The following is a 54,933-nucleotide window of genomic DNA, read 5'->3' as shown; positions in this document are numbered from 1 at the left end:
ATGTGTCAATGGAAAGTAAGGAGAAAGGGGAACTATTGCCTTTAATTTCGTAACTTGGTTGTGCACAGAGATTGTGAATCTATTTTAAAAGTAAAAGAAAGTGGTCATTCATGCCTGTAACCCCAGCACTTTGGGAGACCAAGGCAGGCAGATTGCCTGAGCCCAGGAGTTCAAGACGAGCCTGGGTAATATGGCAAAAACCCCCTCTACTAAAAATACAAAAATCAGCTGGGCATGGTGGTGCACACCTGTACTCCCAGCTACTTGGGAGGCTGAGGCAGGAGGATGGCTTGAGCCTGGGAGGTTGAGGCTGCAGGGAGCTACAATAGTGCCACTGCACTCCAACTCAGGCAACAGAGAACCTGTCTCAAAAACCAAATAAAAATAAAAATAAATACACAAGTAAAAGAACAAACACTATAAAATAGAATAAACATTAAAATTGTTAAAACAAAAGCAATGTGGGAGAAAGGGATATCATTTAGCACCTGATTTCTGCAATGGAGGAGGCAGGTGTGGCAGCAGTGGCTTCTGGCAACTGGAGACTCCAGCAGGATTACTGGTTCTAGCAGCAGCAGCCCTGTGAGTTTAGATTCTTGTTCAGTGGCAGCAAGAACTCCCATCCTTAAAAGCAAGTGCATACTTGCCTATTCTAGGTAACATCCTTTTCCATTTTTTCTCTTCCAAATGTAGGAAAGCATCCTTCTGCAGTAATTGATACACAGCTAATATCTTCTCACTTTTTATTCCTCTATTTCTTTTGACACTTCTGTAGCCAAGTCTTCTTTTTCTTTCTTTCTTTCTTTCTTTTTTTTTTTTTGAGAGAGGGTCTTGCTCTGTTGCCCAGGCTGGAGTGCAGTGGCTTGATTGTAGTTCACTGCAGCCTTGAACTCCTGAGTTCAAGCAATCCTCCTGCCTCAGCCCCCTGAGTGACTGGGACTACAGGCATGCACCACCACATCCAGCTATTTTTAAAAGTTGTTTTGCAGAGATGGGGTCTTACTATGTTGCCCAGACTGGTCTTGAACTCCTGGCCTCAACTCCCAAAATGCTATGATTACAGGCATGAACCACCATGCCTAGCCCAAGTCCTTGTCTCATATATCCCTTTTGAAGTACCTACAATGGTTTTAGATTTCCTGGTGGAAAATGACTAATTCAGGCAATATTCTCTACCTACTCTATAGGATTGTCAGGAGTATATTAATAGACACGCAAAGCTCTTAAAACAGTGCCAGCTTATAAGGAGCTTAACAAATATTAGCCATTATTATGCCAAAAAACTAATGTGAATTCCAGTTGCCTATTAGATCAAAATTATTTTCCATCTTAGACAAGTGGCAAATAATTTACAAAATGTTCCCTTCCCAGTGTGAAATCATACCCTTTTTGCCAAGTCAAATTCTAACCTATGGCCTTCAAAGATGTAGATTAGATGTACTCTTTTCCCCCTAGAGTATAACTGCCTAATTATCCACAAAGTTATGGTAAAGCCAAGTAGGAACACAAATTGAAGAACAAAGTTGCCCAGAAATTAAAATAATTCAGTTAAAAAGTAAATAAAACAAAATAAAAAACTGTTAACTCTACCATAATAACAAACACCTATGTCTGGATTTTGAAAGAAATCAGCCAAATTTGGCATGATAAGTCAGACAAATCTGAGTAATTTAAAGAAAATCTAATAAACTTTGCTTATTCTATGGATTTATTGGTTTTTGACTTTATATTATAGAGTGTATCTAGAATAGCCAGGTAGGAGAGGCTGAAGGGGAAGCAAACTGAATGTAGGTACATGTTTCATTAACACCCTTTGTGACTTTATTTCCATAAAGCCAAAAGTAAACAAGGAGATAAGGGAGGAGACCACCCTTCATATTGTCTTATGCCCAATTTCTGCCTCCAAAGAAAGAAGAAGTAAAAACTAAAAGGCAGAAATGAAATTCACAAGCAGACAGCCCAGCACCACACACTGGACCTGGTAGATAAAGACTGACCCCTGACTAATTAGTTATGTTATCTATAGATTACAGACATTGCATAGAAAAGCACTGTGAAAATCCCTGTCCTGTTCTGTTCCATTCTAATTACTGGTGCATGCAGCCCCCAGTCACGTACCTCTTGCTTGCTCAATCGATCACGACCCTCTCGCACAGACCCCCTTAGAGTTGTGAGCCCTTAAAAAGGACAGGAATTGCTCACTCGGGTAGCTTGGTTGTTGGAGACATGAGTCTTGCCGAAGCTCCTGGCTGAATAAAGCCCTTCCTTCTTTAACTTGGTGTCTGAGGGGTCTTGTCTGCAGCTTGTCCTGCTACATTTCTTGGTTCCCTGACCAAGAAGTGAGGTGATTAATGGACAGTTAAGGCAGCCCCTTAGGCAGCTTAGGCCTGCCCTGTGGAGCATCCCTGCGGGGGACTCCCGCCAGCTTGAGTGATGCGGATCCTGAGAGTGAGCCCAGGTAGGCAATTGCCCCACCCCAGTGGAACGCCACGCCAGAGCAGCACGTGGCAGGCCCCCATGGAGGATCAACATAGTGGCTGAACACCTGGAAGGAACTGGCACTTGGAGTCTGGACATCTGAAACTTGGTAAGACTAGTCTTTGGAACTTGCCCACTCCATTTGGGTGGAAATGTGGCCTGATCACCCATGGCGTGCCTTTATGGGCACTTTGGTGGACTGGTCTTGGGAACTTGCCTACTCCATTTGAGTAGAAGCATGGCCTGATCACCCACGGCATGCCTGTACTGGCACTTTGGTTTTTGTTTTTGACTTGACTTGGATTATTTGATACTTTGGTTTTGGTTTTGACCTGGCTTGGATTTCTTGATACTCTGATTTTGGTTTTGATTCTCGTTTGGTGTAAACTGTAAAAGTGTGTGTGTGCCCTTTTCACCTGTTCTTTGTTTTGTGGTGTGCATGTGGTGTGAGCGTTGTGTTTCGTCTCGAAGAAGCATGGGTCAGGCACAAAGTAAGCCCACCCCACTAGGAACTATGTTGAAAAATTTCAAGAAAGGATTTAAGGGAGATTATGGAGTACTATGACACCAGGAAAACTTAAAACTGTGTAAGATAGACTGGTCAGCATTAGAGGTGGGTTGGCCATCAGAAGGAAGGGTGGATGGGTCCCTTGTTTCAAAGGTATGGCACAAGGTAACCTGTAAGCCAGGGCACCCAGACCAGTTCCCATACATAGACACTTGTTTACAGCAGGTTTTAGATGCCCCCCCCGGCCCCCCACAGTTGTTGAGAGAACAGCAGCAAAAGCAGCTGGTAGAGGCAAGGAAAGACCAGCAGAGAGAGAAAGAGGAAGAGACAGAGAGACAAAGAGGGAGTTAAGGAAAGAGAGACAGAGAGAAAGAGAGAAAGAGACAGAGAGAGAAAAAGAGACGAGGCAAAAGGAAAGTCAAAGAGAAAAAGAGACAGAAAATAAAAGAGGAAAAGAAAGAAAAAAAGAAAGAGATATACAAGTAGTTAAGAAAAAAAAAAGTGTAGTCTATTCCTTTAAAAGCCAAGGTAAATTTAAAACATATAATTGATAATTGAAGGTATTCTCCGTAACCCTATAACACTCCAATACCACTTTGTTGTCAGCGTAAACAAGCATGTCCCAAAAGCACTGAGGCCTTCCTATCAAAAATTCTTAACCCAGTAACCTGTAGATGGCCCAAATGCATTCAATCTGTAGTGACAACCGTTTTGCTAACAGAAAAAAGTAAAAAAAAAAACCTTTTAGAGGAAACCTCATTGTGAGCACACCTCACCAGTTCAGAAGTATCCTAAGGAAAAAAAAAAAAGGATGATTTAACACTAACCACTGAAAATTCCCTTAACCCAGCAGGTTTCCTAACAGGGGATCTAAATCTTAATTACCATACAAAGGTCTGACCAGACCTAGGAGGAACTCCCTTCAAGATGGTTCCTTCCAGGTAACTGAAGTAAGAAAAAAAAATAAAAGCCATCTATAACAATTCTAAGTTAATTTGGACAAAACAGGGTCTTATTAATAGCAAAGGATAATTAAAATCCCAAACTTACAAGGTTTTCTTTTTTTTTTTTTTTTTTTTTTTTTTTTTTGAGACGGAGTCTCGCTCTGTCGCCCAGGCTGGAGTGCAGTGGCCGGATCTCAGCTCACTGCAAGCTCCGCCTCTGGGGTTCCCGCCATTCTCCTGCCTCAGCCTCCCGAGTAGCTGGGGCTACAGGCGCCCACCACCGCGCCCGGCTAGTTTTTTGTATTTTTTAGTAGAGACGGGGTTTCACCGTATTAGCCAGGATGGTCTTGATCTCCTGACCTCGTGATCCACCCGTCTCGGCCTCCCAAAGTGCTGGGATTACAGGCTTGAGCCACCGCGCCCGGCCGTACAAGGTTTTCAACAAAAGTAAAGTTTACTAAAAGTTAACAGTGTAACATGTATTACAGTAACATTTAATCTTGTGGCCGTAGACAGTCTAGTCCACAGACATAAAATAAGTTTGCTTTGGAAAAGAATAGTTTTCATCTTCGGAAAAAAAAAAGGGGGAAAAAAAGGGAGGCAGAATTTATGTAAAAAGGTTCTTATATGGTAAATTCTTATATGGTAAACAGGTTGTTTAAAGAAAGAAATGTTCGTAATAAGTCAAAGAGTTGAGGCAAGTCGAAGAATTGTCTGCGAAAGTCATGAAAGAGAAAAATGTTATGAAAAAAGAATTTATACAAAAAATATTGTATAATTTAAAAGTAACTGGGCCCCTGAATGTAAAACTTTTGGGAAAAAAAAAAGTTTATGTGCAAGGTATATAAGAAAAGTAAAATATACCTTTGGTAAAAGGATTCTAAGGAGGCATAAGAATGTAAATTTTAACCTACGTTAAAAGGTTAAAAAAAAAGTTTGTTTTGAAGGTTTAAGCAAGTTTTAGAATGTTAATTATATATATATATAAAAACTTCTGTGTGTAAACATATTAGCTAAAGTTAAAGGGGTATCATCAATTTAAAGCTTGAAATCAAATAGCTGCAGGATTTGAGTCAATATTTTGGTGGGTGACAGTTAATAAAAATGTAAATTGGATAAACTACATCTATTACAACCAACAGCAACGAGCTTTTCATGAGTTAAAAGAAAAAGTCACGTTGGCCCCAGCCCTGGGGCTACCTGACCTGAAAAAAACCCTTTAACACTGTGTGTCAGAAAGAGAAAAAATAGCAGTTGGAGTTTTAATCCAGACTGTGGGGCCCTGGCCGAAGCCGGTGGCCTATCTCTCAAAACAACTAGACGGGGTTTCCAAAGGCTGGCCCCCGTGTCCAAGGGCCCTGGCAGCAATGGCCCTGTTAGAGCAAGAAGCAGATAAACTAACCCTTGGGCAAAACCTGAATATAAAGGCCCCCCCCATGCTGTGGTAACTTTAATGACTACCAAAGGACATCATTGGTTAACAAATGCTAGATTAACCAAGTACCAAAGCTTGCTATATGAAAATCCCTGCATAACCACTGAAGTTTGCAACATCCTAAACCCCGCCACCTTACTCCTGGGATCAGAGAGCCCAGTTGAACATAACCATGTAGAGGTGTTGGACTCAGTTTATTCTAGCAGGCCCAACCTCCGAGACCATCCTTGAACATCGGTAGACTGTGAGCGGTACGTGGACGGGATCAGCTTCGCCAACCCCTGCAAAGTGACCCTGAAGAAGACGACAAACCCTGCTCCAGTCACCCCGGAAGCTGACTGGTCCACGCATGGCCAAAGCATGAGAAAAGTCATTGCAGGATTCATTTTCCTTAAAATTTGGACTTGTACAGTAAGGGCTTTAACTGACCTTCCTCAGACTGAGGACTGTTCCCAGTGTATACATCAAGTCACTGAGGTAGGACAAAAAGTTGCTACGGTCTTATTATTTTATGATTATAAGTGTACGAAGACTCTAAAAAAAACCTGTTTGTATAATGCTATTCTATGCAAGGTACGTAGCCCAGGAAATGACCAACCTGATGTGTGTTATGACCCATCTGAGCCTCCCATGACCACAGTTTTCTAAATAAGATTAAGGACTGAGGACTGGTGGGGGCTCATAAATGATACCAGTAAAGTGTTAGCCAAAACAAAAGAAAAAGGGGTGCCCAAACAAGTCACCTTGAAGTTTGATGCCTGTACTGTCATTAGTAGTAATAAGTTAGGAATAGGATGTGGTTCTATTAATTAGAAAAGAGGCTGTATGTCAGAAAATAAGTACATTTGTCATGAATTAGGACTGTGTGGAAATGAATGTGGATACTGCTCTTGTGTCATTTAGGCTACTTGGATAAAAAAACAAAAAAGATCCTGTCCACCTTCAGAAAGGGAGAAGTGGCCCTTCCTGGACCAGTGGTCAGTGTAACCCCTTAGAACTAGTAATAACCAACCCCCTTGGTCCTCGCTGGAAAAAAAGGGGAGCATGTAACCCTAGGAATCGACGGGGCTGGACTGGATCCTTGAGTAAATATGATGGTTTGAGGAGTTTATAAACACTCTCCTGAACCAGTATTTCAAACCTTCTATGATACACTGAATGTGCCAGTACCAGAAATTCCAGGAAAAACAAGAAATTTGTTTTTGCAAATAGCTGAGCATGTAGCCCAGTCTCTCAATGTCACTTCATGTTATGTATGTAGAGGAACTGTAATGGGAGATCAATGGCCATGGGAAGCCTGAGAATTAGTACCTACAGACCCAGTTCCTGATAAATTCCCAGCTCGAAAGAATCACCCTGATAACTTCTGGGTCCTAAAAGCCTCAATCATTAGACAATACTGTATAGCAAGAGGGAGAAAGGACTTCATCCTTCCTGTGGGAAGACTCAGCTGACTTGGGCAAAACTATATTTTGTAGTATAAGAATACTACAAAAACAGCCACCTAGTGGAGTTCAAACCACACTAAGAAAAATCCATTTAGTAAATTTCCAAAGTTGCAAACCGTGTGGACCCACCCGGAGTCCCACAGGGACTGGACGGCCCCCACTGGATTATACTGGATATATGGGCATAGAGCTTACACCAAATTACCTGACCAGTGGGCAGGTAGTTGAGTTATTGGCACTATTAAACCATCTTTCTTCCTACTGTCCATAAAGACAGGCAAACTCCTGGGCTTCCCTGTCTGTGCTTCCCGCAAAAAGAGAAGCATAGCTATAGAAAATTAAAAAGATGATGAATGGTCCCCTGAGAGAATCATACAATATTATAGGCCTGGTACTTAGGCACAAGATGGCTTGTGAGGATACCTGACCCAAATTTACATGCTCAACCGAATCATACGGTTACAAGCTGTCTTAGAAATAATCACTAATAAGACCAGCAGAGCCTTGACTATTCTGGCCTAGCAAGAAAGTCAGATGAGAAATGCTGTCTATCAAAATAGATTGACTCTCAACTACTTGCTAGCCGCTGAAGGAGGGGTCTGCAGGAAATTTAACCTTACTAATCGCTGTCTACACATAGATGATCAAGGGCAAGTAGTTGAAGACATAGTTAAAAATATGGCAAAACTGGCACATGTGCCCGGGCAAGTGTGGCATGGATTTGATCCTGGGGCCATGTTTGGAAAATGGTTCCTAGCACTAAAAAGATTTAAAACTCTTATAATGGGAGTTATAACAGTAAGAGAAACCTGCTTACTGCTCCCTTGTTTGCTACCTGTACTTCTTCAAATGATAAAAAGCTTCATTGCTACCTTAGTTCACCAAAATGCTTCAGCACAAGTGTACTATATGAATCACTATCGATCTGTCTTGCAAGAAGACATGGGTAGTGAGAATAAAAGTGAGAACTCTCACTATTGAGTGAGATTCTGAAAGGGGGGGAATAAGGGAGGAGACCATCCCTCATATTGTCTTATGCCCAATTTCTGCCTCCAAAGGAAAAAGAAGTAAAAACTAAAAGGCAGAAATGAAATCCACAAGCAGACAGCCCGGTGCCACACCCTGGGCCTGGTAGTTAAAGATCGACCCCTGACCTAATCGGTTATGTTATCTATAGATTACAGACATTGCATAGAAAAGCACTGTGAAAATCCCTGTCCCGTTCTGTTCCGTTCTAATTACTGGTGTGTGCAGCCCCCAGTCACATACCCCCTGCTTGCTCAATTGATCACGACCCTCTCATGCGGACCCCTTTAGAGTTGTGAGCCCTTAAAAAGGACAGGAATTGCTCACTTGGATAGCTCGGCTGTTGGAGACATGAGTCTTGCCAAAGCTCCTGGCCGAATAAAGCCCTTCCTTCTTTAACTCAGCGTATGAAGGATTTTGTCTGTGGCTTGTCCTGCTACAGAGACAAGTCTTCTGTGTGTGTCCAACTGATCTCATGAGAAGTCATACAAACTTTTTTTTTTTTTTGGAGGGGAGACAGAATAGAGGACTACTTAGGGGTAGATGGCTCTCGTAAATGTAGGTCAAAATATATTTTTGATACAAAAGTTAGCCGGGCATGGCGGTGCAAGCCTGTAGTTCCAGCTACTAGGGAGGCTGAGGCAGGAGGATTGTTTGAACTTGGGAGGCAGAGGTTGCACTAAGCTGAGATCAGGCCACTGCACACCAGCCTGGATGACAGAGGAGACTCCATCTCAAAAAAAAAAAAAAAAAAGAAAGAAAATGTGTTCTCCATTTCTTTTCTCCTTTGCTCTTTCTTCTCCATTTCATTCCCACTAAAATACAGGCAAAAGAAGGTGATGATACATAAACATTTCAGATAAAATGCTCCTTCTAAATCTCTTCAAATCATACTACACTGAGCAGATTTGTTAGCCATTAGGAGAAAAGGTGTTTCTTCTTTTTTTTTTTTTTTAGACGGAATCTCACTCTGTCCCCAGACTGGAGTGCAGTGGTGCGATCTCCACTCACTGCAGTCTCTGCCTCCAGGGTTCAAGCTATTCCCTTGCCTCAGCCTCCCGAATAGCTGGGACTACAGGCCCCCGCCACCACGCCTGGCTAATTTTTAGTATTTTAGTAGAGACGGGGTTTCTCTGTGTTGGCCAGGATGGTGTCAATTTCCTGACCCTGTGATCTGCCCACCTCAGCCTCCCAAAGTGCCAGGATTACAGGCGTAAGCCACCGCGCCCAGCGAGAAAAGGTTTTAAAATGGCAATTATATTTTAGTTGTTATGTTCTGTTGTATATCTTCTGAAGTACCAAAATATCAATTGTATCATTGTTTATATTTCCCTAAACAAGCATGATAACACTTATTTCAAATGCTAGTTAGTATTAATAATAGTAATAATGTACACAGGATGGTTTATTAACTAGGCTCTGTGCTAAGCACTTCATTGATTGTATGCTATTTAACTCACACAACAACCCAGTGATGAGATAGGTAACTCAGTGTCAAACAGGACACTGACCACTGACTTGCAAAGTGGCTATTTACCCAAGTTCACACCACTATGTAAATGGCAGAGCTAGAACCAAAGAGTTGGCCTCCAGAGCTTCTGCTGTTGGCTGGAATGTTCCCCTAAATGTGAATATTCTCATTATTCTAGGCAGTCATGTTTTATAAAGTCATGGGGAACACATCAAACAATCAATACTTTTTTTTTTTTTTTTTTTTGAGACTGAGTCTTGCTCTGTCTGCCAGGCTGGAGTGCAGTGGCGCAATCTTGGCTCACTGCAATCTCCACCTCCCCGGTTCAAGCGATTCTGCTGCCTCAGCCTCCTGCGTAGCTGAGATTACAGGCGTCTGCCACCATGTCTGACCAATCAATCCATAATCCTGTTTTATGTGTGTTTCTGTTTAAAGATGGCTTATTTATTTATTAATTATTTTTGAGACGGAGACTCCTTCTTGTCGCCCAGACTGGAGTGCAATGGCACGATCTCGGCTTATTGGAAACTCCGCCTCCCGGGTTCAAGCGATTCTCCAGCCTCGGCCTCCCAAGTAGCTGGGATTACAGGCGCCCGCCACGACTCCCAGCTAATTTTTGTATTTTTAGTAGAGACTGGGCTTCACTCTGTTGGCCAGGCTGGTCTCAAACTCCTGATCTCAGGTAATCCACCCGCCTCGGCCTCTCAAAGTGCTGGGATTACAGGCATGAGCCACTACCCTCGGCCAATGGCTTATTTACTATACCTTGCTGATTTATTAGCATTGATCTTTATAATAATAGATCTATAACTCATCCCCAAACGAAGTGTATCTAACACGCATGTTTCCTCTGTAAGGTATATCAAAGCCTTCTTATGTTTAGGAATACTAGATGGTATTTCAGCACTATGCTCAGTGGCCATTTTAAATGGTAAAATCATTTAAAAACAACAAAAAAACAAAAATTCAAAAAACATGGCACTACATAGACTGCGAAAAGGATAATTGTTTATAGTATGAAAGCTAAAACAAGAAGGCAGTGTCACCTTGTTTGACAGCTGGATAAATTCTAATAAGTACCTGATTTGCAAATATGTGATCCATAAATAACAAGTATCTACTGTAATCGCTGTAACTATTGTATATTCTGTCCATTTTATAGATGAAGAGGTTGAAGAGAGAAGTAACACATTATTGACACAGACTGGCATATTGGTTAACGACTTGGGCTTGGAGATAATTAGATGTATGTCTGCCACTTATGACTGTGGACAAATTATTTAATGACAATGCATCCGTTTCTTCATCTGTAGAGTGGGCATGATCATAATAGTACCTATGTCATGTGATTAGTGATAAAATGCATATAAGCATGTAGAACAGTACTCAGTAATTGATAAATTTTAGTTATTATTATAATTCAACCATAGGCATAGCAGTGCTGGTAATACATACAAACATTTAAGTATAAGTTATAGTTAGCTGTTGCTTTGATACCAGTAATTTAGAGTTCTGTTCCTGACACTTAAATATTACATGAGCAAGTCACTGACCTTTCTGTAACTCAGCATACTTTGTATGAAAGTGGGAATAACATTACCTACTATGTGAGATTGTTGTGAGAAATAAATGAGATAGTATGCATGAAAGCATTTTGTAATCTTAAAGATCTTATATAAATATTAGGTAATATGATCGTCATTATTATTATATAGAATGTTTATTGTTAAAATCGGTATCTGAGAACTTAGGTGTTCACCATAATTTATTGTGTGTTATATATTTGGAAGAGTGCATATAATTAATAGATACATTCTGAATAATAAAAGTACCATCCATGAGCTTACCATTCAGCATTAGAAATAGATTGCTACCATTTTCTCTCAAGCACCCTCTGCAAACTACCCTGACCTACCTCCTGCACCTCCTTGCCAAGTAATCACAACTGGAAATTTTGTATTTATCATTTTCTTTTTTTTTTGAGACGGAGTTTCACTCTTGTTGTGCAGGCCGGTGTGCAACAGCATGATCTTGGCTTACGGCAACCACTGCCTCCTGAGTTTAAGTGATTCTCCTGCCTCAGCCTCTGCAGTAGCTGGGATTACAGGCGCTTGCCACCATGCCTGGCCTGTATTTATCATTTCCTCACATTTCAAAAAATGTTAACATCATCTTAGATTTGCCTTTTTTTGAAGATTGTATAAATAGGACAGTTTTATTTTTAAATTTGTTTTCCCTTGCTTAATATTGTATTTTTGTCATCTATCTATGTTGAAGCACACAGCAAGTAGTTCATGTATATTCACTATTTATACTATCCCAATGTTTGCTTTAATGATGGACATTTGAGTTATTTCCAATGTCTTGGTATTATAAATAGTAAACAGCACTGCAGTGAAATTCTTGCACATTTTTCCTACTGTATATTTGCAGGAGTTGCTCTACCTAAGTAGGGAATTCAGGTGTAATGCGGTATAAGCATATTCCATTTTACCAGATACTGCCAAAGTTCCCATTGCCCCACATCCTTACCGGCACTGGGTATTGACAGATATTTAAATTTTTGACAATCTGGGGTCTGAGAAATGTCCTCTAAGACTTTTCAATGCATAAGCTCATCACTCTGGAAATCAACTATTTCCTTAGTAAGTCATCTGCACTCTGGTAACTATAGCAGGTAGTATAAATACTTTCTGTTGGATTTCCATTTGATGGTGTAGTAGGGGATGATGGAGTTGGGGGAAAAAGCAGATATCTTTAGATTTAGGGCCTGGTCCTTCTCCTAATTACACCCAGCACCTGCCAGATGCCTCACATCCTCATTAAGGAGCAGAGATTCACAAAGCGTGAGTCATTGCTGTAAATCTCCCTGGGGCCAAGTTTTATTCATGTTCTGAAGCTATTATATAGCTTGGACGTGTAGGAGGAAAGGCTATTTCCCTTAAATCATCAGGAAACAGAATTCTAACTTAAAGTGTCCCGAGTGAGACATATCCTTTGCTGTTCAGGCTGTAGAACCTGATGTGTTTTCTTCATGAATAGTATTAATACTGAAGTGGCTTTGATCCTAAGTTCTGTAGTTATAGGACTCTCAATCATTTTTATTTTTTTTTCTCTTTAGGTTTCTAGATTATTGTCATTTAAACCACAAATATTGATTGAACACCTACCATGTGCCAGGCACTCTTCTAGGTGTTGGCGATACAGCAGTAAATAAATCGAAGTTAGAATTCATTACCCCTCAGATTTGAAGATTGTCAAATTTACAAGCAAAGCCAGTTTAACCTGACACAGCAGCTGCAGCACACCACGACAGAGCAAGGAGTAGGTATGGCTAGATTTAGGTCAACGGCTGACTTTAATTGCTACTTGATTAAAATATGAAATCATGGTAAGACCAATACAGTGTTTTCAACTTCGAAAAATGTTCGTTTTTTGAATTGTTGAAATTGATGGAGGCCTTACCCATCTCACGGTGGAAAGAGTGTTAGTTTGTAAATCACAAGATATGAAGTTCTAATCCTGACTGCATCACCAACTACGTCTTTAGATGAGATCTGAACTAAAAGGTTATTAAGGTCTACTCTAGCTAAAAAATTCCTGTAAACTATGATTCGAATCTCATTACAATTTTTATTACCGCTGCATGTGTAGCAACTTCAGGATTTAGGAAAATTATACTTTAACAAATACCATTGATAGCAGTACTCTGAGCAAAGATAAGTCAGAATTTAATCTGTGACAAATACCTTTTGTGTGTGTGTATAAAGAAGAGCTGGGAAATATGTTACTGGTGGGGATAAGTTAAGAAAACCATAAGTTATTTTCATGTTTAAATTACATCTAAAAGTGATCAAGATTTGAGATGGGTAAGGCCTCCATGAATTTCAACAAAAGTGCTTTTGTTAAACTTGGTTAAATCACATATACTTACAAAGTCACATACAAGAACACTAGCTTGACTTTCAGCACAGTCTGCTCTCAGCCCAGAACCTGTGAGCTGTGTAGGTACTACTCCCCAGTGGTGGGTAAAGATAAGTTCAAGACAAGACATTTTTAATTTTTTTTTTTTTTAATAGGGAGTCTCATTCAGTATCCCAGGCTGGAGTGCAGAGGCGCTTTCTTGGCTCACTGCAACCTCCGTCTGCTGGGTTCAAGCGATTCTCCTGCCTCAGCCTCCCGAGTAACTGGGATTACAGGCACGCACCACTATGGCCAGCTAGTTTTTGTATTTTTAGTAGAGACAGGGTTTCAACATGTTAGCCAGGCTGGTCTTAAACTCCTGACCTCAAGTGATCTGCCTGCCTCGGCCTCCCAAGGTGCTGAGGTTACAGGCATGAGCTACTGTGCAGGCCCAAGACATTTTTTTTTTTTTGAGACGGAGTCTCGCTCTGTCCCAGGTTGGAGTGCAGTGGCGTGATCTCAGCTCACTGCAAGCTCCGCCTCCCAGGTTTACGCCATTCTCCTGCCTCAGCCTCCCAAGTAGCTGGGATTACAGGCGCCCACCACCTCGCCCGGCTAGTTTTTTGTATTTTTTTTTTTTTAGTAGAGACAGGGTTTCACCGTGTTAGCCAGGATGGTCTCGATCTCCTGACCTCGTGATCCGCCCGTCTGGGCCTCCCAAAGTGCTGGGATTACAGGCTTGAGCCACCGCGCCCGGCTGTAGGCCCCAAGACATTTTTAATTATTTTGATTGGGAAAGAACAAATCATCCCTGTGAAGGCTGGCTGAAATGATCACTCATTTAGCAAATAAACATACAGAGTTCTTACTATAGTCTGAAAACTGTGCTAGATACTGGGAAAACACAAACCTGTTTCTTTCCCTTGGAAAACAGATATGCCAACCAGCAGTTGAATGCAATGTGATAAGAACTAAAACAGGTATAAAAATGTGGGAGCATAGAGGAGGCAGTTACCAGTTCTATTTAGAGAAGTTGAGGAAAACTTCTCAGATAAATTGATATTTGGATTAGATCTAAAGGCATCTTCCCAAGGAATGAATGGGAAGGGCATTTCCGTCTGTGCAAATATGTTCAGCATGAATAAAAATGGCATGTATGGAAAATTATGGCAATGTGATCAGTTAAGCTAGAGAGGACATTGTGAGTGAGAGTGAGGAAGACTATTTTTTTCAGTTTTTGTTGAGATGAAGCAAGAGAAGGGAAATTTAAATTTATATAAAGAAAAAACATGGTTAAGTTTTTTTTGTGTGTGTGTGAAAGGACTTGAATATACTTATATGCTGAGGGAAAGGGGTGAATGGAAAATGAGTTTTAAGATACAGGAAAGAAAGGAGGTAACTGATTAAGCCAGGTCCCTGAGGAGATTGGGGAGTAGAGAATCCAGGGCACACACAAGTGGACAGGAAAAAGAATAGGTGAAGATGCAGATAGGACTATGAATAGGGTGTCATTAAGTTGAGAGAGTTTGCATAAACTTTATTTTCTTAGGGAAGTAGTAAGATGTTTCACCTGTCAAGAAAGAAAAGGAGAAGACTTAGAGTTGAAGGCCTGAAAGGGCAGCAAAATTTGGAACAACCATTAAAGGGAATGAAAATAAAAACTAGCAATGGCAAATCTGGGTGTTAAAGGCAAAGCTGAGACTCAAACCCATAAACTTTTAGGGACACCAATCTTTATACTTGCGTGATTTGCTTTTGGAGAATGATGGCGGGAGATGGTTGGAATACATATGACTGGAGTCTTTCGGGTTGGCTGTGATGGAAACACAAAGAGGAAAGGAAGCTTAAGGATGCTGGCAAGAGAACTGTTGAAACAAGGAGGAGGAGGAATAAAGAGGAGAAGGCTAACAATGTGCAGAACATGAAGAATAACAGGTGAGGTAGAAAAGAGAGGTAAAGATGGTTAGATTTATGTCAGGAGATTGCATAGCTAGGAAGAGTTAACTATATGGACTTCGAAATCTCTAAAAGATTTGGGAGAAGAGGAAGAGTGTAAACCAGTAAGAAGGTGAACCAGAAGCCAGAATCCTCCAAAAATGATTGCCAGTGATAACACAGAAGAGAGAAAAAAAAAGAGGTACAATGTGGTGTAGTCATATGACCTAGGCTTCAGATGAGATCATAGGGTCAGAAATATGGAACAAGTAATAAACCACTTTTTTGTCTTTATTTTTCTTTTAACATGTATTCAGTGGAGATAATAGCTATATAAATCTTAACAGAGAAATATATGGAGGAGAAAATGTTTCTTTCCCCCACTTAGCCCCATATCCTTTGAAAGCCTTTTCAATGCATTTACATGCATACATATATAATTTTGGGGTGTTTCGACAAAAGTTGATAATGCTGTATGTTTTTTGCAGTTGGGTTTAAAAAATCTTGATCTCTTTCAATGGGTAACCCTTTAGTTCAAAACATCTCATAGTAATAGATGTGCCATTAACCATTTTTCATTGATAGATGGTCATGTTGTTTGCATTTTTTTCACTACTACAAACAATGCTGTAGTATTGTTGTACATACATTTTGTGCATATAAGGATTTCTTTACAATACTTATTAGTGAAACTGCTAAATTGAAGATTACGTCCAATTAATATTTTGATAAATTCTGTTAATTTCCCTTTTAAAAATGCTGTGCCAATTTACAATCCTGCCAACAGTATATGAGATTAGACCATTCCTCACGTCCTCGCCAGGGATAAATATTGTAATTCTTTTTGAAATTTAAGATATCACTTTCCAAGGTGGAGTAGACAAATTAGAGGCAGGTTTTCAACCAGTCAACAAAGTGATGAAGACTGCTGCTGTTGTAATGAGGAAGGCTTGAGTTCCTATGTCAGTTTTGCCACTTGCTATCTGTACTAAGTTACGGTGTTGTTAAGTTTACTTTTGGGGCGCAGAAAGATCATATTTATGGTGAGAGTTCGGTAGCATTTATCATCATAATAGAACTGGGAGCTAATAGCGGCCATTAGATAGTTCATTATGCTTCCAATTTTATCAGGAATTGGGTTGATCGCATTTAGAGTGTATTTAACAGGATCAAATTTTCCAAAAAGATAATCGAAGTACACGCTGAAAGTGTGGCAAAACATTTTAACAGGTGTCGTCCTGACAAATTGGAGATGAAGAGTGTAAGGCACTAAATCAAGTTGGGTGTTTTCAGCGTTTAGACTCTGGAGAGTTGAAATTCACCGTGTCTATGACCAGCTTATACATCATTCTCTGTAGGTATCTCGTCTGGCATTTCCGGCTGGCGGATGCCTCTTTTCTGCCAGGAGACTACAGTTGGCAAGTGACTCCTGGAAGAAAATCCGTCAGGATTCAATACGGTCCTCGTCCTCGTAGGGCACTCCAGGAACCTGCCTAGAGCAAGATGGCGCTTTTCCTAAGCACCTCTCCGGGAGAGAGATTTCCATAACGAGAGTCACGCACTTGAAGGCATCTTTGCCATTACCCAAGATGGTGAGCCGTCCAGCCTCATCGTTTCCAGGTTTCAATATGGCTCCCCGCGTCACCGAAGAGGTTAATATCAGAAACGAACTTGAACTCGCGCGGAAGTGACGCAAGCAGAAGTTGTCGCGCTTTGCATCTCCACCTCCCGTGCTCCGCCCCCGGTCTTACGTTTCGCCCCCGGTCTTACGTTTCGCCCCCGGCAGCGCGGACAGCGGAGCCAAGATGGCGGCCGAGTTGGAGTACGAGTCTGTGCTGTGTGTGAAGCCGGACGTCAGCGTCTACCGGATTCCGCCCCGGGCCTCCAACCGCGGTTACAGGTACTAACCCCGAGGCGCTGCCGCACACGCGTACTCTGTCGCAGGTGACAGCTTCCTCCTCAGCTAGCACGCTGCTCGTCCCTGCCACTACTACCTCTGTATTGTCACCTTGCTAGCCTCCCTACCTGGGTTGTCATCTCCCTGACCTCCTGCTCCATCTCCACTCTGGACTGTCATCGCCATATTTCTGCCGTGTTTTTTTTTTTGTTTTTTTTTTTTTTTTTTTTTAAATGACCACTCTGCATTATTCCACTCCGCCTCCCCCGTAACCCGCTGGGACACCCATCTGCTCCCCATCATCCACTTTCAGTCGTGCCTGCTCCATCGCCAGTCCCCTTTCATTCGCTCTTCTCTGCGTCCTTCAGCTTATCATCCTCATCCTCTCTCCAGTTCCCCTTTCCAGTTCCCCCATGCACATTTCCAGGTCACACACCTTTCCAGTTCCCCATGCACATTTATGGGTAATCGTGTTGCTTGCCACTCTCTGGATGATCTGATTTATTTTTTGTACTGTTGTCAATTTCGTCACCAACTGTCATCATCCACCATTCGGTTTTTCCTTCAGCTGTTTTACCAGTGAGCAAAGGTTATGATCATAAGCTTTACAATGGTTGTTCATTCTGTTTCTTCTCATTGTATTTTCTTGATGATTAGATAGTATTTTCTGTCTTCCTTCTCTACCTCCCTTCTTAACCTCTCCCACACCTTTTCCCTCCAAAGTTGAGGCAGCATTTTTCTCTGTAGGGCCTAACTAACCACCTTGTAATCCAATGACTGTGAGGTTCTGAGGATGCTGTAGGACATTATGTAGTTGAAAGACAGTTCACTGGGCTTCATGTTAAACAATATGAGTGTGAGCCCTTTCCAAGCTCAGTTTTCTCATCTGTAAAATAGAAAAAAAAAAAAAAAACCTGTTAGTGATGATACCTGTGCTCTCCTGATAATGTACTTAACAAGGGTTTTTGGGAGAGTAAAATTAAGTCATATAATGGATGTGAAAGAATGTAGGAAATGCAGTAAAGCAGTTATAAATACTATTTGTTCGTTTTTGTTTTTTTTTGTTTTTTTTGAGACAGAGTCTCGCTCTGTCGCCCAGGCTGGAGTGCAGTGGCCGGATCTCAGCTCACCGCAAGCTCCGCCTCCTGGGTTTACGCCATTCTCCTGCCTCAGCCTCCAGAGCAGCTGGGACTACAGGCGCCCGCCACGTCGCCCGGCTAGTTTTTTGTATTTTTTAGTAGAGACGGGGTTTCACTGGGTTAGCCAGGATGGTCTCGATCTCCTGACCTCGTGATCCGCCCGTCTCGGCCTCCCAGAGTGCTGGGATTACAGGCTTGAGCCACCGCGCCCGGCCCTTGTTCGTTTTTTTTGTTTGTTTTTTTGTTTGTTTTTTTGTTTGTTTTTGAGATGGAGTCTCGCTTTGTTGCCCAGGCTGGAGTGCAATGGCTCAGTCTCAGCTCACTACAACCTCTGCCTCCCAGGTTCGAGCGATTCTCCTGCTTCAGCTTCCTGAATAGCTGGGATTACAGGCACGCACCACCACGCTGGGCTAATTTTTGTATTTTGAGTAGAGATGGGGTTTCACCAAGTTGGCCAGGCTGGTCTTGAACTCCTGACCTTGTGATCAGCCCACCTTGGCATCCCAAAGTGCTCGGATTACAGGTGTGATACCGCACGCAGGCGTCGGGTTTTTTTTTTTTTTTTTTTTAGAGAGGTAGGGTCTCATTCTATCATCTAGGCTGGAGTGCAGTGGTGCGATCATAGCTCACTGCAGCTGCGTACTCCTGGGCACAGGGGATCCTCCTACTTCAGCCTCCCAAGTTGCTAGGGCTATAGGCATTGCCTCACCATGCCTGGCTAATTTTTAAATTTTTTTTGTGTAGACAGGATCTTGATATATTGCGCAGGCTGGTCTCGAATTCCTGGCCTCAAGTGATTCTCCTGCCACAGCCTCCCAAAATGTTGAAATTACAGGTGTGGGCCACTGCACCTGGCCAAGATACTGTTCTTATTCTTCTCTCTGACCCACATCATCATTGTGATTTTTCCTCCTGGCATTTATCATTACCTTGGCTGAAAAATTACCCTCTCCTTATGTCTATTATTTTGCTCCTTACTGGAGTTTTATTCATCATGAATTGATATTTTTATGCTTGCTGACCTGTGCACTGGGCCCTGTGGGTTGCACCTTTGGCAAAGAGGTAGCAGTTCTGTTTTTAATAAGTTTTTAGTTGGACCCCAAACTGACCCTGAGTAGAAATCAACATGCTTTTAGATGGTAGTTACAGGTACTATATGAGTCACTTAAACATCACCTTCTTTGGGAAGCCCTATGTGACCCTTCCATTCTGGTTTAGATATGCACCCTGTGTGCTTCCATAGCACCTTATTCTTTTTTGTTTTTTTTTAACTTTAAGTTCTGGGATACATGTGCAGAATGTGCAGTTTTGTTACATAGGTATGCATGTGCCATGGTGGTTTGCTGCACTTGTCAACCTGTCACCCTCGCCCCTACCCTGAGAGGCCCCAGTGCGTGTTGTTCCCCTCCCTGTGTCCATGCATTCTCATTGTTCAACTCTCACTTGTGAATGAGAACGTGTGGTGTTTGGTTTTCTGTTCCTGCATAGCACTTTGTTCTTGTCTCTATTCCAGGGCTCTTCATTTTGTATTGTAATGGATTGTTTAGTCTCCTTTTTTCTCCAGACTGGACTGTGAACAACTTGAGATCTTTTTAACTTTATATTCCCAGGGTCTAGTACCGTATCTGGTACACTTTGGGCACTCTGTAAATGTTGACTGAAAGAAGAAATCAGTAGATTACACAGAGAAACCTAATCACATAAATTGGCATTAATTGAACTGTTAAATAAGGTCAAGCTCACTACTTCCAACTTTAGGAGTTAAGGGTATGATACACATTGAAGTGGGATTATATTCTTTTTCTTCAAGTTTTTTTTTTTTTGAGATGGAGTCTCACTCTGTTGCCCAGGCTGGAGTGCAGTGGCACAATCTCAGCTCGCCACAACCTCCACCTCCCCAGTTCAAGTGATTTTCCTGCCTCAGCTTCCCAAGTAGCTGGGACTACAGGTGCACACCACCATGCCTGGCTAATTTTTGTATTTTTGGTAGAGACGGGGTTTCACTATGTTGGCCAGGCTGGTCTCAAACTCTTGACCTTGTGATCCGCCCGCTGTGGCCTCCCAAAGTGCTGGGATTACAGGCATGAGCCACTGCGCCTGGCCCACTTCAAGCTTTTTAAAACACCTTGCCTCTCTCACCCATATGCATTCTCTATCTTCACTTCCTAGTTTTCCACAACCTTTATACTTACATCAGTTAACTGCACTGAGCCATTAAAGCAGTTTCTTAATTTTCCTCTTTTTCCTGTTATACTTCTGTGTTTTTCATGCCTATTGGCTTTTTTTTTATCCTCCAAGAGACATGTTATCATCAGTCACTTTTTTAGTATAGTACATGAAGAGAGCAGAATTAAGTTTGAATAACAATATTTATTTGCTGGGTTACTTTTGGCAAATCACTTACCACTTTTGAATGTTAGTTTCTTCTTTTGTAAAAATGACTGTAACAATACTTACCTTGTAGGATCCTCTCACTTAATTTTTCTTTCTTTCTTTCTTTTTTTTTGTTGAGACAGAGTCTTGCTCTGTCACCCAGGCTGGAGTGCAGTGGTGCGATCACGGCTCACTACCATCTCTGCCTCCCAGATTCAGGCGATTCTTGTGCCTCAGCCTCCTGAATAGCTGAGATTACAGATGTGCGCCGCCATGCTCGGCTAATTTTTTGTATTTTTAGTAGAGATGGGTTTTCACCATGTTGGCCAGGCTAGTCTTGAACTCCTGGTCCTCAGGCAATGCACCTACCTCAACCTCCCGAAGTGCTGGGATTACAAGCATAAGCCACTGTGCCGGGCCCTCTAACTTAATTTTCACAAGAATGGACATGATGCCTGGCACATAATAAATGCTTGATTAATGGTAGTTTTCTTGTTGTCTGCATAATCTTTCTTGTTTACCAGAACCCACTTTATATATAAGCAGGATTTATTCTCTAGGCTGACATTAAAGGACAAACTGGCCTTTTCAAAAAGCAGGAGGAATTTTTCCTTTGAGTGACTGATAAGATTAAAGAGAATAATTGACTTTAATTCACCTAGTGTAAGCTCTTCGTTCCCGGACTTTCACTGACCAGACTTCTAGACTATGAGAAGGAAAATTGGGGTTGAGAAGAAACTTATTAGGCAGAGTGTGGTGGCTCACGCTTGTAATCCCAGGACTTTGGGAGGCCGAGGCGCACGGATCACTTGAGGTCAGTAGTTCCAGACCAGCCTGGCCAAGATGGCGAAACACCGTCTCTACAAAAATACAAAAAAATTAGCCAGGCGTGGTGGCGCCCGCCCGTAGTCCCAGCTGCTTGGGAAGCTGAGGCAGGAGAATCGCCGGAACCCGGGAGGCGGAGGTTGTAGTGAGCTGAGATCATGCCACTGCTCTCCAGCCTGGGCGACAGAGCACGACTCCGTCTCAAAACAAACAAAAAAACTTACAAATGCTTAGAAAACAGTCTGGACGCGGTGGCTCACTCCTATAATTCCAGCACTTTGGGAGGCCAAGGCGGGCAGATTACCTGAAGTCAGGAATTTGAGACCAGCCTGGCCCACATGGTGGAACCCCATCTTTGCTAAAAATACAAAAGAAATTAGCTGGGCATGGTGGCCCGGGCCTGTAATCTCAGCTACTTGGGAGGCTGAGGTAACATAATCGCTTGAACCCAGGAGGTGGAGGTTGCAGTGAGCCGAGATCGCGCCAGTGCACTCCAGCCTGGGTGGAAGAGTGAGACTCTATTACACACACACACACACACAAATAAGTAAATGGTTAGAAAACACTTCCAACCTGTAAAACTTTTTAAAAAATATTCGTCACTACCCTCTTTCCTTAGCTAAATCAGTATTAACCTCTATAATGTGTTTCAGTGTAATGAAAGAATAATGGACTTTGAAGTTAGGCATTATTACTGTGTTTTCCTTTCCATCATTTAGAGAGAGAGAGGTATGATAGGCTTTTCATGCCTACTTCACATAGCTACTATAAGGACATAATAAAATGTACATGTGGAATCTTACTGTGAATCATCATAATGATTTTTTATTAATATATATGAAGTTTTATTACTAAGGTAAATGAAAATTTGTGAGGTGAGTTTAAAGTATTGTCAGAGGACCAGCAAAATCAAGAGTTCTTTAGATTAGGTCTTGGAGTAGGAAAGGAATTAAGTCTCAAGGCTGAGGGAATCTGTTGCCACGAATAGCCATTTACTTACAGAATTTATTAAATATTGGGCACTAGATACACAAGATAAATAAGGAACTCATCCATGAAAAACACATTTAATAGGCTTGTTCCTAATTCTTTTTTTTTAGAGACAGGGTCTCACCCTGTCGCTCAGACTGGAGTGCAGTGGGGCGATCATGGCTCACTGCAACCTCAAATTCTTGGGCTCAAGCAGTCCTCCTGCCTTGGCCTCCCAAAGTGCTGGTGTTATAGGTGTGAGCCACCGTGCCTGGCTGTTCCTAATATCTTTAATAGCCCATTTACATTAGCTTTTGGTGGCATGATTATAATAAGTAATGACTCATTAAAAAAGTATAATAGATGAGGAACTTTAGAGCTCTGTAATCTGGATCAGATTTAGGTACTTGAGAGTCTTTGAGGGCAGGGAATCAAGAGCGAAGAGAATGGGAAGGATTTATTTTACAGATCCTGTTCAAAACCTGTGCTAATTTTCACTTTCATTTTCTTCCTTTCAGCTTTTTACCTCTCATCTTGTTAAACTCATTCTTGTTCATATATACCTTATTGTTGCTTTTCTTGCCTTTAAGTATTAGTCATTGGTTTCCTAAAAGAGGAATTATTAATAACTTTTACTTTGCTAATCTCTTTTCCATACTCCTGGCAAAACAAATCACAAATACAATGTTTTGTAAAATTCATCATAAATAATCTTAGTTGTTGTTCAAGTTGATGATAACACATTTTATAAATTTCTAATGTTTTCATGGATGTTTGTATCTCCAGCCCAGATGTCTTTCTTGAACTCATCTCATATATTTTACTGCCTACTCTACATCTCTTGAAAATCTACGAGACATCTCAAACTCAGCATATTTAAAACTGAATCCCTGATCCTTCTTCTTAGACGTGTTCCACCTCATCTCAATAACTGGAAACTCCTTTGCTCAGGCTAAACACCTTGGAGTTGTCCTTGACTTCTCTTTGTGTCCTCTATCCCATATCTAATCCATGAGAAAATGCTACTGCTTGTACCCTAAATATATCCAGAATCTAGCCACTTCTGCTACCATTGTGACTTTTCTAGATTACTGCAGTAGTCTCTTAGCTAATCCCACTGCTTCAGTCCTCTTATCCCTACAGCTTTTCTCCAGACAGCAGATGTAGTAATCTTTTTAGAATATAAGGGAGATCATGTCACACCTCTGCTTAAAATTTGTAGTAGCTCTTTTTTCACTCAGAGTGAAAGCTAAAGTTGTTCCTATGGCCCACAAGGCCCTGCGTGATCTGGCCCTCTGTTACCTCTCCTACCTTGTCTCTTACTCTGTTCTAACCGCAATGGCTTCCTTGCTGTCTCTCAAACATGCCAGGCATGCCCTACCTTAGCACAGTTGGGCTAGCTGTTCCCTATGTCTAGAATGCTTTTCCCCCTAGATATCTGTATGGGTAACTCACTTGCTTCACATTTTAGTTCACATTTCACCTTAATGAGACCTACCCCAACCACCCTCTTGAATGCTACAACCTGTTCATTCTCCCACTGTCTTCTCAATCTTCCTAATTTGCCTCTACATTTTCTTTTTACCTTAGAACTTACCACTTTCTAAGATACTAATTATGCTGTTTATTTTGTTTCTTTTTTATATTCTATCTTCTATTAAAATGTAAGCCTCATGAGGGTAGGAATCTTTGTTTTGGTTGCTGTTGTATCCCAAGCATCTAGAACAGTGGTGCCTCTGTCTTAATAAGTATTGTATAAATATTGATTGAATTCAGTGAAAGATAGTATATTTAGTGATTTGGGAGGGCTCCCATTATCTAGGATATTTAATTTAGTAGACTTTGTTGTTATCTGATTAGTAAAGCATTGTTATCTAGTATAGCATCTGTAGTTTGAAAATAGCATTGTTATGAGAAATTTTATTTATTTATTTATATGAGACCAAGTCTTGTTGTGTCACCCAGGCTGGAGTGCAGCGGCATAATCTCGGCTCACCGCAACTTCCACCTCCCAGGTTCAGTTGGTTCTGCCTCAGCCTCCCGAGGGATTACAGGTGCACACCACCATACCCAGCTAATTTTTGTATTTTTAGAAGATGGGGTTTCACCATGTTGGCCAGGCTGGTCTCAAACTCCTGACTTAAGTGATCCATCCACCTTGGCCTCCCAAAGTGCTGGGATTACAAACTTGAGCCACCACGCTCAGCCAGAATTTTATTTTTTATTGCTTTTATTCGTGCTTTTACATCTTTTTAATGATGCTTATTGGACTCCAAAGTCCTCAAGTAGTAGCATTGTCTTTTACTTGCTTTGGACTATATGTAACATGAGGCATCTAAATATATCATGAATTATTCTTGTTGATTAATAGGTAGAAAGAATAGGTAATCCAGGACAGGGAAATAGAAATACAGTAAAAGATTCTGGGTAGGCTTTAGTAAATTAAGGACATGTGCCTGAGCCTTCCTCTTTTCCTCTCCTAGGGCATCTGACTGGAAATTAGACCAGCCGGATTGGACTGGTCGCCTCCGAATCACTTCAAAAGGGAAGATTGCCTATATCAAACTCGAGGATAAAGTTTCAGGTAATCTTCACTGGTGACCCTCTAATATTAAGGATATTAATTTGGTGTGCTTTTATAAGTACCTTCAATTTGGGGACTGGAATGGAAATACTTGTTAATTGGAGTTCTGGATTTTGGCTTCCTTTGCTCAAAAAAGTCTTTCTCTTATCTGTCAGGGGAGCTTTTTGCTCAGGCTCCAGTAGAACAATATCCTGGTATTGCTGTGGAGACAGTGACAGATTCCAGCCGCTACTTTGTAATCCGGATCCAGGATGGTACTGGTAAGAGAACTGGGATTGTGAATGGAATGAAGTCAGGAAAACAGGTGAATGCATGGCCATGAAAAGTGTGTCCAATTGCATTTATCTTTCTTTGGTTTACTTCATTTTTTCCTTCCCTTTCTCTAAAGTTACTATAGTTGCTAAAGGAAAAGTATTAACGTGTTATTTGTAATAGATATGAGCACAAGTTCAAGATGTGGTAATTCATATGTAGACTTAAATAAATCAAAACGCCACATCTAACAAAAGAATTAACACATTTTGCACTTTGGGAGGCCAAGGCGGGTGGATCACTTGAGGTCAGGAGTTGGAGGCCAGCCTGACCAATATGATGAAACCCCGCCTCTACTAAAAATACAGAAATGGCCGGGCGCGGTGGCTCAAGCCTGTAATCCCAGCACTTTGGGAGGCCGAGACGGGCGGATCACAAGGTCAGGAGATCGAGACCATCCTGGCTAACCCGGTGAAACCCCGTCTCTACTAAAAAATACAAAAACCTAGCTGGGCGAGGTGGCGGGCGTCTGTAGTCCCAGCTACTCGGGAGGCTGAGGCAAGAGAATGGCGTGAACCCGGGAGGCGGAGCTTGCAGTGAGCTGAGATCCGGCCACTGCACTCCAGCCTGGGCGACAAAGCGAGACTCTGTCTCAACAAAAAAAAAAAAAAAAACAAAAAAATACAGAAATTAGCTGGGCGTGGTGGTGCGTGCCTGTAATCCTAGCTACTCGGGAGGCTGAGACAGGAGAATTGCTTGAATCCGGGAAGCAGAGGTTTCAGTGAGCTGAGATCATGCCATTGCACTCCAGCCTGGGCGACAAGAGCAAAATTCCATCTCAAAAAAAAAGAAGAATGAACACTTTTTGACCGTTTATTGTTTGTGGTAGTTTTTGGTGGGGCAAAACTTGAATCATATTATGTGTGGGGCAGTTATTCTCACTGTTTTCTCCATGGTCTATAACAAAGATTGGCAAACAGACAAATAATAAATATTTTAGGTTTTGCAGGTCAAGTGGCCTCTGTTGCAACTACTCAGTTTTGCTGTTGCAGTGTGAAAGCACTGTAAAAATAAATAAACACGTTGATATTGACTATGTTCCAATGAAACTTTTTCTAGAAAACCAAGCTATGGCAGGATAAAGCATGTGGACTCTATGTAGTTTATCAACTCTTGGTCTGTGAGAAGATGTTTCACAGTCAGACTTTGTCTAGTTAGGGTGACTGTTATATTTTCATTGGGCAGAATTTGCCATAGAGCAGCAGTCCTCAACCTTTTTGGCACCAGGGACCCATTTTGTGGAAGACAGTTTTCCACAGACCGGCATTAGGGGATGGTTTCAGGATGATTCAAGTACATCATGTTTATTGTACACTTTATTTCTATTATTACATTGTAATGTATAATGAAATAAGTATACAACTCACTATAATGTAGAATCAGTGGGAGCCTTGAGCTTGTTTTCCTGCCACTAGACGGGGGAGATGGGAGACCCCCATCTAGGGGTGATGGGAGATAGTGACAGATCATCAGGCAGCAGATTCTCATAGGGAGCACATAACCTAGATCCCTCACATGTGCAGTTCACAGTAGGGTTCACACCCCTCTGAGAATCTGATGCTGCCACTGATCTGACAGGAGGCAGAGCTCAGGTGGTAATGCAAGCAACGGGGAGTGGCTGTAAATACAATGGAGCTTTGCTCTCTTGTGTGCAACTCACCTCCTGCTGTATGGCCTGGTTTCTAACAGGCCACGGACTGGTCCCAGGGGCTGGGGACTCTTGCCATAGAAGATACTTCCTATTCGAGTCTTCCTACCTTTTCACAGGGCGCAGTGCTTTCATTGGCATTGGCTTCACAGATCGGGGAGATGCCTTCGACTTTAACGTCTCCTTGCAGGATCACTTCAAGTGAGTGAAGCTTGTCCTTAGTTCCCCGGTTGAATGCTTATAGGCATGCTGCTTCTCACATGAATGGGCAGTGGCTCTTTTCCTCCTGGTTTCTTTATTTCTTAAACTGTTTCATCATGATTATAAATCTCCCCATTCGCTTTTGTTTCCTTCGGTCATCTTTGCATCTATTCTATGTTTCCTTTCCTTATAGCCTGCAGTATGTTTTAGATCCCTTGTGCAGTAGTCTGAAATGATGCTCTGTCGAATTTGCCCCGTCTTTTTTCTTTTTTTTTTTTAAACTTTTAATTAAAAAGTAAACTTTAATGTCGAAAATGCAAACTTGGGGAAGGCAGAAAGGTGACACACAAGGCTGTCACTTCACACTTGGAAGGTTGCACAGCAGCTGGGCAGAGGTGCTCCTCACTTCCCAGATGGGGCGGCGGTCGGGCAGAGGCGCTCCTCACTTCCCAGATGGGGCGGCGGTCGGGCAGAGGCGCTCCTCACTTCCCAGACAGTGGGCAGCTGGACAGAGGCACTCCTCACATCCCAGACGGGGCGGTGGCTGGGCAGAGGTGCTCCTCACTTTCCAGACAGGAATTTGCCCCGTCTTTTAGGTGGTAGAGGGAGGTCTACAGTAACAACAGGGCTTTATGTGGGGAGTTGTGTGCCACTCTTGTTACCTTATGTAGCTGACGTGTTTTTGACTTTTGCAGTATTTCTTTAGCCTGCTTGATTTTGTTGCCGCTGTGGTTGACAGCACTATGCACAGTCAGCTTCCTACCTCAAGAGCAAGCATATCCTTTTCTGCCTCAGGACTCTTTGAAGTTGTAGAAGGCTAAGAGCAAGGTTTAACTTGGAAAGATTAAGAAACTAACGCCCCCTCAGGAGCAGCCCGCAACTGTGGGGAATGGGAATTGGTGGCTAAATGCCATTCTTTTGGAAGGGGCAAGTCTGATATGTATTCTGTGAGATTTCTCAGAGGGCCCCCAGTGGGATTGAACTCCAGTTGTTTTCTTTCTTGGCTTTTTTCCTTTCTTTTCTCACTCTTTTTTATCTCTCACTGTGCTTTCTGGAATCCCATTTCATAAAAGTAAATACACCCAAATTTGTATGTCAGACTCTGCTTTCAGGAAATCTCAAACTAAGATAACTTGCTCTGTTCCCAAAGGTGGGTAAAGCAGGAATCTGAGATTTCCAAGGAATCTCAAGAAATGGATGCTCGACCTAAGTTGGATCTGGGCTTCAAGGAAGGACAAACCATCAAGTTGAGTATCGGGGTGAGTATGGTTTTGAAAAATTTTGTTTTCCTGTGCTTCCATAAGCCTATCACATCTTTCTCTTGCTCTCCTTTTTTTCTTTTGTAGAACATTACAACCAAGAAAGGAGGTGCTTCTAAGCCCAGGACTGCAAGGGGTGGGGGCCTGAGCTTACTCCCACCCCCGCCAGGAGGCAAAGTCACTATTCCCCCACCGTCCTCCTCAGTTGCCATCAGCAATCATGTCACCCCACCACCCATTCCGAAATCTAACCATGGAGGCAGTGATGCAGGTAAATCTGATACTTCTAATTTTGAGAAATCCAATCTTATATTTTAATTAAGTAACACCTGTTTGTCAAGGAGAGTTAATGTTTTTGCTATGAAATAGCTCATGGTACTGACAAGGTGATTCTGGCAGCTTCTAGCAAGGAATCAAAGCTTTTCTGTAAACTAAGAGTCGTAGTATCTCGTCGGTTCTTTGGCAGAAAATATATGCTTATTAAAAAGACAATTTCCTTCACTTTTTTCTTGGTTAGATGTTTATAAGCTTTTGAGTCAGATGGACCAAGATTTTGGTCATGGCTCTGCTACTTTATATTTGAATGTGCTTGGTAAACATTACTTCAGTTTTTTGAGTCTCAATTTCCTTATCTACAAACTGGAGATGTAAAACCATCCCTGTGGGGACCTTGGCTCACGCCTGTAATCCCAGCACTTTGGGAGGCTGAGATGGGTGGATTGCTTGAGCTTAGGAGTTTGAGATCAGCCTGGGCAACATGACGAAACCCCATCTCTGCAAAAAAATACAAACATTAGTTGGATGTGGTGGTGCACGCCTGTAGAACCAGCTATTTGGGAGGCTGAGGTGGGAGGATGGCTTGAGCCTGGGAGGTTGCAGTGAACCATTATTGCGCCACTGTATTCCAGCCTGGGTGACAGAGTGAGACTTTGTCTCATAAAAAACAAACAAACAAACAAACATAAATAAATAAATAAATAGATAGATAGATAAAATAAAAAAATTACCATCCCAATGTCGTGAGGGGCTAAATGATTTGACAGCACCTAGCATAGCACTTGGAACATGGTAGCCATTTAGTAAATGTTATTTCTTAAACCTTCCCATTTCTTCACAAGAGCAATTGGGAGAAAAGGAGATTTGTCCATACATTTTCATTCTTTTTTTCTGTCTGGTGGGAGAAAGAATAAATATAGTTACATCTTCTCATTTGAAATGTGAGAGCGTTGGAACTGAGAAAAGAAATTTTCTAAGATTAGGGAACTATGTCTTAGAATCTGAGAATTTTAACTTAATGTATTGGACAATGCAGATAATTGGTTGAATTGATTACTAAGGCTAAGCTTTCTCTTCCTGGAATTTTTGAGGTGAAAATGTTACAGCCTGCTTCTTTTGGTAAGTGTTGCCAGAAGGCACTGGGGATAGTATCTAAGATTTTTTTTAATTAAATTATTATTTTGAGATAATTGTAGATTAACATGCAGTTGTAAGAAATAATATGAAGAGATCCTGTTTACCCTTTTCCCAGTTTCGCTCAATTGGTAATATTTTGTGAAACTATTGTCAATTATCACAAATCAAAAATTGACATTATACCACTTTCTCATCTTACTCAGCTTAAACCATTTTACATGTTCTTATCTGTGTATATTTGTGTGGATCTGTATATTTAGTTCTATGCAGGTTTTTTTGTTTGTTTTTTTATTTTTTGAGACAGGGTCTTGCACTGTTGCTCAGGCTAGTGGTGCAGTCATAGCTCACTGCAGCCTCAAACTCTTGAGCTCAAGAGATCCTTCTGCGTCAGCCTCCCAAACATCTGGGACTACAGGTGCACACTGCCACACCAAGCTAATTTTTAAATTTTTTGTAACAACAGAGTCTCACTATGTTGCCCAGGCTGGCCTCAAACTTCTGGGCTTCAGTGATCCTGCCTTGGCCCCCCAAAATGCTGGGATTACAGGTGTGAGCCAGTGCATCTGGCTAGTTCTTTGCAGTTTTGTCGTGTGTAGGTTCATGGATCCACCATCATTTCAGGCTATAGAACAGTTTAATCACTACAAAGATCCCCTGTGTCAACCTTACACAACCACACCCATCTCCCTCTCATCCTTTCTTCCCCCATTCCTAACGCTTGACAATCACCAGTCTATTCTCCATCTTTATAATTTTGTCACTTCAGGAATGTTCTGTGAAAGGAATCATACAGCATGTAACCTTTGGGACGGGCTTTTCCCACTCAGCATAATTCCCTTGAGATTCATTCAAGTTGTGTATATCAATAGTCTGTTCCTTTTTATTGCTGAGTAGTATTCCATGGTATGGATATACCAGTGTGAGTAACTATTGCCCAAGGAATGACATCTAGGTTGTTTACAGTTTTTGACCATTATGAGTAAAGCCGCCGTGGCATTTGTGTACAGATTTTTTGTGTGAACATAAATTCTCATTTCCTAGATTTTGATGATGTTTTTCTTTTTTCTTTTCTTACCTTGTGTTTAGATATCCTTTTAGATTTGGATTCTCCTGCTCCCGTCACGACACCAGCACCAACTCCAGTTTCTGCAAGCAATGACTTGTGGGGGGACTTCAGCACTGCATCCAGGTGATGGACGCAGGGAAACTAGCGCACTCTCAATCAGGGTGTAGAAGATAGGTGCAGTCAATTGAAATTTTTGATCTGGAGAAGCAATGGATATGCAGGTCACATAGAGTCTTTTGGAGGAGTTATAGTGAAGGAAATATAGTAGTGCTGGGAATGGTGGGACAAGAAAACTGTAGGATGAGGTTTGAATGGGATCTTTCAGGCCTTGGTAAGTAGAATTGCCATGAAGTGTAGTTTTGGAAATTCTAGGCAGTGATTTCTTAGAAACTATTAAGTAAAGAATGGAGTTGTTATCCTAATATGATGTCTTTGACTTTCTCTATTCTCCTGTCTTGCAGCTCTGTTCCAAACCAGGCACCACAGCCATCCAACTGGGTCCAGTTCTGAATGGCATTGGCAGGACATTAAGGACAGACTTGAGGAATAAAAAAGACCTTGAGGGCACCAATCTGTGAGGGAAGTTAGGAACCCATTTCCTCCCCAGAACCAAAATGACTGGACAATCTTTTTCATAGCTTCTCCATTACATTCAAGCTGGTTTATGTCACTCCCCTGTGTTGTTACTTGTGCAGCCAAGAAAGTATCTGTTATCTCCTGCTTAGTACCAAGGTAGGAGACTAGTGGATCTTATCATAGTCTTGGCTGACCATGCAGGGCTCAAAAGGCCAGCGTCTGTTTGAGGGGGAATGACCTCTAACATCTGTAAAATTTGTCTCATCTTTTAAATTCTTTAACTTATTTCAAAATCATCTCATGACCCTTGTGTGCCTCTTTGTGAAGCCCTATTTGGCAATTTCAGGGGAGTCAAAAACCTTGCAACTTCCTTCTCCACTAACCCAGGACTAAAAATGGACAGGCTGACCTCAGTGTTTACAAATTCAGAATTTTGATAGGGGTAGATATGGAGAAAGGCCTATTTCCTGGGTCTCTGCTGTGTAGCCTCCTTCAGGCTTATTGTACTCAGTGAACATCCAGTGCTGGGTGCAGCTCCATCGCCCTCTTGTGTGTTTACATGTTTCTTTCTATGATAAGAGGGTTGTGTTGGTGGCACCTCCACTATTCTTTTCTGTTTGTTGAATTTGAATTGTGTAACATCTTTGACCAGTGGGTGTCTCTGTAATGAAGGAGGTTCAAGAGGCTGTGCTTTCCAAGTGATAGTCTATAGGAGTGTTTAATTTCTTGCAGCTCCATCTGGTTGCTGCATTTGAAGCATGGCATTAATTTGTATTTGCCCTGTTATTTGACCTAAAGTTGAAGGGTTTAGAGTTTTTAACCTGATCTGTAGAGCAGAGAGGTTGAAAACACTTAACTTTTGTTTAGTACCCTCATTGCCTTGCTGCCTGGGTATCTGGCCCCTTTCCATAAACATTTCTTTTCAGTTCATGTAGTTCTTTAACAGAAAGCTGCTATTATGTATATTGTCATTTGTGAAGGAAGTTGGAGAGTCACAGCTTTACTGTGACAGGTTTTGCCCAAGGCTTTGATACCTGTCACCCAGGGTATCTTAAAAGCAAGTTGTTGTCCCACTACTTTCCTTTCCCTCTGCCCTGCCATTCCTTTTACAATGCTGTGAAAAAAGTTGTGCTTCTTAGGTGAGTGGGTACTTTCTGTTTTGTTTCTCAATGAGCAATTTTGAGGATGAAATGGGAAGATATAATTGCTTCCCTTTTGCACCTATTTGGGTATGTACACTCTGGCAGAAGGGAGTCCTTAGGTTTAGTTTCAAAATATATTACTTTCCTGGATTCCCTTCTTAACTTTTTCTGACTTGGGTCCATTTTCTTTTCATTGCCTCCTTTTCCAGGCAGCTCTATTCTTGCAGAGCCATGGCAGGACATATTAAAATTCCAATAGAGAACACTAAAAGGAAAGTCTGTAGAATCACTAGTGACTAAATACTGGGAACCTATTTTCTCAATCTTCCTCCATGTTGTGTTCTTTGTATTCTCAAGATGATAATATATTATGTATTTGAATTCCTGAAAAATGGAAAATGTTTAAGATATATGTATATAAAGCATATGCTGTATTGGTGCAATAATGGTAATTAAAAATATGAAAAAAGTGTCTCTTTTATCTTTTAATTTGCTTATTTGATTACCTTTTAAATTGAATCGACCAAACATAAATGGACCAGTAGGTAATAAAGGATATTTATATCACTGTTTATTAAGAAATAAGGCTTTTAAGAAGTTGAGACTAGAGCTTTGTGCTCATGGTCCTAAAATGACAGAGCACTCTGTGTAATCAATTAATATTCATTATTTATTTTCTGGTGCAGTTAATTTGCTTCCAATTATCTTCATGATCTAGGCCACTTCTTATATCTTAACTGTAATCAGCAGAAATGACAGGGATCAGTGTAAGAGAAAGAACTAAGGTCAGAGCCACAGACTTTGGAAACCAGAAAAGATCTTGGGAGTTCTTGTTCAGTGATTGTTACAGGAGATAAATTAGCTAGATGTGGTGGTTTACTTCTGTAATTCCAGCACTTTGAGAGGCCAAGGTGGGAAGATTGGTTGAAGCCAGTTCAAGACCAGCCTGGGCAATATAGCGAGATCTCATCTCTACAAAAAATATAAAAATTAGCTGGACATGGCAGCAGGTGCCTGTAGTGCTAGCTACTTGGGAGGTTGAGGTGGGAGGATCACTTGAGCCTGGGAGGACGAGGCTGCAGTGAGCTGTGATTGTACCACGGTACTCTAGCCTCGGTGATAAAATGAACTTTCTCAAAAAAAAAAAAAAACAAAACCAAAAAAAAAAAAAGCAAAAACATGAATCAAGGCTGGGCACAGTGGCTTATACCTATAATCCCGCACTTTGGGAGGCTGAGGCGGGTGGATCACCAGAGGTCAGGAGTTTGAGACCAGCCTGGCCAACATGGTGAAACCCTGTCTCTACTACAAATATAAAAATTAGCTGGGCGTAGTGGTGGGTGCCTGTAATCCCAGCTACTCTAGAGGCTGAGGCAGGAGAGTCACTTGAACCTGGGAGGCAGAGGTTACAGTGGGTGAGACTGCACCACTGCACTCCAGCCTGGGTGACAGTGAGACTCCATCTCAAAGAAACAACAACAACAAAAAACCCAAAAAACCCTCCCTTGAAAACTGTAAAACTATAGCTACAATAATTTGTTAGTGGATACGTGGTATAAAAAGATGAAAATTGGTATCAACAACAAAATGCGGCTGGGTGTGATGGCTCATGCCTGTAATCCTAGCACTTTGGGAGGCTGAGGCGGGAGTATTGCTTGAGACCAGGAGTTCAAGACCAACCTGGCCAACATAGTAAGACCCTGTCTCTAAGAAAAAACAAAAATTATAGATGGGATGGAAATTTAAAGTGCAGAGTTTTTGTATGTGATTTAAATTATCAGCTTAAAATAGACTGTTAAAAAGTGTTATGTAAACCTCATGGTAATCACAAAGCAAAAACCTACAGTAGATACACCAAAGATAAAGAGAACAAAGTACTGTAGAAAATCATCAAATAACAAAGGAAGAGAGCAAGAGAGGAAGAAAGGAACAAAGGGCCCACAAAACAAAAAACAATTTTAAAAATGGCAGTAGTGAATCCTTACCTATTAATGATTGTTTTGAATGCAAAATGGATTACATTCTCCAATCAAAGGACAGAGTGGCTAAATGAATTAAATAAACAAGACTCAACTGTATTCTGCCTACAAGAGCCTCACTTCACCTTTAAGGAAACATACAGACTGAAAGTGAGGCATGGAGAAAGATACTTCATGCAAATGGACACCAGAAGAGAACAGGGGTAGATATATTACTATATAGTCCCTCCTTATCTGAGGTTTTGTTTTCTGTGCTTTCAGTTACCTGTAGTCAACCATGCTTTGAAAATACTAAGCGGAAAATTTCAAAAATTATTCATAGGTTTAAAAGTGGCACACTGTTCTGAGTAGTGTGATGAAATCTCACACCATCCTACTTTGCCCTGCCCTGGATGTGAATCATCCTTTTGTCCAATGTATCCATGCTTTATATATTACCTACCTATATGACACTTAGTAGTCCTCTCGGTTATCTGATTGTTGTGGTAATGCAATGCTTGTACAAGTTCAGTTAACCCTTGTTTTACTTAATAGTGGCCCCAAAGCACAAGAGTAGTGACTCTGGCATATTGTTATATTTATTCTGTTTTATTATTACTTATTGTTAATCTCTTGCTGTGCCTAATTTATAAACTAAACTTTATCATAGGTGTGTATATATAGGAGAAAACATAATGTATATAGGGTTCAGTACTATCTGTGGTTTCAGGCATCCATGGGGGATCTTGGAATGTGTTCCCTGAGGATAAGGGGGAAATACTGGATGTATTTCAGACGAAATAGACTTTTAAGTCAAAAGCTATAACAAGAGTGAGAGACGGTCATTACATAAATGTCGAAGAGGTAAATTTTTTTTTTGAGACAGAATTGCCCTCTGTCACCCAGGCTGGAGTGCAGTGGTATGATCTCAGTTCACTGCAACCTCTGCCTCCTGGGTTCAAGTGATTCTTCTGCCTCAGCCTCCTGAAGCTGGGACTACAGCCACGTACCACCATGCCTGGCTAATTTTTGTATTTTTAGCAGAGATGGGGTTTTGCCATGTTGGCCAGGCTGGTCTTGAACTCCTGACCTCAAGTGATCCACCCACCTCGGCCTCCCAAAGTACTGGGATTACAGGTGTGAGCCATTGCGCCTGGCCCAAAGAGGTAAATTCATCAAGATGATATAACAATTATATGTGCATTTAAGATTGGAGCATCAAAATATATAAAGCAAATAACAGATTTTTTAAAAAAGAGAAAGTAAGTTTATTAAGAAAGTAAAGGAACAAAAGAATGGCAGAACAGCCCTCTTAACATTTTAGTAAGGTCAGTTCATTACCTTCAATGTTTTCTAGATGAGATACACCAGTTGTGACAAATGCTTGGTCTTAACATTGAATTGCAGGTCACCTCAGAATAAACTAAATTCTATTTTCCTTTTTTCATTCCAGTGCATTTTCCCCATTTTTCCTCTGTATTGAGGATGGCAAACAGCTACTTTATGCCTTGCAAATAAATTGGTTTCTGCAGTCATCATTACAAATCAAGCCAATTGGGTGCTGCTGTGCATATCAAAGCCTACAGCTTCTCCACGAATCCTAATACAGGCCAGTTGATTCTCTTCAAGAAACAATCAAACCATCCCTGCCTTCTCCACCATATCTTTGATGTTTCCCTGCACCTTTTCTTTCTTTTTTAAAAAACTTCTATTTTAGATTCAGATGTACATATGCAGGTTTATTATATAGGTAAATTGCGTGTCATGGGAGTTGGATATACAGATTATTTTGTCACCTAGGTAATAAGCATAGTACTTGATAGGTAGTTTTTCTTTTTTTTTTTTTTTGAGATGGAGTCTCGCGCTGTGTCACCCAGGCTGGAGTGCAGTGGTGCGATCTCGGCTCACTGCAAGCTCCGCCTCCCAGGTTCACGCCATTCTCCTGCCTCAGCCTCCGAGTAGCTGGGACTACAGGCGCCCGCCACCACGCCCGGCTAGTTTTTTGTATTTTTAGTAGAGACGGGGTTTCACCATGTTAGCCAGGATGGTCTCGATCTCCTGACCTCGTGATCCACCCGCCTCGGCCTCCCAAAGTGCTGGGATTACAGGCTTGAGCCACCGCGCCCGGCCGATAGGTAGTTTTTCGATCTTCTCCCTCCTCCTCCCTCCCCACTCAGGGACCCAATGTCTGTTGTTCCCTTCTTTGTGTCCGTATGTACTCAATGTTTAGATCTCATTCATAAGTGAGAACATGTGGTATTTGGTTTGCTATTCCTGCATTAGTTCACTTAGGTTTATGGCCTCCAGCTCTATCTATGTTGCTGCCAAGGACATGTTCTTTTTCTTTTTTCATGGGAGCATAGTATTCCATAGTGATTATATACCACATTTTCTTTATCCAGTCTACCATTGATGGGCATTTAGGTTGATTTCATGACTTTGCTATTGTGAATAGTGCTGCAGTGAACATATGTATGTGGCATGCATGTGTCTTCATGGTAGAATGATTTATATTCCTTTCGGTATACACCCAACAATGGGATTACTGGGTTGAATGGTAGTTCTAAGTTCTTTGAGAAATCACCACACTACTTTCTACAATGGCTGAACTAATTTATGTTCCCACCAGCAGCGTATAAGTGTTCCCTTTTCCCCACAGCCTCATCAACAGCTGTTATTTTGAGTTTTTCATAATAGCCATTCTGACTGGTGTGAGATGGTATCTTATTGTGGTTTTGATTTGTGTTTCTCTAATGATTAGTGACATTGAGCAATTTTTCACATGCTTTTTGGCCACATGTCTTCTTTTGAAAAGTGTCTGTTCTTGTCTTTTGCCAACTTTTTAATGGGGTTATTTGTTTTTCGCTTGTTAATTTGCTTAAGTTCTTATAGATTCTGGATATTAGATCTTCATCAGATGCATAGTTTACAAATATATTCTCCCATTCTGTTGGTTGTCTGTTTACTCTTGAATAGTTCATTTTGCTGTGCAGAAGCTCTTTAGTTTAATTTGGTTTCATTTGTCAATTTTTGTTTTTGTTGTAATCGGTTTTGGCATATTCTTTACGAAATCTTTGCCCATTCCTATGTACAGAATGATATTTCCTAGGTTATCTTTCAGGGTTTTTATAGTTTTATGTTTTACATTTAAGTCTTTAATCCCTCTTGAGTTGATTTTTGTATGCGGCATAAGGAAGGGGTCCAGTTTCAATCTTCTGTATATGGCCAGCCAATTATCCCAGCACCATTTATTGAAAAGGGAATCCTTTCCCCATTGCTTGTTTTTTGTCAACTTTGTCAAAGATAAGATGGTTGTAGGTGTGCAGCTTTATTTCTGGACTCTCTATTCTGTTACACTGGTTTTTGCATCTGTTTTTGTACCAGTACCATGCTGTTTTGGTTACTGTAGCCTTGTAGTACGGTTTGAAGTCAGGCAACACAATGCCCCCAGCTTTGTTCTTTTTGCTTAGGATTGCCTTGGCTATTTGAACTCTTTTTTGGTTTCATAAGAATTTTAGAATAGTTTTAAAAAAATTCTGTGAAGAATGTCCTTGGTAGTTTGATAGGAATAGCATCAAATCTGTAAATTGCTTTGGGCAGTATGGCCATTTTAACAATATTGATTCTTCCTATCCATGAGCACGGAATATTTTTCCATTTGCTTGTGTCGTCTCTGGTTTCTTTGAACAGTGTTTTGTAATACTCGTTGTAGAGATCTTTTACCTCCCTGGTTAGCTATATTCTTAGGTATTTTATTTTATTATTATTATTTTTTGTGGCTATTTTGAATGGAATTACATTTTGGATTTGCCTCTCAGCTTGGACGTTGGATTTTTGTACACTGATTTTCTCTCTTGAAACTTTGCTGAAGTTGTTTATCAGATCTAGGAGCTTTTGGGCAGAGACTATGGGTTTTCTAGGTATAGAATCATCTCTTCTGCAAACAGATGATTTGATTTCCTCTCTTACTATTTGGATACCTTTTATTTCTTTTTCTTGCCTGATTGTCCTGCCTAGGACTTCCAGTACTATGTTGCGTAGAAATGGTGAGAGTAGGTATCCGTGTCTTGTTCCAGTTCTCAAGGAGAATGCTTCCAGCTTTTGCCCATTCAGTATAATGTTGGCTGTGGGTCTGTCATAGACAGCTCTTATTATTTTGTGGTATATTCCTTCAATGCCTAGTGTGTTGAGGGTTTTTGACATGAAGAAATGTTGAATTTTATCAAAAGCCTTTTTTGCATCTATTTAGATGATTGTGTGGCTTTTGTTTTTAGTTTTCTTTATATGGTGAATTATATTTATGGATTTGTGTATGTTGAACCAACCTTGCATCTCAGAGACAAAGCCTACTTGATAATGGTGGATTAACTTTTTGATATACTACTGGATTTGGTTTGCTTGTATTTTGTTGATGATTTTTGCATCTGTGCCCGTCAAGGATATTGACCCAGTTTCCTTTTTTTTTATTCTGTCTCTGCCAGGTTTTGGAATCAGGATGATACTGGCTTCATAGAATGAGTTAGCAATGAGTCCTTCCTCCTCAACTTTTTAGAACAGTTTCAGTAGGAATAGTTCAGCAGGAACCTCTTCTTTATACATCTGGTAGAATTTGTCTGTGAATCCACCTGGTCCTGGGCCTTTTCTGGTTGGTAGGCTTTTTATTGCTGATTCAGTTTCAGAACTTGTTATTGATCTGTTCAGGGATTCCATTTCTTCCTGGGTCAATCTTGGGAGGCTGCATGTTTCCAATAATTTATCCGTTTCTAGTTTTTTTAGGTTTTCTAGTTTGTGTGCATAGAGGTGTTCATAACAGTCTCTGAGGGTTTTTTGTATTTCTGTGGGGCCAATGGTAATGCCCCTTTTGTCATTCTGATTGTATTTACATGGATCTTCTGCTTTTTTCCCCTCCCTTTATTAGTCTAGCTAGTGGTCTATTAATCTTATTTGTTCTTTTAAAAAACAAATTGCGGGATTTCTTGATCTTGTGTATGGCTCTTTGCTTCTCAGTTTCTTCAGTTCAGCTCTGGTTTTGGTTATTTCTTGATTTCTGTTAGCTTTGAGGTTGGTTTGCTCTTGTTTCTCTAGTTCCTCTAAGAGTGGTGTTAGGTTGTTCATTTGAGATCTTCCTAACTTTTTGATGTGGGCATTTAGCACTATAAATTTCCCTCTTAACAACTGCTTTAGCTGTGTCCCAGAGATTATGGTATATTATATACTTCTCATTAATTTCAAAGAATTTCTTGATTTCCACTTTAATTTTATTGTTTACCCAAAAGTCACTCAGGAGCAGGTTGTTTAATTTCTGTGCAATTATGGTTTTGAGTAAAGAAAATCTTATTTTTGTGCTTGAGAGCCAGTCAATATGAGAGAGCCAAGTAAGTAGTAATGAAGACAGATTTTACTTTGGTACATAGACTTTTTGACCTGGGGAAGGAACACCAGGTATCATGTAGTAGAGTTGCTGATACATTTGGTAGTTTACTGTCTCATTTTAATTATAAGTGGCTAAAATTGCATTGCACTTTGCTCAAGTTTTAGTTTTTTTTAGCCTTTTCAAAAACCATTTTTAAAATTGCTTCTCAATTGTACATGAAGGAAATACGTATGTGACTATAGGACTAATGTTCGGGAGTTCTCCATCAATCACATATTCTCCATCAGTCACATATTCAAAGGAAGGAAAGAGGGAGAATTTTATTTACTTGTGGTTCCTTAGCCTGGGTTTATACAGATGGTTTTCACAGCATTTTTATGGTTTGCATTTATTTCAAAATTTTGCTAGAACTGTCATCTCCAGTTTCCTTTTCAAAGACATACAATACAGGGTGGTATATTTTCAAAAAAGCTCTGGTATACTTAAATTACCTGCATCTGAGCCGGTAGTGAAATAATTGTCCATTGTGACTTCATGTTCTGCCTCATCAATCTAAGGATAACATCATCTCCTCAATGAAACAAAATAATGCGTTAAGACCCACTATGGATTTTTTGGCTTGCTTGTCAACATTTTCTTTCTTCCTATTATGTGTATTCTGCCAACGTACCTATTACTGGGAAAAAAAGTCATTGAAGCACTTAGTGTCAGTGCTGCATCTGGCTGCATATTAACATGGGACCACTAGAGGGCATGCTCCTCCTTAGCAACTGAAATAGTTGTAGGCATTTGCTCAGACTCCTGGTGGCAGGGGAAGCATTTGTTTTTTATTTTTTATTTTGTTTTTCAACAATCTAAGATGGGACGAGAACAGGGGAAGAATTTAAAAAGGAAGAAATGAAGACTGGATGGGACATTTAGTCTATGGAGTCTAAGCCTGTAACTGATCCAAAGTTTGTTGAGAATATAGGAAAATAGCTGTTTGGGCAGGCAGAAAATGAAGTAGCAAACGATCCATTCTTTATACCTTAATGTTTTAATAAATATTTGAATGGGGAATATACTTAATTTTAAGGACACCCCCCTCCTCCTAGCTCCACTCATAGTAGAGGATTAATGGGCAGTAAAGAGCTGTGGTCAGGAATGTGGATTTGGGAGAAAGCAGACTACTTTGCTACAAAATTTGTCTCTGCCACCTACTGGCTTTTTGACCTTGGAAAAATGAGTTAAACTTTGTTTGCCTCAGTTTCCTCATATACAAAATGAAAATAGTACCTATGGAATATTGTGACTGTAAAATAAATTGAAAAATTAAATTGCTTAGCTGGGCGTGGTGGCTCACTTCTGTAATCCCAGTGCTTTAGGAGCCTACGGTGGGAGAATCGCTTGAGCCCAGGATTTTGAGGTTACCGTGAGCTATGATGGTGTCACTGCACTCCAGCTTGGGGTGACAGAGTGAGATGCTGTTTCTAAAAAATAAATATTTAAAGTAATTAAAGTGCCTAGAACAGGGCCTGGAATATGGTAAGCTCCATTTAAATATTTGTTGCTGGTACTAGTACTGCTTCTAATTCTGGCTGTCCGGGTGTTTAATGGGATGGTGTAAGGGCAAAATCACAGGAGGTTTTTTTTTTTTTTTTTTTTTATTGTCTTAGAAGTGAGGTAGATGCCCAAGATTGGGGCAGGAAGTAGGAAGAGTCATCTAATAGAGGAGAAATCAGGAGTAAGGGATGATAGGGAGACACGCTTCTGAGACATGTTTCAGACGGATTCCATAGTAAGGATTTAAATTCTTATTCTCTTTGTAATCCTGCTCAACCCCCTTTTTAGCTTTTATACTATACACCTTTCCACATAAGTAAGAAACCCCAAACCAACTGTCTTCTTATCCTGTATTTTTTGAGCACTGATCATTTGCTAGGGACTAGCTGAGTGCTTTATAAAGATTGTCTCATTCAATCTTCACACAAACCCCTGGGATTCTTACTTCTGGGATTTCTTAATTCTTACCCTCTGGGGTGGGTAGTAGGGTTATCCGTATTTTGCAGATGAGGAAACAGAGGCACAGAGAGGTTAAAAAAGCTTTACTAATTTGTACCTAAAGTGACAACATGCTAGTGTCAAAGATAATAATTAATGAATTGATTGTGGCCTACCTCTGTACGTTCATTTTCTAAAAAGGAAACCACCATTTTCATATTAATATTCCAGCCAGACTGATCTAATTATATGCTGCACTATTTCATACTACAGTGCCTTTACACTCTCTGGTCTTTCTGCCTCGAATACTTTTTTTCCCAAGTTCCTGTTCATCCACTACAGAACCTTTCCTCATAAGCTCAGGCAGAAGCCACCTCTTCTTTCTCCTTTGTGCCACCACTGCACAGTGTATAACTAGGTCTTGTGCTTCTCCCATTGTATTGAAATTATTTATTTACATGCTTCTCTATTAGACATCAAGTTTTTAAATTAGGAATCATGTCCCTTCCTTCCCCCTATCCCCTAACTCCTAATATGGTGTTTGTCACATGATAAAGACATCATGATAAAGACATGATAAAGTATATAGAACAGTGTGGTTCAAGTGATCCTCCTGCCTCAGCCTCCCAAATAGCTGGGATTACAGGTGTGCACCACCACCTCCGGCTAATTTTTGTATTTTAGTGGAGACGGGATTTCACCATGTTGGCCAAGCTGGCCTTGAACTCCTGACCTCAGATGGTCCACCCGCCTTGGCCTCCCAAAGTGCTGGGATTATAGGTGTGAACCACAGCACCTGGCCTTCTAGACATTTTTTAAAGCATTCTCTGTGTGTATCTGCCTATGCAAAGATCCTTTAATAAATAAAATAAAAATGACACGTAAATTATTTATATTATTATTGTAAAAATTAATAATGTTGTGAAGTTCTTTCTTTGCCCATGCATTTGTATTTACTTATGTTTAGTTTATGTTTAGAACTATTCAGGTTCTCTAATGTATAATATATTTAACCACTGTCCTCATTGATAGTAACATTTCCCACATTTTTGACACTAAATTTTACACTGAACATCTTTTACATGTAAATATACTTAAATGAAAATTTAAAGGATAGATTCCCCAAAAATGGACTTGGTGGGTGAAATGTGATTAATTAAAAAAAAAATTTCAACTGCTTTTTTAGGCTCAGGGAGTCCATGTGCAGGTTAGTTATGTGACTGTGTGTATATATATATACACACACACACATATATGTACATATATGTGTGTATATACACACACACACACATATATATTGTTTTTTTTTTTTTGAGACAGAGCTTTGCCCTTGTTGCCCAGGCTGGAGTGCAATGGGGCAATCTCTGCTCACTGCAGCCTCCACCTCCCGGATTCACAGTTCTCCTGCCTCATCCTCCCGAGTAGCTGCGACTACAGGCGTGTGCCACCGCGCCCGGCTAATTTTGTATTTTTAGTAGAGATGGGGTTTCTCCATATTGGTCAGGCTGGTCTCAAACTCTTGACCTCAGGTGATCCACCCACCTCGGCCTCCCAAAGTTCTAGGATTACAGGCGTGAGCCACCACGTCTGGCCTATGTGGGTAATATTGCGAGATGCTGAAGTTTGGGATGTGACTGATCCCATCACTTAGGTAGTGAGCATAGTATCCAATAGTGTTTCAACCCTTGCCTCCCTTCCTTCCTCCCACAACATTTAAAATTTTGATAGATTTATTTCTATATTATCTTCTGCCTAATTCATATACTTAATATAAATTCTGAGGCTGTTTCTTTCTCTATTTTGTCAACACATTATTTAAAAAATATTTAATATATTGGGTGAAAAATATATTCATTTCTCTTACTATAGCGAGATTGTGCTCTTTTCATATATTTCTTTATTATCTTTTTTTTTTTTTTTTTTTTTTGAGACGGAGTCTTGCTGTGTGCCCCAGGCTGGAGTGCAGTGGCGCGATCTCGGCTCACTGCAAGCTCCGCCCCCACGGGTTCACGCCATTCTCCTGCCTCAGCCTCCCGAGTAGCTGGGACTACAGGCGCCCGCCACCTCGCCCGGCTAATTTTCTTGTATTTTTAGTAGAGACGGGGTTTCACCGTGTTAGCCAGAATGGTCTCGATCTCCTGACCTCGTGATCCGCCCGTCTCGGCCTCCCAAAGTGCTGGGATTACAGGCTTGAGCCACCGCGCCCGGCCGATTATCTTTTTTTCTTGTGTTGTCATGTGTTTAAGTTTTAGTTGTGAGTTTGTCTTTAGTGTGTTTTTCTTATGGGCAATCCTGTTCTACTGCAGTTGTGGAAGTATTTCTTTGGAGTGGTTTTGTATTTGCCTTTTCTAAGTCCTTAGGGTTATTATCAGATTGAGACCTAATTTTAAGTTAAATTCCTGGCTCAGACTCTCCTTTGTATCATAAGTCATGTAAGTTTGTACTCCAAAATTACCTATATTATAGATAATATAAGTTGGTACTCCAAACTTACGTACACAGAGGCCTGGAATATTCCCTTCCACTTTTTATTATGAATATTTTCAAACAGAAGTTGAATGAATAATACAAATAATACCCATATATCCATCATCCATATTTAACAATTGTTGACATTTTGACAAATCTCGCTTTCTGCTTAGGTGATTTGTTTTTGTTTTAGTGTTGAGTTGTACAGTCTTTAAATTCAGAAAATGTTCTAGGGAGAAATTAGTAATGTATTTGAAGTCTCCTGAAAGCTCTACCAAAAGCTCTGATGGCTTTTTGGTCCCCTAGCAGCAGCCATCTGTGGGTACAAAATCCAGATTCTCAGCCTCCTGCCTGTGCTCAGAATTAGCAAACCTCAGAATAAAGCAGTTGTAGCAATCTGCTCACTTTTCAGATTTCTCTCTTCTTGAATCTTATTGCCCTCTCACCCCCTACCCAGGTTCTTATTGCCTAACAGGAATGAGAGACTAGAAGAGTTAAATGGGGAAGAGGGAAAGCTAATACAAGGGTGTATTATTATTATTATTATTATTATTTTTTTTTTTTTAGACGGAGTCTCGCTCTGTCGCCCGGGCTGGAGTGCTGTGGCCGGATCTCAGTTCACGGCAAGCTCCGCCTCCCGGGTTGACGCCATTCTCCTGCCTCAGCCAGAGTAGTTGGGACTACAGGCACCCGCCACCTCGCCCGGCTAGTTTTTGTATTTTTCAGTAGAGACGGGGTTTCACCGTGTTAGCCAGGATGGTCTTGATCTCCTGACCTCGTGATCCGCCCGTCTCGACCTCCCAAAGTGCTGGGATTACAGGCTTGAGCCACCACGCCCGGCCAAGGGTGCATTATTAAGTTGGTTACTGTTTTGGACAATTGGGACTCAATTCTTCTGGAGCTCTGAGGAGCTGTGTAAAATGCACCTTAAAATTGTGTCCCCAAGTGATAAAAGAGGGGACAATTTATCCACTAGTTTCCTTCCGTCATTGGATCAGGGTTTCCTCATGGGGTGTTGGAACCCGCACAGTTTCAGGTTTGTTCTGTACGGGGCACATCTGTACTTGTAATGTCAGAGGAGCCCTGGGACAGAAAGCAAGAGATTCATGGTTGGCTGAGGCAAGGTGTTATCAGGTTGCACTTGCCCGAGGTTGGTTTCTGTAGCAAGAGCTGAAGTAAAAGGTGAAGATGTGATACCTACAAAAGAGGCGTCCATACAGTGCCCACATTGCCCTAACATTGCCTAGTACCCTTCAAGCTAATTTGTTGCTTTTTGACATACTTGCATTCATGTTTGAGCAATTCCTTTATTTCTGATGGAACAAAATATTGTAGACTCACCTTGTACTTTCCTATGAATTTTTCCTTTTTCACCTAAAGCCCAGGGAGAGGTATTACTTTCTAGTTTCCCTTTCACTTAATTTACAGTTTTGCAAAAATTCTGAATTATATAGAAGTCTCAATTCCAACTCCTTGCTTAGTGCTTGTCCAAGGTCTTGTTTCCTCATCTTTGTGTGTATTTAAATCCAAACCCTTAGCCATTACTGCAGCGAATGATTTTCTACTCCAATTAGATGACTCTCAGCTCGTGAAGGTTACCTCAAGTTGCATCTTTACCTGTTGTCCCATGTTGATATATTCTGATTCAGCAAGGACCCAATAGCATTTTTCAAGAATAGAGCGATTACTTGCTGAGAGGAAATGACTTGCTCTAAAATATCCTACTGGCCTCCTTTGAATTCTCCTACCAATCTCCAGGTTGGTTTGCTTTAGGCTCCAATCTACATGGATTTGCCAAAGAGGGTTCAAGTGCCACTAATTTGTTAGGGCTAAGTGCAGACTGTCTACCTGTGGCCTGAACCACCTGAACAGCCTTTTCAGTATGTCACCAAATCCTGGAGGGTTTTCAGTTTTCTAGCAAATATGTTTGAACACCCAAATGTGAAATATATTTGCCTTAAAAATTCAGAGAGGCCTATGAATCCTGCCTTTTAAAATGGCAAATTATTTGATATTTTGGAGGGGATATTTAAGTGCTCCAGACATCAATCAGAATCAACTGAAGGACTGGTTAAAACACCAATTTTTGGGCCCCATCCTCAAAATTATGGATTCGGTACATCTAAGGTGGAACCTAAGAATATGCATTTCTAACAAGTTCCCAGGTGATACTGTTGGTTTAGGACCACACTGAGAACCACTGCCTGATAGACCAAGACTTCAATGGCATGAGGCTTACCAAGGCATTTAGGGTTCCATATTGTCCTACTTTCCTTGTAGTATCTGTAGGGTATCATCAATGGAGTGAACCAGCAGGATATCCTGTAAAATGGTGAGATGTTTAAGTTTTCTGCAGGATAAATGGTAGGCCAGATTGAAAGAGTTATATAGATCTGAAGAGTTATATAGGCCTGAAGATGATGAAGGTATGTTTTTTCTGCCAGGAGAAAAGCAATTTGATTATGATTTCTAGCTTATTTATTAACTGGAAGAAATAATATCCACCAGATAGTATACATATATGTCATATAGATATATATTTAATTTTTTCTAGACAGTCTTGCTCTGTTGTCCAGGCTGGAGTGCAGTGACACGATCACAACTCACTGCAGCCTCCACTTCCTGGGCTCAAGTGATCCTCCCACCTCAGCCTCCTGAGGAGCTGGGACTATAGGTGTGTATCACCACGCCTGGCTAATTTTTAATATATATATATACTTTTTGAGACAGGATCTCACTCTGTCACCCAGACTGGAGTGCAGTGGTGTGATCTTGGCTCACTGCAACCTCTGCCTCCCAGGCTCAAGCGATTCTCCTGCCTCAGCCTCCTGAGTAGCTGGGATTACAGGCACGTGCCACTACTGCCTGGCTAATTTTTGTATTTTTAGTAGAGATAGGATTTCACTGTGTTGGCCAGGCTGGTCTTGAACTCCTGAACTCAAATGATCCATCTGCCTCGGCCTCCCAGAGTGCTAGGATTACAGGTGTGAGCCACCGCACCCGGCCTAATTTTTGTTTTTCATTTTTGTTGAGGTGGGGTCTTACTATGTTGCCCAGGCTGGTCTCAAAGATCTGGACTCAAGTGATCCTTCTGTCTCGGCTTCCCAAAGTGTGAGGATTTCAGGCATGAGTCACTGTACCTGGCCATTACTAGGTTTATATTAAGCGCAAAATGCTGTATTGACTTGCTCTAGACCTTGCATTTGGAAAGCAGCTACAATTGGAGTCACCCCCTGATTAAATGAATGGTCATCTACTCCCATTCTTTATGACCCATCTGTATGGGCAAGATGAGTGACTTAAATCAAGAATATAACAGGAATTGCTTATGCTTCAGTTTTGAATCCTTTGCTAGTTGTACTAATCTTTGTGATTTCATTATAGATGCTTTACTGCTTTTGATTTTATTTTACTAGGAAGGGGAAGTTCAGAACTTCAATTTGGTTTTCCATCATAATGGACCTTGCTTCACAGGTCAGGGAGATAGTGTGGGGATTCTGGACAACAGGAATTTGGGAGATAACCAGAGGGTGACTTCAGGCTCTCACTATACCTGCTGCTTTTGTGGGGACAGGAAACTTCGTGGACTTGGAATGTTTGTGATGCTTTGGGCAATAAATGAGTATCCTCCATATATTTCTTTATCAGTTCTTGAGATCACATTTTATCACAATCAAGCCTCTCGTTTTCACTTAAGAGACATAGCAAAGCTTGAATTCAACTGGATTTGCAATATTTAACCATAGAGTCCAACTAAAACTTTGGTTTTTGGCCTCTTCAGCCTGCAGCTACAAGCAATAAAGAATTCTTTTAATATAGTTATAGAAATTCTAGTTTTCAGTTTTTACCTTGGGCCAAGAATTTAGGATCTATTGAATTTGTTACTCTCTTCCTTTGCGTTATCCAGTGCCATAAGAAGCAACTATTCTACTCTACAGTTCTTAAATTCTTTCCCTTGGGGTTGCTTGGGCTCTTTTTTTTTTTTTTTTGAAGTGGAGTCTCGCTGTGTCATGCAGGCTGGAGTGCAGTGGCACTATCTTGGCTCACTGCAACTTCTGTCTCCTGGGTTCAAGTGATTCTCCTGCTTCAGCCTCCCAAGTAGCTGGGATTACAGGTGCTCACCAGCACACCTGGCTAATTTTTGTATTTTTAGTAGAGATGGGGTTTCACCATGTTGGCCATGCTGGTCTCGAACTCCTGACCTCAGGCGATCCACCTGCCTTGGCCTCCCAAGGTGCTGGGATTACAGGTGTGAGCCAATGCTCCCGGCCTGCTTGGGCTCTTAAAGGCTTGTCTCCAATGGGAACTTTGTTTGAGGTGATAATGTGTTTCAATTTGCCTATTTTGTCATTGCATGACAAGGACTACCAAGTCCCATCTGTTAATACTAGTAGTACTTCCTCTTTTCTCAGCTTCAGCCAGATTGGAGAATAAATCTCAAATTTCCTCTATTTCCCTGAAGGTCTGTAGCTTTCAAGTATTTATGGTACAGTTTCTGAAAGCAAATACCTGGATTTGCAGCTGTTGTAGAATATGAAGGGCTCTGTTTCATAAAGTGGGAATATTCTTCAAACATAAGGAGAGTTAGATGCCAAAAAGAATGACAACCATTCCTTGTGTAAACAAAAAAGTGACTGAGGCAGGTCTCAACTGATTTACATGTTTATTTTGCCAAGGTTGAGGACGTGCCCAGGAATGAAACACAAATCACAGAAGCATCTGCGATCGGTGCTTTTTCCGAAGAGGATTTTGAGGACTTCAGTATGTTAAGGGAAAAGAGCAAGCAGGAGGGGAAGGAGGTAAGGGACCAGGCAGAGTAGACAAGGAGGCAGGTGGTTACTTTCTTGTGAGGCTCTGATTAGCACTCAGTGAATCTACATTTCACATGTGAAAAGTAGGAGTAAAGGAAAAGTCATTTATGCTTTCATCTGGGAGTAGACAGAGGGATGATTTCTAGTCTTATTCTTGTCTTCTACCTGTGAAGATAAGCTAATAATTTACATTGTCAGGGTGAGATTCAACATACAGTGGAATATTATTTGTCCATAAAAAAGAATGAATTACTGATTGCTGTGGTTGAAATGTGTCCCCCTCTGTGTTAGTCTATTCTTGCACTGCTATAAAGAAAACCTGAGACTAGGTAATTCATAAAGAAAAGAGGTTTCATTGGCTTACAGTTCTGCAGGCTATACAGGAAGCATAGCAGCTTCTGCTTACTGAGGAGGCCTCAGGAAGCTTCCAATCATGGTGGAAGGCAAAGTGGGAGCAAGGCACTTCACACGACCAGAGCAGGAGGAAGAGACAGAGGGGTGAGGTGCCACACAGTCTTAAGCAACCAGATCTCATGAGAACTCACTATGGCGAGGATACTACCAAGGGGGAAATCTACTCCCATGATTCAGTCACCTCCTACCAGGCCCACCTCCAACACCGAGGATTACAATTTGATGTGAGATTTGGTGGGGACACAGATCCAAACCACATCCTCCTCCAAAACTCAGGTATTGCCAGTGTGATGATATTAAGAGATGGGCCCTTTTAGGGGTGGTTAGGCCATGAGGGCTTTGCGGATGGAATTAAGGCTGCTATAAAACAGGTATCATGCATTGCTGGTCTATCTCTTGCCCATCTGCCTTCTGCCATGTGAAGACATGGAGTTCCTCCCTTTAGAAGATACAATCATCACCAGGTAACTGAACATGCTGGTGCCTTGATCTTGGGCTTCCCAGCCTCCAGAACTGAGAAAATAAATTTCCCTTCCTTATAAATTACCCAGTCTCAGGTATTTTGTTGTTACAACACTAATGGACTGAGAAACTGATTTGAGCTATAACACGGATGAACTCCAAAAACACTACGCTAAATGAAAGAATCCAGACACAAAAGATCTGTTTTCTTAAGCAGTTCCTCTGAACAAAATACTATACCAGCTGAATTAACTAGTCTTGCTGCAAAAATGGCCTTAGTCTCATCTTTGGTGAAAATAAGATAGAGTTTTTTGTTTGTTTGCTTTTGTTTTCTGAGACAGAGCTTCACTCCTGTTGCCCAGGCTGGAGTGCAATGGTGCGATCTCGGCTCACTGCAACCTCTGCCTCCTAGGTTCAAGTGATTCTCCTGCCTCAGCCTCCCTAGTAGCTGGGATTACAGGCATGCACCACCACGCCTGGTTAATTTTGTATTTTTAGTAGTGATGGGGTTTCACCATGTTGGTTAGACTGGTCTCGAACTCCTGACCTTAGGTGATCCACCCGCCTCGGCCTCCCAAAGTGCTGGGATTACAGGCGTGAGCCACCATGCCTAGCCTGTGTCTTTTTATTATGAAAGAAATACATGCTTATAAAATATCAAACAGTAAAAAACTTTGAAGTAAAAATAAAAGTGCCCTATTTACTCCATCCTTACTTCTAAATACTGAGATTACTTTCACAGTGAACAAAATGGTCACTTGCCATCATATCAATATAAATAGTCTAACAAATATTTTGTTTTCATAAAACTAACAATACTGAGCTATTAAATTGACTTCTGATATCAACTGCCTGGACTTAGGCCAAATTTCACAGGTTGAGGGCATGGCCTTCATAAGACTGCCATTACTTCAGATACCAGCCACAAGTTCAGGGGTTCCCAGGGGTGTCCTCACTCCTGATCAACTGACTACAAATTTGGGGATACCCGTGATCACTTCAGGTTTTATGATTTATTAGAATGACTCACTGAACTCAGGATAGTGTCATGCTTATGACTGCAGTTTTATTATAGCAAAAGGATAAAAATCAGAACCAGCCAGAGGGAGAGATGCATGGGGTAAGGCCTGAGAGAGTCCTAAATGGAAATTTCCATTGACCCCATAGATATATCACTTTCTTAGAACTTTAATGTGTGATAATATACAGAGTATTGCCAATCAGGGGAGCTTCAATGTCCAGAGTTTTTATTGGGGTCCATTATGTAGGCATGATTGATTGAACCATTGGTCACAAGTTGAACTCAGTCTCTAGCTTCCCTTCCCCACCTGGGCTGATATAACACGGCTCAAGGCCCCAGTGCTCCAATCACATGGCTGGTCTTTCCAGCATGGCCAGCCCCATCCTGAATCACCTTCTTAGCATAAACTATCTTGGAGCCCATCATGAGAGACCTCATCGGGCCCACCACGAATAACAAAGACAATCCTATTACTTAGAAAATTCTAAGGATTTAAAGGCTACCTCCCAGGAAGTGGGGATAAAATCGAGGCAAATTCTTTACTACCCAGGTTAACTGCAGCAGGATACAATATTCAGAGAGTAAACGAACAAGTGAAGGCACACGGTCAACCTCTCAGAGTTGTGGAACTTCCAGTCTTCCCTCGTAATAGGTGCCATACCACACATGACATGCAATCAATACTAGTAAAGCTTATCTTCCTTAAAACTTTAAATCAGTATAAATAGATGTTTAGTGTTTTATCTCTGTGCCTTAGCAGATCCTCTTTTATACTGCCTAAAGTACTTGCACCCTATTTTGGAGATCACTGCCCAAAAGATCTCTTGGATAAATAATTTAAAGGGATAGGGGGGTAGATTCTATTATTGTTTCCAAATGTTTATGTTCTCCTTTGTGAAAGGATTAAACTTTGATACCCTTGACATATCTTTCTGTAGACAAAGTATATTTCCCTATCTCGCTTACAGATAACTTGCATTGGCCAACAGAATCAGAGCAAATACAATGTACACCTTATCTGAATAAAGGATGCTACTACATGGTCCAGCTTACGAGGAGTTATTCTGTGATCTCAGCTTCCAGAATGAGAAAACACTTGGAAAGGAGCCAAGCGGAGTTGCAGTCAGCTCCACGGTGACCCTAAGCACATGTGCAATGTGAGTGAGAAATACATGTCTGTGTTGTAAGCCTCTTGGATTTTGGGGTTGTTGGTGATACAGTGTAATCCAGTTATAACGTGACTTATTCCAGGGAGAGAGCTATAATTTTAGGAATATGGTTTGCTTTCTAATTATGAGCTTAGACTGTAAAGCCTCTGAGAATCAATGATCATTATTTCAGGGAGTATGTGTGCATGTATACCTGTCTACGTGCACATGCTGGTTAGGTCCAATAATTAATTGTGGAGAACTTAAATTTCTCTTATCCTTCCCTTATGCTTTGCCATTCCCCTTTCCCTTTTCTTACTAAATAATTTGATTCTAAACAAAGCAGTAGCAAGAGAGGTGTCTGTGTTGAGGTAGCTGGGAGAGCAGGAGTGGCCTGGCTGGCACAGGGTGAGAGCTTTAGCAGGGTGAAAAGGGTGACTATGCAGGGTATTGGCCTGACGGTGGTGCTGGAGCCCAAGCAGAGTGAGAAGAACACCCCGAGGGGGTGGGAAAGCGTTCTGACATGGAGAGCCAGAGCGAGGAGATGTCCACTCCTGACAATGGCCCAGTGCAGGGTGTCAGAGGATAAGATCGACGAGGGTGTCCATAGGAGGGGTAGCCTGATGTGAGAGGTCAGAGCCTGAGAGGTGGTGGGAGAGTCAGGTGCAGTGAGTTGGAGTGCAAACAGGGTGAGGAGGGCATCCATGTATGAGGTCACCTTCTGTAGGGAGTCAGAGTCGCAAGCAGAGTACTCTGGGGCCAGCCTGGTATGTATGTCAGCATGTGGGAGAGGTGAGGAGGACACCCATGCCTAGTGTTGGCCCCTTTGGGGTTGGGACTCAGCACTTAAGCAGGATGAGGAGAGAGAGCATCCTTGCAGAGGGTAGACCTGGTGTGAGTTTCAGAGACCAAGCATGATAAGGAGGGTGTCTATGTGGTGGGGTAGCCCAGTGAGGGAACTCAGATCCTAAGTAGGGTAAGGTGGACATTGTTGCTGGGGGATGGAGGACCTGCATGGAGTGTCAGAGCCCAAGCAGGATGAAGAAAGCTTCTATGCAGAGGGTAGACTTGGTGTGGGTTTCAGAAACTTAGCAGGATAAGGAAGTGGTCCATGTGGTAGGATAGCCCAATAAGGAGGTCAAAGCCCTCCAGGGTGAGGAGGGTTCCCACCCATGGGGTGACCTTGTGTGGAGCATTAGAACCTAAGGGGGTCTAAGTGGTGACTAGGGGACCAGCATCAGGAATCAGAGCGCAAGCAGAGTGAGGAGGGCTTTCCTGCAGAGGAGTGGCCTAGCACAGGGAGTCAGAACCTTGGCAGGGTGAGGAGGATGTTTGTGGGGGGATGTTCGTGGGAGTGAGGATAGGGCTGGCCCTTTGCCGGCACCCTCAGAGTGAGGAGGGAGGGCATCAGCGCAGGGGATGGTGGCTTGGACTGAAGAGTTAGAGCCCAACTAGGAAGAGAGGGACATCTTAGCAGGTGGGAGATTGAAGACATCCAGGAGATTGATCAAATAAGGAGTAAGTGAAAGACAATGAAAGCAGGTTTCTTACTGTCACAGAAAGGAGTTAGGAATGTGGGGAGAAAACTAGAATGAATCCTGTGGTGTTAGATTGGAATTAGAGGAATTCGTGTGAACTCATGGTGTTCAATATATTTAGATTATAGAATATTGGTGTCCAATATATTTAGATATAGAAATAATATAGAAATATAGGGGTGTGTGTGTGCATACATGCTATGCAGGAGAAGGAATCAGCTCGGGGAGATTAAAAGGAGGGTCATTTGAGGAGAGTTGAGGGCAGAGAATCCAGGTGTGAGCTGGGAGCATGTCTATGGAGAGATTCCACAGGAAGGATTTAATATTTGGAGTGTTTTCTTCTAGGCCTTTGGAAAAAGTTATATTTCGTACTTTAAGTTTATCCCCTTCTATACTGTGTTTCTATTTAATTATCCTAACTGTTAAAAAATAGTCATATATATTGGAGGTGGTGTGGGGATTAAAAGGCTAGGAAAATGTGGAATAAAGGCTGGCCTTCCCTCTCCTCCAGCATCCAATAAAGGGAGCTGCTTTCTGGAGATTCTAGCAAGATGAATGTAGACTCTTGATAGAGTAGTTACCAACAAGGAAACACCGAGAGCATGGAGAAGCAGCTTCAGAAGGCATGGGGTTTAAACTTTGCCTTCCCCACCATGCTAGAGGAAGCTGATTCTTGAAGGTAGGGAGGCTGATACGTGAGTTTTGTGTCTATATTCTTAGAATGTGGTACTAACAAGTTGCCTATCAGTCAAAAATGATAAGATGAATGCAACCTAAGTCTTTGTTCAGGTTATTTGGTCAAAAGTAATTACATTTGCATGTGGAAGCACACAAATTGTGTTTTTTACTAGTGAAGAACACTGTTTTCAAGAAAGACTTCTCTAATTGCTTGGTTCCTCTTTTTTTTTCCTTCCTGTTTCCACAACCCTTTGGTTTCCCACTTTTATTACATTTGCTTGCATTTGTTTCAAGGCTGTGATTCTCACTATAGTGGTCCTGAGGAAAGGGCCTCTGTGAACTGAGGTTTTTGGTTTTTATTGTGATCCTTAGTTCTCAAGAGACCCCTCTTGAAGATATGTGCCTATCTGGTGCCTCTGCTCTCCTCTAGATGAGTGAAAGGAAGGAGGTAATCTACCACCATGTTTGGTTCTCATTTATAAGATGTTTGAAGAAAGATTTGAAACCAATTTTTTGAAGAAAGCAGAA

The 54,933-nt window shown here is 41.3% G+C and overlaps 2 protein-coding genes across 5 annotated transcripts in view; both read left to right on the top strand.

Annotated features, from left to right (window-relative positions):
* Positions 1–16,071: 16,071 nt before the first annotated feature.
* NECAP1 (NECAP endocytosis associated 1) lies at positions 16,072–33,026 on the top strand. The gene is made up of 8 exons (XM_025401654.1): positions 16,072–17,048; positions 24,835–24,935; positions 25,091–25,195; positions 27,015–27,096; positions 28,247–28,355; positions 28,443–28,626; positions 30,855–30,957; positions 31,296–33,026. The coding sequence occupies exons 1-8, from the start codon at positions 16,954–16,956 to the stop codon at positions 31,342–31,344; spliced, it is 828 nt and encodes a 275-aa protein (XP_025257439.1). The 5' UTR covers positions 16,072–16,953; the 3' UTR covers positions 31,345–33,026.
* Positions 33,027–54,698: 21,672 nt separating this feature from the next.
* The window catches only part of CLEC4A (C-type lectin domain family 4 member A), a 13,946-nt gene continuing 13,711 nt past the window's right edge, over positions 54,699–54,933 (top strand). For 3 of the 4 annotated variants that reach the window (XM_025402716.1, XM_025402714.1, XM_025402713.1), the window contains exon 1: positions 54,701–54,933. This exon is cut by the window's right edge and continues 96 nt beyond it. The gene's annotated coding sequence lies outside the window, so the exon portion shown is untranslated. The other variant, XM_025402712.1, reaches the window with a different exon arrangement.

Source organism: Theropithecus gelada, chromosome 11 (assembly GCF_003255815.1).
Source record: "Theropithecus gelada isolate Dixy chromosome 11, Tgel_1.0, whole genome shotgun sequence".
Classification (NCBI taxonomy): Eukaryota; Metazoa; Chordata; class Mammalia; order Primates; family Cercopithecidae; genus Theropithecus; species Theropithecus gelada.
The sequence above is the reverse complement of the archived record's forward strand: the minus strand, read 5'-3'. Positions and strand labels throughout refer to the sequence as shown.

Coding starts and splice junctions, on each gene's coding strand:
- NECAP1 (XM_025401654.1), top strand. CDS start 16,954: ATGGCGGCCGAGTTGGAGTACGAGTCTGTGCTGTGTGTGAAGCCGGAC. Junction 25,196..27,014: donor CCGGATCCAGGATGGTACTG/GTAAGAGAACTG, acceptor ACCTTTTCACAG/GGCGCAGTGCTTTCATTGGC. Junction 27,097..28,246: donor TCCTTGCAGGATCACTTCAA/GTGAGTGAAGCT, acceptor CTGTTCCCAAAG/GTGGGTAAAGCAGGAATCTG.